The sequence below is a fragment of the Meriones unguiculatus genome, chromosome 21, assembly GCF_030254825.1.
Source record: "Meriones unguiculatus strain TT.TT164.6M chromosome 21, Bangor_MerUng_6.1, whole genome shotgun sequence".
NCBI lineage: Eukaryota > Metazoa > Chordata > Mammalia > Rodentia > Muridae > Meriones > Meriones unguiculatus.
In genome coordinates this window covers 43,550,411-43,622,499 of record NC_083368.1, presented here as the reverse complement: position 1 = coordinate 43,622,499, position 72,089 = coordinate 43,550,411, and the positions used below count along the sequence as shown (strand labels likewise).

General features: G+C 37.2%; 1 protein-coding gene across 2 annotated transcripts; it reads left to right on the top strand.

The window, feature by feature from the left end:
• The first annotated feature begins 21,395 nt into the window (after positions 1-21,395).
• On the top strand, positions 21,396-63,887 carry Ppp1r3a (protein phosphatase 1 regulatory subunit 3A). Of its 2 annotated transcripts, none has more exons than XM_060374164.1 (4): positions 21,396-22,183; positions 59,389-59,447; positions 59,535-59,659; positions 61,560-63,887. In XM_060374164.1, exons 1-4 carry the CDS (start codon positions 21,396-21,398, stop codon positions 63,885-63,887), a joined length of 3,300 nt encoding a protein of 1,099 aa, XP_060230147.1. The 2 variants fall into 2 exon arrangements, with proteins under 2 accessions (XP_060230147.1, XP_060230146.1); XM_060374163.1 differs by having other exon boundaries at positions 59,386-59,447.
• The last annotated feature ends 8,202 nt before the right edge of the window (positions 63,888-72,089 follow it).

Genomic DNA, 72,089 nt, shown 5'->3' with positions numbered 1-72,089 from the left:
ACTTTAATATAAAAGTGACTTAATTTCATAAAGTTAATGTATACAAATGCTAAGCTGGGGAGAACTGGCAAATTTATTCAAACAGAACTAATAAATTTTCTGCTGTATCTGTGGGCTTATTAATCTGCTGATATAACAGGAAAAGATGCAGAAATGGTAACAGACATGAGTTCTATTTTGCTTTGTTTTGAAAAAATCTCACTGTGTAGTTCCGGATGGCTTGGAACACACTATATTGATCTGGCTGGGTTGAAAATGGTCCACGTGCCTTTAAATGCTGCATTCTGATTTTCCAGCATCAACACTTGCTCTTGGTCTGTTGTTATGGCATTGGGTGAGAAATGAGAGGTCTTTGTGGTTTCAATTTACATTCCCTTAATTATTAATAGATCAAATATAATTTTGTGTTCATTAGTAATTCACAGATTTTCCTCTCAGAAATATTTGGTTAAATATGAATTTTCTATTGGTCTATTTCTCTTTTGATTGAGGACTCCTATGGTCTCGTTATAGATGATAAATCAGTTGCAATCTCTTGTTCAGTTTCTTTTATACTGAATACCATTACAGCTTATAATTTTGATGAAGTCCATTTTATTTTATTTTATTTTGCTTTGGTTATTTGTGGTATGAATGTCATAACCATGAAAGTACTACATTATAGAATGCCTGTTTCTATTGCTTTTCATTGAACATTCTAGATACCAGTTTGAATGTATTTTTAAGTATGACAGAGGAAGTAAAAATTAAAATTTCTGTATGTGGATGCCTTCCTTAAGCAAAACATCATATTTTATAAAGAAAAAGTAACATCTTCCATCTGTTGACAGAACCACAGCATGTCAATCCCAGACAGGACTCATAAATGCTCTCCTAAAATCTTTTGCCCATGCAGTAGAGCAAGAAAAAAAAACCTGGAGCAATAAAGATGAAAAACTAAGTAATAAACTGTTAGTAGTCACAAGTGACTGTGATATCACACACACAAAACTAGATGGGGTAATGAGATACAGAAAGCTCATTCTACACTAAGTCAATTAAAATACGAATAAAACTAATCTAAAAGAGTAGTAAAGTTTGCAAGCTCCCAACTAGTGCTACATATCAAACACCAAGAAATTAATCTAAAGGCACATTGACGGTCCTTCCTTGCAAACTACAAAATATTGTTGAAAAAAAAAAAACTATATGCTAGAATATGGAGAACTATGTAATATTTACAGGTGTGGAAACATAGTAAGAAAACAACTGATTTTTTAAATTTTTTATTTAACTTTTATTAATTACACTTTATTCACTTTGTATCCCCCCATAAGCCCCTCCGTCCTCCCCTCTCGATACCACCCTCTCTCCCCCTTCTTCATGCATGCCCCTCCCCAAGTCCACTGATAGGGGAGGTCCTCCTCTCCTTCTTTCTGATCTTAGTATATCAGATCTCCTCAGGAGTAGTTGCATTGTCTTCTTCTGTGGCCTGGTAAGGCTGCTCCTCCCCTCCAGGGGTAGGTAATTAAAGAGCAGGCCAATCAGATTATGTCAGAGGCAGTCCCTCTTCCCATTACTAATGGAACCCACTTGGACACTGAACTGCCATGGGCTACATCTGTGCAGGGGTTCTAGGTTATCTCCATGAATAGTCCTTGGTTGGAGCATGAGTCTCTGGAAAGTTCCCTGTGTTCAAATTTTCTGGTTCTGTTGCTCTCCTTGTGGAGTTCCTGTCCTCTCCAGCTCTTGCATATTTCCCACTTACATAAGATTCCATGCACTCTGCCCAACAGTTGGCCATCAGGCTCAGAATCTGCTTTGATAGCCTGCAGGGCAGAGGCTTTCAGAGGCCCTCTGTGGTAGGTTCCTAGGTGAAAAAAAAAACTGATTTTATGAAGACAATTATTTATCAATTTCCTTCTAAATAGATTGTACTCAGAATTAAATCTTAGTAGCAGTAGAGATTTTTTTTTGTTAAAATAGTAAGATAATTCTAAAACTTAAACCGAATTGTGAAGCATCAAAGATAAGTTGAAGGGTGTGTCTCAGACTTTCCTGACAGAATAGGAAGACATTATAAAACCCCAATAATTAGGTTTTTTTTGTTTAAGAAATATAATGTACATTGAAATATAATGTAGTGGTTTGAATAAGAATATATTCATCCCATTAGCTCATAAATTTGAATGCTTAGTCATATGGGAGTGGAACTGGGTTAGAAGGGCTAGGTGCAGCCTAGTTGGGCTGGTTGTACCCTTTTGGGAGGATGTGTGCCACTTGGGGTGGTCTTTGGAGTTTCAAAAGTCCCTGTGAGGTCCAAGTCTTTGTCTTTGCTTGCGGACTAGGATGAACCTGTTATCTCCTTCTCTAGCATCACTTCTGCATGTTGCCAAGCTCTTTGCCATGATAATAATGGACTAAGCCTCTGAAACAGTAAACCAGCCCCAATGAAGGTGTTTTCTTTCTATAAGAGTTTGTAAGAGCTGCCTTGGTCATGGTGTCTTTTCATAGGAATCAGTGGCTAACACATAAAACAGCTGTCCAGATTAGAAAAATGGTTTCCAACCCTCATGGACACGAGTTTTACACAAAGGAGGGTACCATAGTGTTCCTGAAAATGAGATTTTTTTCAACAAGTAGTGCTGGTTGATTCAATGGTTTTATGCAATAAAAATAAATCTTTTTCTTTTTAGCACACTCTTACATCAACTACAGATTGACTGTAGATTTGCATATGAAAAGGAAATTAGAAAAATATGCTGAAAAACTGGCAAATGGGCTGCATTTAAAATAAATCTGTTCATCAAAGTGTAGCACAGTAAAAAGATTAGTCATTTGATGAGAGAAACAGAGTGTATATAAACAGGGAGGCATGTCTTTGTGATAAAATATTCATCTCAGTTTATATTTATTATTGTTTGATTGAACACCCACTCCATAAATACTCATCTAAATGGCCAAAGAAAGAACATATAAGGTATCACTCCTCAAATGCTAGAGACAGATGGACACAACGCCAACACTAAATGCTGAAAAGAGCAGCAGGTAGCTATTTTCTTCCTCCATTTCTGTTTGGGGGTATAAGTTCATCCTTTTACTTCCGAACACTGTCAGTGTCCACTAGCATTGGATACATCCATTCTTGACACCAACCATTCCTTAGCAAGATCCTAAATGAAATCCACACACCTGTGTACAAAACCTCACATTAAAGAACACCCAGAGCAGAATTATCTTCAGTGTTTCAATCTTAGCAAAGTTTGACTGCTAGTCATAGAATTACTTATGTGTTGTTCTTAAAATAGAATACTATATAGCAAGAAGGAATTAAGTTATTTTTTTAACTTTTATTAATTACACTTTATTCACTTTGTATCCCCCCGTAACCCTTCCCTCCTCTCCTCCCAATCCCACCTTCGCTCTCCCTTCTTCATGCATGCCCCTCCTCAAGTCCACTGATAGGGGAGGTCCTCCTCTCCTTCCTTCTGATCTTAGTCTATCAGATCTCATCAGAAGTGGCTGCATTGTCATCTTCTGTGGCCTGGTAATACTGCTCCCCCCTTAGGGCAAGGTGATCAAAGAGCAGACCAATCAGTTTATGTCAGAAGCAGTCCCTGTTCCCATTACTATGGAACCCACTTGGACACTGAACTGCCATGGGCTACATCTGTGCAGGAGTTCTAGGTTATCTCCATGCATGGTACTTGGTTGGAGTATGAGTCTCTGGAAAGACCCCTGTGTTCAAATTTTCTGGTTCTATTGCTCTCCTTGCGGGGTTCCTGTCCTCTCCATATCTTACTATTTCCCAATTCTTACATAAGATTCCCTGCACTTTGCCCAACAGTTGACTTTTGAAGTAAGTCCTAATGATTGTTTGGATTTCCTCAGTGTCTGTAGTTATGTCCCCCTTTTCTTTTAGTTAGCCAAGCCTTTTAGTTAGCTTGGCTAAAGGTTTGTCTATCTTGTTGATTTTCTCAAAGAACCATCTCTTGGTTTCATTGATTCTTTGAATTGTTTTATTTGTTTCTAATTGATTGATTTCAGCCCTGAGTTTGATTTTTTCTAGCCATCTACTTCTTTTTGGTGTGTCTGCTTCTTCTTTTTTTTTTCCTAGGGTTTTTAGGTGAGCCATTAAGTTGCTTGAATGAGCTGTCTCGAATTTCTTCTCGGAGGCACTTAGTGCTATGAACTTTCCTCTTAGCATTACTTTCATTGTGTCCCACAAGTTTGAGTATGTTGTGCCTTCATTTTCATTGAATTCTAGGAAGACTTTAATTTCTTTATTTATTTCTTCCCTGACCCAGCTGTCATTTATTAGCAAGTTGTTCAGTTTCCATGTATGTGTAGGCTTTTTGCTATTTCTGTTGTTGTTGAGGTCCAGCTTTATTCCATGGTGATAAGATAGGATACAAGGGATTATTTCAATCTTCTTGTATCTGTTGAGGCTTGCTTTGTGACCAACCATATGGTCTAATTTGGAGAGGGTTCCATGAGGTGCTGAGAAGAAGGTAAATTCTTTTGTGTTTGGGTGTAAGGTTCTGTAAATGTCTGTTAGGTCCATTTGATTCATGGTCTCTGTTAGAGACATTGTTTCTTTGTTTAATTTCTATTGTGTTGACCTGTCCTTTGTTGAGAGTGGGGTGTTGAAGTCTCCCACTATTAATGTGTGGGGATCTATGTGTGGTTTACATTTTATCAATGTTTCTTTTACAAATGTGGGTGCCTTTGTATTTGGGGCAGAGATGTTCAGGATTGTGATGTCTTCCTGGTGGAATTTTCCCTTGGTGAGTATGAAGTGTCCTTCCCCATCTCTTTTGATTAATTTTGGTTGAAAGTCTATTTTATCAGATATTAGAATGGCTACTCCTGCTTGCTTCTTTGGTCCATTTGCTTGGAAAGCCGTCTTCCATCCCTTTACCCTCAGATAATGTCTATCTTTGTGACTTAGGTGTGTTTTTTGTGTGCGACATATTGCTGGGTCTTGTTTAAGCATCCATTCTGTTAGTCTGTGTCTTTTTACTGGAGAGTTGAGTCCATTGATGTTGAGAGAGATTAATGACCAGTGGCTGTTAGATCCTTTGATTTTGATGTTGGCGGTGGTCATAAGGTAGTGTGCTTGGTTACTTTTTGTTTTACTGTAGTAAGGTTAATTATTTCCTGTGTTTTCTTGAAAGAAGCTAATTTTCTTGGGTTGTATTTTTCGTTCTATTGTCTTCTGTAATGCTGGATTTGTATGTAGGTATTGTTGAAATTTTTTTTTTGTCATTGAATATTTTGTTTTCTCCATCTATGAGGACTGAGAGTTTTGCAGGGTATAGTAGCCTGGGCTGACATCTGTGTTCTCTTAGGGTCTGCATGATATCCGTCCAGGCCCTTCTGGCTTTCATAGTCTCTGTTGAGAAGTCAGGTGTGATTCTGATGGGTTTGCCATTATATGTTACTTGGCCTTTTTTCCTCGCAGCTTTTAGTATTTTTTCTTTGTTCTATATACTTACTGTTTTGATTATTATGTGGCGGGAGGATTTTCTTTTCTGGTCTAATTTATTGGGTGTTCTGTAGGCCTCTTGTATTCTTATTGGCCTCTCCTTTAAGTTGTGGAAATTTTCTTCAGTGATTTTGTTGAAAATATTTTCTGGAGGGAATCTTCTTTTTCCTCTATTCCTATTATTCTTAGGTTTTGTCTTTTTATGTTGTCTTGAATTTCTTGGATGATCTGTGTCAGGAATTTTTTTAGATTTAACATTTTCTTTGGTGGATACATCGATTTCTTCCATTGTATCTTCCACACCTGAGATTCTTTCTTCCATCTCTTGTAGTCTATTGGTTATGCTTACGTAACTCTGTAGTTCCTAAGTTCTTTCTCTCCACAATTTCCTCCATTTGTGTTTTAATTTTTCCAGTTCTATCTTCAGATCTTGAGCCATTTTGTTGATTTCCTTCACCTGTCTCACTGTATTTTCCTGTTTTTCATTCAATTCCTTTAGCTGTTTGTTTGAACAATCCTTTGTTTCTTTTATTTCTTTCAGTGATTTAAGTATTTCCTCTCTAAAGGCCACAAACTGTTTGGCTGCAACTTCCTCTATTTCTTTATGGATGGCCGTAATCTGTTTTTCTTTATCTTCTTCTATTTCTTTACAGATGGCCATAATCTGTTTGTTTTTAATCTTCCTCTTTTTCTTTACGGATGGACAAAATCTGTTTGAGTTTATAGTCCTCTAGGTCTTTACGCATTTTATTTGTCATCCTTTTCATGAGAATAGATGAAAGGTTATCTTCTTGAATTTCAGTTATGCTGGGATGTCCAGGGCTACTTGCCCCTGGATAAATGGGTTCTGGAGATGCCATATTGCTCTGTCTTTTGTTGGTTGAGCTTTTACGCTGGCCTCTACCCATTGGGCTATCTTAGGTTTTGGGTGTTAGTTTCTGGTGGTTCCTGGAATCCTGTGGTAGAGAGAATCCCCTTTGCAGGAAGATCGTTTTTCCTGAAGGATGTCTTCTCAGCTTTTTGGGTATGGTCACTATATGGCTGGTGTTTTTCAGGAGTTGCCACAGCTCACCTCAGGAGTCCAGACCTGAGTGGTAACTGTGGTCCTTGTTAGTAGAGAGGGCTCTCCTCTCACCCGGGGAAGTCCTGGAGACAGCTTCCCTGCTTTTGGGTTTCTTGCCGTAAATTTAGTGAGCAGCTGCTATAATCTGGCTGTCCCATGGTTTGGTCAGTATTGTTAGGGATAACTGGTTGCCCCTTGGAGCAGTATCTGGGGGTTGATCTCGGGGATCCCCGGCTTCTATAAGTCTGAGGTTGGGGCTCTATGCCCCAGTACCCAAGTGGTAATCTGTGGCAGGTGAGTACCACTCTCCAGGTAGCACCAGCTAGCTGGGTGCACAAGCAGGTCCCTGAGTTAGGCTGGTCTGCGGGACCTTTTCCAGGGATATACTGGGTGGCCTAAGTCCATTCCCATTTGCTTCCTTCCCTGTGGGGATTTCTCCCGACAGGGACTCCCAGTCTCTAATTCCCCGGGGCACACAGCTCTATCTATGATGGAGAGCTGGGTGCACACCAAGTCCCTGTGCTCACAGCTGGAGCCCAGTTCAGTGATGGCGGCTCATACCCCCTAGTCTGTGAGACCTTTTCCAGGGAAAGACTGGGTGACCCAAGGCCAGTCCCGTTTCCTTCCTTCCCTGTGGGTTTTTCTCGCTATTGGGACTCCCAGTCTCTGGTGTTTTTGTGCCCATCGTTCAGCCTGGAAAGGTGATCAGAACAGGCAGGCATGTGGCTCTGGTCTGGAGATCTAATGCCTGTCTGACCCAGGATCTCTTCTGGGTTCTGGACTGATTTCCCACATCGTGGAGTTTCCTTCACCTGGGAAGCACGATCACTGTTGTTTTAGGGCCCAGAGTTCAGTCTCTTGGTTGCTGCAGTGTTAGTAATAAATTTCTTGAACTGCTTGGGATTATAAAGCTAAGTTCACAACAACAACGTTTCACTGAATTATTAGTACAAGAGTATATATGTCAGTTGATAAGATAGCTTTTTATAAAGATGTTGGTTCATACAACTGGTTATTCAAAGATACCAAATTGTTTTTTTGTAAAACAAAATGAATTGCAAGCAATATGTCACTGTAGCAAAAACCATTAGAAAGATATTTTATTCATTTGTAAAGAAATAAATGAACTGAATTGAAAAGGGGACCTCTTGTCAATGGTCACTGGGTGAAAGCCCACAGAGCACAGAGGAGTTTTAGCAGTATGCATCAAGCGGGAAATATCTTCCCAAATTGATGCTGGAATAAGTGATTGTTTAAGTAACATTCATTGTTAACTAAAACTTTATGTCTTCTAATACTGTATAACATTGGGTGCTTCCACATGATTGGGTAGACGTTGTCATTGGTCATTTTCATCTGTGAGAAATCTTTTAAATTTTCATGGCAGGTCTACCCAAGGAGCGTGTGTGTGTGTGTGTGTGTGTGTGTGTGTGTGTATCTTCACTCCTTATTTCAGCTAACTGCTGTATGATTACATACATACGTATGTCTGTACATATGACTGAGAAACTGAGTGTAAACATGAGATTAATTATGTCTGTAACTTTTTTCTTTTTAAAAAATTTCTCTGTTCTTAAGAAAACATCACAAATAATCCAAAGATAGCTGACTTTTGATCAGTAAATGCTGATTTGCCACTGGAAAAGTTAGACTGATGCTAAATATATCTAACCATTCTGGGAGAAAATGTGTTATGAAAAGTGAAGCAAGTCCTATTTTTCTTCCCCAAATATTCAGAACAGCTACACATAATGCATATATGCATTATATAAACACTATCATGTATTTTTAATATTACATAGAAGAGAGAATTTTTGTGTAACACTTAATTCAGTTTGAGTTGAAGAATAACTTTATAGACCTCAAAGCAGTCTGCCTGTCTTTTACTTTTAACTCATCAGATTATTTTTTTTTAATTATAATGTTCTGCTTTGTGGATAACAAAAATAGTAATAATCATCACTTGTAACTTTTAATATTTAAGGAGCCTAAGATTAAACTTCTGTACTTTCTAACAGAATAAAATGTGGATATGCACAAATTTAACACATCATTACAGAGGATTTTAAACCCCTTTCTTTCCATCCATGAACTCTGTTGATAATATACTGCAATACCAGGGTTACAACTTATCTCCAGGAAAATGAATATAATAAGCATTTTAGATAATTAAATCATATTGGCAGTGCTTGTAGCTTACAATACTATTAGGCTTGCTCTCTTGCAAGATAAACTCAGTTGATTCATTAAATTTTTGGAGCAACCCCACATCTCATTACCACTCAGATTGCACCAAGCACCACATTATTCACTGAAACTTTTGGAGACAGTCATAGGCCTGCTGAATATTTCACCTTTATTAAGTAAGCCAAGTGGCAGAGCATCTGTAGAGTATAAGCAACACATCATGATCTTAGAAGCTGATTGAAAAATGTACTTTCTTACACGTTGAATTATTCAAACTCTCACAGTAATCAACTCTAGTTTTTCTTCTGGATTAAGGTGTTTTTGTTTGTTTGTATTTTTTTTTTGTCCAAACCATTTTTAACTCAGTGACATCAACAGAAGATTAATGAAGGAGGAAGATCATCATAATCTTTTAGCATCCATAATGAATTGTGACAGTAAAAAGAGAATGAATAAAACAGAATACTGTGGCATGATTCAGAAGTAAAAGGATTCTTCCCTTCTTTCCCTCTTCCTTGAACACTGACAGTAGTTTGGATCACTTTGTGCACTTCTTGAGATATGTGGTCCAAAGCAAGAACAGATTTCTGGATATTTGCTTTGTGCTGTTTGGTCTGTTTCCTAGTTTTGAGACAGTGTCTTGCTGTAGCCGAGGCTGGCCTTAAACTCACTATTCTCCTGCATTTGCTTGAGTATTGAAATTACACCACTCTGACAAGCACAGAGTTTTAGGACACAATATATTTCAGGAAATAGATGCTTGCCACATGTATCAGGCATGTATACTTTTAGTATTAAATAATATAGCAGGTGTGTATACATATAGGACTAATTAATAAAAACTTTAGAATCTTATGATTATTGATTTTTCTATATTATAGAAGTAAAAGTAAATGCTACTCTGAATAGAATTATAAGAATTATTTTGAATTTATACATTCTGCTATATTTATATATGCAAATTTTATTTAAATATCAGACAAGCAATACATTAATTTATCCATGACATAATCAATTTGTGTACTATGGGACACATAATGACACAACTGTTAACAAAGCAGTTTTTCCTGCAAACCTTCCTAGAAGAGCTGTTACAAAAGTACACAATAGTATCAATAGATTTTCTTTTGACTGAGTGTGTGTTTGAGTGTGTGTGTGTGTGTGTGTGTATGTGTGTGTGTATTTGAAGCCATGAGGTTTACTGACACAGATGTTACATTAAAAGACAACCTAGTATTGGGGACAGCTTGCAAAACTACCTCCACAGAGCACACTGCAGGACTTATAGGTGTTCAACAAATGAGTGTCCCCTTGCCTTGGCAGTCTTGCTGTTCTCATAAGCATGAGAATAAAGGGCCTTGTGAATCCAGTGCATTTCAGAAACTTCTGGAGACTTGTGAGTTATTTACTTACTGATTCTTTTTTTTTCCACTTTAATTGAATATAGTTTTATTTTCCCACACTTAATAGATCCTGATCATGATACACCTTCTCTCTGCTCCTCCCTCTTCCTCTCTATCTCCCCTTACATCTGGCCTTTCTGTTTCTCATCAGAAAAAAAAAAGCTTCTAAGGTGTAATAGTATAATATGATAGAATATAATATAATAAGATGAAACAAAAACAAATGCATTGGAATCGTGGAGCAGGAAAAGAGTCTAAGGGAAGGCACAAGAAACAGGCCCATTCTTTCACACACTTGGCAATCCCATAAACACACTATGCTGGACGACATAGCACAAGCAAAGGATCTGACGCAGACTTCTGCAGGCTCAGAACTTGCTGCCTCAGTCTCTGAGTTCGTAAAGTGTTTTAATAGTGTTGATTTACTGGACTTTTCCTCTTCACATTCTCCATCCACTCTGGCTCTTCTACTTTTTACACCTTTTCTTACTAAGGGTTTCCTTACCACTGAGGGAAATATTTTGATGGAAAATAGCCCATATAGGGCTGCATTTTCTAAGTTCTCTCACTCCCTGCATAATCTCTGCTTATAAATCTCTGCATCCATTTCCCGTTGCTGCGGGAAGAAGCTTCCTTCTATACTGTTGACTGAGCAAGACTCTAATCTATGAATATAGCAGAATGTCATTAAGAGTCATTTTGTTGCTATATTTTTTCATTTCTAGAACAGTAATATTTGGTTTCACCCTACATTCCTGGACTATCTAGTTTCATGTTCTTGATCACCTAAGCTGTCAGGTATGAGTTTTGTCTCATGGAGTGGGACTTAAGTCAAATCAGATATAGGTTGGTTACTCCAAGTTTTATGCTACCATTTTCCTAGCATATATCATCAAGGCAAGACACTATTGTAGATGGAAGGATTCATGGCTGGGTTGGTGTTTATGTTTCTCCTTTACAAGACTTCAGAGTAATACCCTACTATACTAAAACCCCTAAAACATACCATATGGGTGAAGGTTCTATGTAGACAGTAGCTGAACTTCTCCATATTAAATGATTTGTACAAGTGTGGTCTTCAGCAAAGTGACCTTGCCATTAGTGTATGCAACTTATTGTCTTGGCAACAGCCTGAATTGTTTGTGGATTGCCACAGGACTCCCTTGGCCAGAGACTCAATTAGATGTAACCCATTCCCAGTATAGGAAGCTTCAATTGGTGACAAGAGATGGGCAGTAGGAGCTCTGTCTTGCACATTGGCAGTTTCATTTAGATCACTTTCATATGTGTATCGGAGTTTCTACTGTATTAAGTTTCCGTTCTTCCCTCAAATGACCAATAAATTTTATCTGTTCCTCTATGCTTTTCCTCTTGTTCGTTGTCTTGGGGGACTGAGAAAGGTAAAAAAACAAAACAAAACAAAGAAAGAAACAAAAAACCTCAGAGGGCCTGTTGCCTCAGGTACACTATGTTCCCTGAATTATACCTGGATGCGATTTCATGCCTCCTGTGTTAAAAATTTGCCTTCATTTTATAAGATGTGTTTATCCTTGTTGGACGTCAGATCATAGCTATAGAATCCAATCTGGTCAGTGTACCCTGAATTTGGCTATTGCCTTTCCCTTGCTTTCCTGCTTTCCCAGATATAATCTACAGGATATGCAAGGCAATTGTATTCAACTGATCTGTCCTGAGATCTTCTTGGAAAGGCCTGTTCTGTTAATATTTAGTATGTGCTTACTGATGTTTATTTACATGTTTTCCCCTATCATGTCTTTCTGAACTCAAACAACCTTCCTTGGATCACTGCTTTTTAAATTTGTATTAGTGTATAAAAATACACTAAAACTAACATAAAATGGTCTACAGCATTACACTATAGCCTGCCCACTATTTCACGTGCTCAGATCCTAGGTCGGGCAGACATATTTGCATAGGTTGGCTGAAAAGTTGGCAGTTATTAACTTAACAACTCATACCACCATGTAGGCGAATACAGACAGTATCTGTCTTTCTATGCCTGGGATAATTCATTCAGGGTGATTTTTTTTCCCTAGTTCCATCTATTTACCTGAAAATGTCATGATTTCTCTTTGTTGTTGTTGTTGTTTGCTGGTTTGTTTTTAATGACTAATTAATACTACATCATGTAAATTACCATGTTTTCTTTATCCATTCTTATGTTGAGGACACTGAAGATGCTACCAACTTTTTTGCTATTATGTGTATAGCAGCAATGAATGTGGTTTAGCACGTGTCTCTATGGTACGATGAAACATCCCGTGATGTATAATTTGAGTCAACTTGACACAAGCTTGAGTTATCTGAAAGGAGGGAAGAGGGCCCAGCTCATTGTGGGTTGTTTTATCCCTTTGTTGGTGGTTTTGGATTCTATAAAAAAAAAAAAAAGCAGATTTGAGCAGCTGTGTGGAGCAATCCTGAAGGCAGCACCCCTCCATTGCCTCCATATCAGATCCTGTCTCCAGGTTCCTGCATTACTTGAATTCCTGTCTTGATTTCCTTAGATGATCAAGAGCGATATGGAAGTGTAAGCCAAATAAGCCCTTTCCTCCCCAAGTTACTTTGTTCATGATGTTTCACCACGGCAATTGTAACCCTGCCTTGGTAATCCTGTGGCCATATGCTCAAGAGTGGTAGAGTTTGATCTTGAAGTAGGTTGATTCCCATCTTCTGAGGAAACCACTCCAAATCTCATATTGGTTTAACAAGTTTGCACTCCCTCCAGTAAAGAATTAGTGTTTCTCTCACTCCACATCCTCACAAGCATAAGCTTTCATTTGTCTTATTGACCTTAGTCCTTCTTATGGGTGTGAGATAAAAATATTAACCTAATTTTGATCTGCATTCTCCTGGTGGCTGAGTGTGCTGAGCATCACTTTAAGAGCATCTCAATCATTAGTTTCCTCTTTTGAGAATAATCATTTTAGATCTCTATATTTTAAAAACTGGATTATTTGTTTCATAGATATTTGGTTTTTAAAAGTTCTGTATATATTTTGGATAGCAATACTTTATTCAATGCATAACTGATAAAAGTTTTTTTTTCTATTCTGTAGGCTGTCCCTCTGAATGACAGTGTCTTTTACTTTTCATTTTCATGAGGTCCCATTTATCAATTGTTACTTTTAATGACTCTGATAATGTTGTTCTCAAAAGTGTTTTCCTGTGTCAATGTGTTCAAGACTATTCCCCTTTCTCTTCTATCAGGTTCAGCCTCTCATTTTATCCTGATCCACTTGGAGTTCAGTTTTGTGTAGGGTGATAAGTATGGATCTATTTGGATTCTTCTGCATGTAGCTGTACACTTTGACCATCACCCATTCGTTGAAGATGCTGTCTCTTTTTAAAGGTGTATTTCTCACTTCTTTGTAAAAAAAAAAGGTGTCTACAAGTGTGGATTTATGTCTGGTTCTTCAGTTTAATTCCATCAAACAATGTGTCTGTTTGGGGGCGGGGGTGCAGAGGAACAATGCAATGCTCTTTTTGTAGTACAGTAGCTCTGTGATACAGTTTCAAGTGAAGGAATGCTGATACTTCCAACAGTTCTTTCATTATTCAGGATTTTTTTTCCAGCAATTGTATCCTTTTTGTATTTCCACACAAACCCAAAGATTGTACTTTTAAGATCTGTGAGAAATTGTGTTGCAACTTTGATGTGGATTGCATTAAATTTGTTAATTGCTTTTGGCAGAATGGTCATTTTTACTATATTAATCCTACCAGTCCATGAGCATGGAGATCTTTCCGTCTTCTGATAGCTTCTTCAATTTCTTTCTTCAAAGGCTCAACGTTTTTGTCATACAAGTGTTCTACTTGCTTGAAGTTACCACAAAATATTTAATATTATTTGAGGCTGTTGTGGAAGTATTTGGTTCTTTCTCAGTCCACTTTCTTCTGTATATAAGATAGCCACTGATTTTTGTGAGTTAATTTTTAAGTTATTTTGCTAAAAAATGTTGTAGGAGTTTCCTGATGGAATATTTAGGGTCAGTTGTGTTTACTATCATATCATCTGCAAAGAGAGATTCTTTGACTTCTTCATTTCCAACTTGTATCCCCTTGATCTCTTTCAGTTGTCTCTTTGCTCTAGCTAATTCAAATACTATATTGGGTACGTATAGAGAGGGTAGACAACCTTGTCTGGTTCCTGGTTTTAGCTGAATTGCTTTGAGTTTCACACAATTTCAATTGGCATTGGCTATGGGCTTGGTATAAATTGCCTTTATGTTGAAGTATGTCCCTTACATCCCTAACTTCTCTATATATGCATATATAAACACACACACATATATCTTTAGCAATAGAAATATAATCTGTTCACTCTATGTAATTTTACTTTTGTGTGTATATTTTCAGGGCTAACCATATGATATTGTACAACCAATTGGGGTGCTCTTCCCTGGTGAAGAAGATGATGTTGATTAATATCTTTTTTTTTTCTTTTTTAATTTTAGTTTTTCACAATTTATTCATTATATGTCCAGATTGAAGCCCCCTCTAACAACTTTTCCCAGTCCCACCCTCCTACCCTCTTCTGCCCTACTCTCTTCCCCTAGCCCACTGAAAAGGGGAGTTCTCCTCCCTTGTCATCTGCCCATTGCTTATCAAGTCTCATCAGGACTGCCTGGATCCTCTGCCTCTGTTTGACTGACATGAAGTAGTGAAATGCTTCATGATTTGGCACAGATGTTAGGTGGCTGAGAACAAATGTTACATTTAGATCTACTTTAAAAACTTACTGTAAACTTAATGTCTGACCTAGAACAAGAAGTTAATATATATTTTATTTAAAAATTAATAACATTTTTTATAAACATCTCACATCTGCACATATTTTCTAGCTTTAACAATGTAAATTATTATATGGAGATTTTTAAATCACATAAGTGATTTTTGAAATCATATTATTTCTCATAAATAGAACTCTCAGATTTGACATATTTAATCTTAATAGTTAGCTATACTTTATATATCACATTATGTCATAAACATTTTATTATAATGTATATAGTTTTTTATATTCATTATCAGTAATATCTGTCTTTAGGTAGGTTTATTTTCCTATTAGAGATAATGCTGAATTGCCACAGCATGACAGAAGAATTGAGGGATTTCAGTTTTATGATATGCAAAATGATTTTATCCAATATTCTCTTGCTAAGTGCCCTCAGAGATCTATATTCACATGCTTTTATTAAATAGCCCACTGATTTTAATCAGACTGTATGATCTACATATGTAAGGTCATGATGGTTGAGTATTGCATAAGCTTTGGAGGTATAAATTAAAATTTGAGATTTTTTTTGTGACAAAGCTTTTTACTATAACAAAATCATTTGTCTATATTGCCTCATTCAATTAGCTAAGGAGTGAATGGTGGATATATCAAAATTTTAGTTTTATCAATATAAGCTTTCTGTTATTGCTGACTTCTATGTCTATACTTTATTGGCAGATTTTTCTCCAATGATTGGCATTTTTGGGGAAAAAATCTGTGTCAAAAACATTGAAGTAAGGTTCATTAAATAGTTTGACAGGTTTATATCTAAAGTGATTGCGATTCTTTTTAATTTTTAAAATGTAATTCTGTCATTCATGAACAGAAGACTCTATAGCCTGAGAGGTTATATTCAACCAGAGCACATGGGTTGAAGGTTGCAAGACTCTCTCATAAAGAAAAATTATCTGGACACCTCCAGAGATATTTCATCAAATGGAAAAAGTAAAAGAAAGTTCACAAAAGTTAATTATTAAAAATAAATCAAATCTAGAACAAATGGGTTTTAATGACAAGCCTCACTTGTTAATTTATTAATTATGAATTCTAAAACAAGAGAGTATACGTGTGTGGTAGAATGAGGAAAGCTTAGGCTGAAAACAAGCACTTTGTTCAACTCTCAGCTGGGTTATGAAATTATGGGATACTTTGCTGTCCTCAATTTGCTTTCTTATGTGAAAGACAAGCCTAGATGTTTGGTAAGTATAAATTGCTAATGCATACTTTTAGTATGCATTAGCAAAGTGTTTTACAGGGTCCATACCAAAAAAGAACATACAGTACAGGAGCGATGGTGGTTCCTAGAAGTAAAATACAAATCCCCAACTCTAACGTCAACGAACGAGACCATTCATACAACTAAACCATGCCTGTGTGCCAAACCCCCGGAGAACCTCTTCATCCTGGGAAATTTTAGTCTGTAGATCTGATAATGTATCCAAGCTATAATGTGAGTTTCTCTCACAGAGATTCTGATACGAGTCTCTAGTTAGGAACCACTGACATAGATTTTATGACTCAATATTTCCTGACTTTGGGTTGTAGTCATACAACAACATCTATGAAAGTGTCGAGTAAGTTACAATTCATCTGAAAAAAAAATCATTTCCTCACTTATTTGCATAAATGCCCACTCTTTCTTGTTTTTTGACTCCTGAAGTTTCTGAATTTATAAACCACAAACTATAACCATTTTTCTTTAAAACCTGACAGGAGAAGATCAAGAAACAATTTCATTAGCTAATATGGAATATGTATAAAGAAGAAAACACTTTAAGTTCTAGACATATATTTTCTTTTATTATAAACATTATTTTATATTCTGTGTTTAGCCCCATCTCATCTGGTCTCCCAGTCCTACCCTCGCTGTCTCTCCCTCTCCCTGCCTCCATTCCTCAGAAAAGCAGAGGCCTCTGCCCCTTCCTGTCCACCACAGCTTATAAAGTTGCATCATGACTGGGCATGTCCTTTTCCCTTGTGGCCTGGAAAGGCAGTTCTGCCAGGGGGAAGTAATCAAAAAGATGGCAGGAAAGTCATTGTCAGATGCAGTCCCTGCTTTCCTGACTTGAGGACCCAGTGAAGCCCAAGCTGTCCATCTGCTAAATCTTTGTAGGAGGCGTAGGTCCAGTTTCTGCATGGTCCTAGGTTGATGCTTCACCTCAGCAAGCCCCTTTGTGCCCTGGTTAGTTGGCTCTGTTGGTCTTCTTGTGGATCACCTGTCATTTCCAGGTGTTTTTCTTTTTCTTCCATTTTTGCATAAGACTCCCTAGGTAATGCCTATGTTTGGCTGTGAGTCTCAGCGATCTGTTTTGGTGCATTGTTGGGTAGTGCCTCACAGAGGACAACTCTGATAGGCTCCTGTCTGAAGGCTTAGGAGAGTACCATTCACAGTGTTGGGTTGGCACTCTCTCATAGGGTGGGTCAGGCATTGGTTGGGCATTCCCTCAATCTCTGCTCTGTCTTTATTTCTGCACATCTTGTAGGCAGGGTAAAATTTGGGTTGTTTTTGTGGGTGAGTTCGTGTTCCCTTCCCTCTACTAAGTGACTTGTCTGGTTAGAGGGCATCATTTATCTGTCTCTATGGCCTCTGCTACCAGGAGTATGTGCTTGAGCCCCTCTCATATATTTCCAGGAGCCTACCCTGACCTACATCTCCAGCTTGTCATAGAGATGTCCCCACCCTCAGTTTCTCTTTTCTCTACAGACCTTCTGTCCCCCTGCTCCCACTCTCCCCAGGCCTGATCTCTACCTCATATTTCTCTGCGCCCCTCTCTTTCCTTGTTCTCTCTATTTGACTACTCTCTCTGCCTATTCTAACTTTCCCTTCTGTGTGAGATTTATACATCCTCCCTTGGAGCTTCCTTGTTACTTGTCTTTTTTGGGTCTATGCCTTGTAGTATGTTTCTCCTATACTATATGGCTAATATCCACTTATAAGTGAGTACATACCATGTGTGTCTTCCTGGGAATGCGTTACCTCACTCAGAGTGATATTTTCTAGTGCTACCCGTTTGCCAGCCAATTTCATGATTTCTTTGTTTTTAATAGATGAGTAATATTCCATTGTGTGAATGTACCACAATTTTTTTAAATCTATTCTTTGGATGAGAGACATCTAGGTTGTTTCCAGATTCTGGTTATTATGAATAAAGCTGCTATGAACATAGTTGAACAAGTGTCTTTGGTGTATGGTGGAGCATCCTTATAGTATATACCCAGGAATGCTATAGCTGGGTGTTGGGGAAGAGCTTCTCCTAATTTTCTGAGAAAGCACCAGATTGATTTCCAAAGTGGTCGTACAAGTTTGTACGCCAGCAATGGAGCAGTGTTTCTCTACATGCTAGTCAGCATAAGCTGTCACATAAGATTTTGATCTTAGCCACTCTGACAGCTGTGAGATGGAATCTCAGAGTCATTTTGATTTGCATTTCCCTAATGAATAAGGACACTGAACATTTCTTTAAGTGTTTCTCGGCCATTTGAGATTCCTCTGTTGAGAAATCTTTGTTTAGTTTTTTTTGCCCCAGTTTTAAATTGGGTTAGGTTGTTTATTGGTGTTTGATTTTGTCAGAGGTAGGTGAAGACCTTTCCCCAGTCTGTAGAATGTTATTTTGTTCTAACGACAGTGTCCTTTGCCTTATAGAAGCTTTTCAGTTTCATGAAGTCCCATTTATTGATTGTTGATCTTAGCATCTGAGCTGTTGGTATTCTGTTCAGGAGGTTTTCTGGTATATTTCATATGTTCCATTTCTGCTATCTTCCTCACCAAGAAAACAGAGAATCTGAATGAAGCACTAGCCTCCATGCTTTCTAAGTTACTGGAGGTAACCGTGTTACCTTAGCAAAGAACATATTGACTCCCATGTATTTATGACTCTGTCCTGCTCCTACAAAGATTATTTCAGTTATCTTTATTCTTTGAACAGGCTCTATCCAAGAAACACCTCATGGCACTTTATGTTTCTAAGTTGTTATGCTTATACCCCTTTCCGTTCCTTAAGAAATGGGAAGGGCTATTATGCAACTGATCTGAGTTTGTTACACTAGCCATGTGTCTTATCCTTATTTGACGTTTATAAATAGAGCCGTATAAATAGACTCTTGGGATTATCTTATTGGAGCATGCCACCTACACCCTATTTACTGGGCTCCTGAATGATCTTTTTTATTTATTTGGAAAAAAAGGTACTTTGAAATGTTTTAGTAATACACAGGGGGAGGGGAATGAAAGTGTAAAGCTTAGTTTGCAAATGTTCTCCTTATGCTAAAATTAGTTTACCTGAGCAGCTGAGGAGCAGGATAACATGTTGAAATTGAGCACCGTGGATGGGAGAAAATGGGATACTGTTCTATTATATGAAAATGAAGCCAATGATTCTGAATTTTAACTGGGTTCAAATATCAAGTCTCGTGGCTGAAGATTGTAGGTTTTGTTCTGTTTTTCATAAGCATTTGTTTTTCACAGGCATTTGGCCTGTGATCCTCCATTCAACCAGGGGCAGCTCATTACCAGAAGGGCAGAGAAGGGGGGGGGGGGGAGGAGCGAGAATTTAGACAGGACTAACAGAAGGATTTTTAAAAAGAAAGAAAGCACTGAAGAATTTACAAGTAAGAAAAGATTAGAAAGACGAAGCCACTCTGGGTTAGCAAACTGCTAGGACTAAAGGGACATGCCAGAGCCTCCAATTATGTAAAGCCTGTCAACTCTACAAGAAAGGTGGTGGCTCCCACAGATCAGTGGAGTACCATTTGTTAAAGAGGAACAGCAAAAAAGGGAAGAGTTCACATCAAGTAAACAAGACCATTTTCAAATGTGTATCCATTTTGTATTTTATAAAGGTAATTTTGCAAATTATAGTCACTCAAAAATGTGTCAATAAACCAAATTTATGCATATTTTCCTAATATGACTCAAATGGTATAACTATACTATCATCAATGGATTCACAAGGAACAAAAATGATTGCCTTTATTAGGCAGTTTTTACGGATCATATTTAATTGGCCACTCTACATTGTAACACACTTAGAAAACTTTGACAACCTACTGAAAGTTGTAGAATTATTAAGCCACTGAACCTGCATATGGACCCAGGGTCTTCATCTCTATAAGTCAGTGGTTAAATTAACTCAGAAAGAAATTACTGGGTGACTTCCCTTATTCAACTATTTTTATGCTCTGTGGGTGCTTTACATTTATGGAAATGTTTGTTGACAATTCTTTTGACTACCTAATGATGCAGTTTATGTATCTTTAACAGGGGCTATCCCTAACCTTCAGATTTGCAATTATCTCTATTTGCTACTCTGAAAAGATTCACATGGCCCATACTTATCCTAGCTATTAAATGAGAAATAACCTAAATATTTTCACTTTCTTTTTGATATATGTCCCATGCATTTCCAGCTTTGGAGAGTAAATTCTCAGTCACAGAATTTATATGAGTCAAGTTTTACAATAAGTTACAATATTTATGAAGTTATCATTTGAAAGAAAGGGTCACATTGTACTTTTTGATTTTGAAAAACAAATAGGCACCTCTTTCAGTTTATATTTTATATTGTAATTGAGTTCAAGTTATAGATATTTTAAAAGGGCCATGCTCATCATTTTAAACATTTCAAAGGATTTTCAGTCTCCACAATTAATACTAAACCTACTAAAATTTCTTTTGAAGCTTTCCTACTTAGCTGTTTAATTTTTTTTAATTATTGCAAGGATTCTATTTTAGTATATAACATGTTTTCATTTCCTTCATGCCAACCTTTCAATATTATTTAGTTTTTTTTTAAAATATAAACTATCAGGTGATTAGATGGCGACATTTACTGTGCACATTTTTCCATCATAATAGAATAAATTTCTTGCTGGTAGATTTTTGTGGTCAGGCATATGATTATTTACATTTTTTTGAGTTTTTCTTTTACTTAACTTCAGCACCTGTACTTGACCCTTTACCATCAAAAATTGACACTAATGCTTCAGAAATTGCTAGCTATGATTTTTAGCAAACTGTAGACCTCTCTAAGTTACAAGCATTCATACAGTCCACTCTCCAAACTTACCTACTTCCTGGACCGATTCTCCTCACTGCACACATTCATTATTTCACTGCTTTTTTTTTATTTCTTTTATATTTTTTTATATCAGCTAATTAAAGCAGTATGCTTTATACTTAGTTTTAATATTTTAAAGACAAAAAACGATATTTGATGTCTCTTTGGAACCGAGCTCATAAACGAATGCAACTTTCAACATCAAGAGTTAAATCTGGAACATGCTGGCCAGGGTAGCACGGACACTATCATGTAAAAGGCCTTTGGAGGCAGGCTAGCATAGTTTACAAGCCACTGGACCTATTTATAGAGCTTTCTGCAGTGTCAACTGAAACCTTACACTTATTCTAAGCATCACTATCTCAGATATCACCCCTACTAGCTGTACAGTTTTCTCTTATTTGATGTATCAGAGAGACCAATGGAGCCCACTCAAGTACCTGGTCAGATTAGCAAAGATAAGTTTTTAGAACTTCCTAATCTGTCTGATTCTGTGTGTGAAGATGAAGAGGTTAAGGCGACCTTCAAGCCTGGCTTCTCCCCTCAGCCAAGCAGAAGAGGGTCGGGATCCTCTGAAGATGCGTATCTGGACACCCCAACCTCAGCTTCTCGGAGAGTCTCCTTTGCTGACAGCCTTGGACTGAGTCTTGTCTCTGTTAAAGAGTTCGATTGCTGGGAATTACCAGGTCTTTCAACTGATTTTGACTTAAATAGGGATATTTTCGCCCCAGAAGAATATGTTCTATCTCCACTGTTTGACTTGCCTTCTTCCAAAGACGAGCTTATGGAGCAACTTCAAGGCCAGAAAGCAGTGTTGGAGTCCACTGAACACCTTCCTGGGTCGGCAAGTGTGAAGGGCATTATTCGAGTTCTGAACATTTCTTTTGAAAAGTTAGTGTATGTGCGCATGTCTTTGGATGACTGGCAGACGTATTATGACATTTTAGCAGAATATGTTCCTAATTCGTGTGATGGTGAAACCGACCAGTTCTCTTTTAAGATTTCATTGGTTCCTCCTTACGAAAAAGATGGCGGTAAGGTGGAGTTTTGTATACGCTATGAAACGTCTGCTGGTACATTTTGGTCTAATAATCATGGCACAAATTATATACTGGTTTGTCAAAAGAAAAAGAAAGAGCCAGAACCTACAAAGCCATTGGAGGAAGCTCCCAGTAAGCAAATAAAAGGCTGCTTAAAAGTAAAATCAAGGTAAGGACATGCTTTACATACTTGCAAGTTTATAAAATTTGATTAATTTGGATGCTACAATAACAATTAAACCTGCAAATCTGCTACTTGCTCATAAAAATAATTGTGTCAGATTTAGCAGGCCCATGTTGTTTAGAGAATAGCACTCTAGTATTCGTGATTAAGGAAAACATGTTAACAATACAGCATTGCGAGGCATGTAGACCATTTGCTTTATTTCAAACCTTGAATTAGAGTCTTATTGGTGAAATTATTTTTTAAGAGCATGTCTATTTGTAGTATTTCTTAAATGTCAGTACTACACCTTGAAACATATTTAGTTAACATAAAATTGTATTTCAGTTTGTACCTTTTGCAAACTTTCCCTCAAAAGCTGTGATGATGATTTTAAATGCTGAGTTATATAGAGATAGTTGGAGTGATCTATTCTAGGTTAAATCATAAGAGAACTGAACTTAATAATGAACTGACGGGAGGGTAATTGTGAGTGATGCATACATTACACATAAAGCTTTATAATTATAACAACTGTAACACTAGGAACGCAAATTAGTATAATTTAGTAAAAGGAAGTGGAGCAGAATTAAAAAAAAATGACCCAGATAGAAATAAGGATATTCAGCTAAACAGATTAGAGTTTTGGGACACGACCCCTCATTAGCAACCTTGCTTATCTGTTAATGTTGAAAGAGAGAAATAGCCCTCAGCTCACTCTGTAGTACAAAGTTGGCTAATTTCCATGACACTAGAGTAGAAGAGAAAACACTCAGGCGCAGTGAGATCCCTGTGTGCTCCTCAGGGCATCAGGAAAGGACTCCCTCGCCTTACTCCTAACTACGGTCAAATGTTTGATGATTCTCCGAGCGGTCACCCACACCACCCCCAAACAAATAATTTAGTAAGTTTGTCAGAAATATGTTAATGTGACGAAGAGGGAACTGTGTAAAAAACAAAACCACATAGAATCCTAGAACTACATAGAAACTTAAAAAAATTACTTTGTTTTAGTGTATAAAGCAGTAAGTAGTAACAGACAGATTTTTTTGATGTAGTGGATTAGTGAATTAAGCTAATAATATAGGGTAAAGTAATTCAAATATATGAAATAATAGTTTTAATTTTGTGTTCAAGTCATTTGAAAGAAGCTTAGTATACTGTGTGAGCTATGTCAAGTTTCTGAGTCAAAATGAAACTTTCTTATATTTTATATTATATTTATATTATTAAAGGAGAAATAACATAATCATAACTTCTCTCTATGCTAAAATAAAAACTTAGATGTTTGTGATAATACTCAGTAACATTAGCCACACAGGAAAAAAAAAAGCTGAATGAAATTCAAACTAACCTCTGCACAAAAAAATAGTTGTGTATTTTAAATACTTTTTGCATACTTTCTAAACATTCAGCAAGCCAGGCGCTGTACATATTAGAGCAAACAGAAAAATTACGAAAGGTAAATGCATTTGTCCAAAGAAGCTGCTCTGCCTCAGTAGGTTTTTCTGTGAGTTTTCAAGGAGCTTCACATCTTCAAGCAGCACATGCTGAAATGGGTCCACGAGATCTCTGTGTGGTGGAGGTTATTCCCGTTGGCACCTGGCCGTAGACAATGGGCAGCAGATAAGCCTAGCCCAATCATACACTGTAGCCATGGCATGACTGTGTGTGTGTGTGTGTGTGTGTGTGTGTGTGTGTGTGAGTGAGTGTTCCTTTCTATTCAGAGCAATAATAATCAGTTCATAGCAGACACTGCTCAACTTTCAGTATTGCTTTGGAGAGGAAAAAAAAAAAAAACTGAGAAAACTAAACCACAAAATGGTCTGAAGGCCTGTAAAGTTTCCTAATGAGTTATGAAAACGGAAAAACTTCTTTCCTTCAAAACCACAAATACGTTTTCTGTACTTCTATAACTTAAAAATTACCAACGTAATTCAAACCACATTTCGAAAAAAAGCATTTGCCTCTGGAGGAGGCTTTCTGTGCTGAGTTTCAGTCCAACATGAATTTTTACATCTGATTTATATACCACTCAAGATGGAGTGTATAAAGGAAATCCTGACAGATCCTCGAACAGCATGTGCCATAATAGAATATTTATACAGCTTTTCCATGATATAATTTATATGCAATGGGCTTTCAAATATTCCTAAAACTCACACAAGAGAGCATTATCAAATTTCTAAATGAATAGTGCAGTTGAATTTTATTGGGAAGAATTTGAAAAGAAAAAAAAAAGAGTTACCTCATTAGTATTATTTTACAAAATGTGCCCATGGTTAAAATAAACTAGTAGATATTTGATAAAAAAATTATAGCTATAAAATATTCTTCCTTTATCCAAAATAGTTGTACGATCTGAAAGGTCTGTTACAAATAATTCTATACTCCCTGTGCTGTTGGATTTGGAGGGCATTTATTTTATGAGATAAGAATTGAACAAAAACATACGCATGAATTTGTGTTTCTTACATACAAGTAGATTAAGAATAAATAGTGTGCCAAGTAACTCAGAGATAAAATGAAAATTAGGCTGACCTAGCAAGCAGAGTAACAACTAACTTCAATTATTCTTAATACCAAAGTTAATTTGCTATCGGGGTCCCTGAGATTGTATTTCCTGAGAGTGTCAATAACCCCTTCTAATAAGTACAGAGCAGACTGCACACACACACACACACACATACGCGCGCACACACACATGCGCACACACACACATTCAGGCAGGCACAGTTTCTGTTTTGCTAATCACTCAGGCAGGCTCGGTGTTTTCACTGCGGAAATTTTTCTCAGGTTGGAGTTTGTGAATGTCTTCTTTGGTGCGGTGTGTCTATTTCGTACCTGATCTGAGTATCTGGAGAGGAAGAGAATCATAGTTACTAACAGGCACGGGACTGCCGGCGACCCGACTACTAAGATCAGTGAATGGCATGGATCGCGAGGTGTTTGTTAGGTGTCAGCACAGAGACTGCAACGGGGAGTGTTGCGGCAAGCAAACTAAGCCGAGATTTCAGGGAGAAATGGCATTGACGTGGGCCACGGATACACCTTCCTCAGAAATCGAATGTGGTACATCACGCTTTCAGTCAGAACTGAAAGCTTGAAAAATCAAACATATCTGAGTGGGAGGCCCAGCTCTCCCATGGACCAGACATGTGGACTTGAGCAAGTAGGAGTGATTTCCTCCCTGGCTAATTGTGAACAGCAACAGTCTATTCGGGATATTCCTGACACTTCCATTTCATAGAGTTTTGGCGTAGTTTCCAGTTCCGAGGAATTTACTAGTGAATTATTAGGAGTTCCAGTTAGCTGTTTTAAACAGGCCAAAACTAACTGCAGCCTTAAGAATCTGTGAAACCCATACTAAGGCTCACTGCCCTGTTTTGCAGCCTTTTAATTTCAGAACTCCTAGTTATTCACATGGAAAACATTTCTTTGTCTCAAAAAAGATTTTATTCAGCAGGAAGAAAACTTATAGTGTTGATTTTCTTGAGATATGTTTGGCTTCATATTTTGAGCATTTTATAATGGGAAGAGAACATACTAAGTACTGAGATTTCTCCTTTTAATAGACAGAGATTGAAGTTCTATTTTCTTTTCAGAAGTATTTTGGGGTGGGGTTTGCTGCAACGTCCCGGCACGCATGAGAAAGTCCAAGGACAGCTTGTAGAAGTCAGTTCTCCTCTTCTTCCATGTGGGTGCATCAGGTTTGGCAGCAAGTTTCAAAAACCAAATTAGCCATCTGTCCATCCCCGAAAGACCATTCTTAAAGTAAAAGAGGCATTGTTTTGGGCATTGACCAAGCACACATTTCAATATGAGCCAAAAAAATAAATGTATGTGTGATGTATAGCTGTTTGGCTGTGGGTGTCTTACTGTTCTTAAGAGATCCGTTTACTCACCTGCTGTCTCATGGGAATATCACGACAGCCAGCATAAAAATGAAATGCTATTGCGTCTTGAAAGATACAGGTGAACTTGAACACATACAAGTTAAGCATCCAAAGCTCTGAGAATTGTCAGCATCAGTAACAAGCCTTCATTAGATAAGTGATTTCCTGACCCTTGGACTTGCATTGTTTCTCCTGACTTCGAAGGGTGGCTTATCCAGACCTCCAAAGTATCCAACTGTGTAACATCAGGACCAGTGTGTCAGGCCCCAGGTTATTAAGCATCAGTACCAACCTGGTAAATGAGGCAAACAAACAAACAAACAAACAAACAAACACCTTGGGCCTCTGAAGATGTGGAGAAACTTGGGAGGAAAGGATTGGTTCACAGGGTGGAGAGGAGTATAATAGAGGGGAAAAGAAAGAAAGAAAGAAAAAAAAACACACCAAAACAAATCTCATATGCTGTGGGTATGTGGAAGCTACAGATTAACAATTAAACAATAAATATCTGTGACTTGGGCTTTTTAGACTGCAAGATTAGAGGACTGGCCTTCCCAGTTTCGTGTTTTTCTCCCACAGCACCTGCCTGATGTGTGTTCTCCGCTATACGCAAGATGACATCACCTGGCTTCTTATTTTATTAAGTGAAATCAATTTATTATTCTAACCAGAGAAGCAGTATGTATGGGTGTTGAATGGTATTTATGACTTGGCCAGGTGAATGCAAATAAAAGCCCCAAGAAAAGATTGATTAGTCCTCACTTTTCTTCATACTTGAGGAATAGAAGCAGGCACATGAAGGAAAAGGAAAGAGAAATTCTTTCTAAAGTGTGGTTTTAAGAATACAGAACGTTTATCTTTCAGAACAATAAAATCATGAAAATGAGGCCAAGAAAAGCACTAGAAAATGGGTATGAGCTAAAGCCATGGCGTACGTTCCAGTCACAGCCATTGGACTGTGAGACTTCCTTAATTTACACATCCCGCATAGCATAGTCTGCGATCCTGGAAATAGTCCAAAGCAGTGTAAATAGCTCCACGAGGCCTCTGGGACCTAATGTGTTCCATACCATGCTCATTTTGAATACACACTAATTGTGGAAGCTGGGCCTGTTTAAGGGGAGGGACCTCTGGCAAGGCCACATGGAAACATAAAACACAGCTGCACAGGCCCCTCAAGAGGGTGCCGAGAGCTGCAGCTGCTTGACAGTGAGAAGCCAACCTGTTGGCTGTTCTCGGAGACCCACCAAGGCTCCATGGCTTCCTAGTGTTGTGGAAGTCTGTCCCCTTGAAAGCATAGCTAGCTAGTGGATGAGGGGGAAGGAAGAGTGGGAGTCAAGGGATCACAGTGGATGCCGTAAATCAGGTTATCTGTGCCGAATCCCCTCTGAGTCCATCTTCTCCACTGAAGCCCATCTTCAACCTGGAAGGTTAGAGAGGACAGGAGAATTATGAACCAGACCGCTTCTACCCACCACAATATGATGGCATAGAGGAAATTACAAGTGGGTTTGACAATCCAGTGTCTGGCCGGACCTCAAAGATATGCTGTATTTTGACACCATGCTGTAATGGTATTGGCTGAAATGTATATGTAGAATCTCTCTCTCTCTCTCTCTCTCTCTCTCTCTCTCTCTCTCTCTCTCTCACACACACACACACACACATCTGTCTTCTCTTCCCTTAAGTACACATTCACGTTTCATAAGGGTTGCCATGTACTCACTGCAAAAAGTTACACAAGGATGTTTGAATTTAATGCAAATATTAGAATTCAAAGTGTTGTTGGGTGGATACAATGCAAATTTGCATTGATAATTGTGGCAAAGGTTGGGTCTGGAGTAGCCTTGTGTTCTAAAAACAGTGAAAGATAATAGAAAGCAAATTGTGGCTCTGTCTCTAAGTAGTTACTGTTTTACTGTGGAGAAACTATCTTGCCTCCATTTTATTAAGATGTAAAATTGGGATAATAGTTACTACTTGGCAAAGCTGCAGTAAGAAAGATATTAACTGACACATACACACCAGACCAAGTTGCTAACGTTCTGAGATATTCCAAAAACGTAATCTCAGCAGCAGTAGTGATGAATTCCATGGTTTGTCATCTTAAATTTGGCCAATGCTGTGTCTAGGGTTAATGGTGAAATGCTTTCCCTCTCATTATCATTCCTTTTGCCACCATCCAAGGTAATATAAATAGTTTCTGAATTAGTCACATTCAACAAGCTCTTGACACTAACCAGGAAACCACAAGATTGCGCTTCTGTGGAAAAGGACTTTCAAATCTCGGCCACTAGGTGTATATGTATGTATGTATATGTATGTGTATAGTAATTATATAATTATATATATGCGTATATATAATATATTATAGGAATATAAGCCTTTGTTTGAAATTGGAGTCTAGGTAATTTTTAAAATGAGTTCTAGTGTGATTTTAAAAGATTCTTTTTGGAACAAACAACTCTAGTTATGCAGACATCACCGTGTGATCCATTTATACTTATGACTAGAGGATTGAATTTGAAGTTTATATAATTCCTTTATTCAGAGAAAACATATTATGTATCTTTGTATCTTTTTCACCTGTGTTTTAAGTAACCCTCTATATCCCGTCAGCAAAGTACAAAAGTTTCCTCAGACACAGTTTAAATCTGTTCAGGTTCTCTTCTGATGCCTTAACTAACATGTTCCTCCATGATTTCTTTTGAAAGGTCAATCAAACATCTTTGTGTTTAAAGACCAAATGAAAATTATGCCAAAACATGAATTACTTGGTTTACTATTTTGTACTATTTGTTTATAGAGACCAAATGTGTCTGTAAATAAATCTATCTTCGGAATGTTTGATATTTTCTTCCTTCATGTTCCTCTGCTTGTTCAGTGCTTGCTCTGAGTCCTAGTCAGATTGCATGTACACAGAGAATTCTAATATTGTAAGAAGAGGTTGTCCTGCTTTCGCATGCCGAGCAAATGCTGAGCTTGACTTGATTTTGAAGTAGATAACAGTAATTAAGATCACAATAGTTTACTCTCAAACTGATACTAGTAAGTCTTGTAGACTAGGGAAAGAGCTGCTTGACTTCTGACAGTGCAGAGCACCAACACTGCAGATGGAATTCTGGCTTATTTTACATAACTCAGCCAAGATGAAAACTTACTTATTAACTGTAGTATAGGATAGAAACAACAAGCTCCCATTCTTGAAGATTTCAGTAAATGTCTTTAACCTTGCTCAGGTGATGAAGTGAAACTGACAAGGCATATTACTGAAATCTGCTTTCATAGATCAAGATTTATAGTTCCATAAAATATTGACACAACTTAAATCCTTAAAGGAACCAGCAGAAAAATCATTGTCCAGGCACACAGCAGAAAAAAGTGCTGTGATTTTTTAGCAAGAGCATATAATTACTCTGTTTAAAGTTCTGATCATCTTTTCTAATATCAATACAGCACATGACTAAATGATTTCATCATTTTTCTTTTTTTTCCTTTTGTTTTGTCAGCACTGGGGCTTCAGACTGAGGGAACTGTGCCTGCTTGAGTTATGCTCCAACACTAAACAGCGTCTCCACCTGTACAACACGATTTCTGAGTGATTTTTATTGAGTCAGATTGTAGGAGAATTCATCTAATTCCACCCTTTACTTTCAGGCAGAATAATTCTGAAAACTGCCAACTCTCCATAGTTTCATCTTAGATATTTTCTAGGAGTATTGTGTTCTTCAGTAATATGTTTGATAAGAAAGTTCTGCGATTATAATATGTCTATTCACGACATGTCATTTTTAGTCATTCAGTTATTTTGGCTTTCAGTTGAATTAAATATTGAAATCTCTATGATTAGACCTTAAATTTTAGCAGATACAGTTTTTATAATCGGTTTCTGTTTTTTATATTAAATGTCCCCCAATAACTTTAGCTGTTTTCCTCGAGATTTGAGCTAATAAACTTTTAAACTACTTTGCAGTGGTTCAGTTCAGTGTCCAAGAAAAGAATCCATTAACCCTTCATCTGGTTAAGGCCCACTATTATGAGTATTGCATTACCAGATCCAAAGGCTGGATGGCACTGAGTGGGTCAGCGGCTAAAAAGGTCTCTCAGTCCTGCAGTCCATCACTGACTTACTAGTCAGTGGCACTGTTATGAGAGCATGTCCACTGTAGCTCAAAGAGGCTTCAGACGATCACTTTGTCTAGTTTTCGGTCGACACAAAAACAGCTGGTCGCAGAATAACGTAAAACCTATTTCAAAAATCAAATAATAGTTTGGAATCAAAGGAATAGTTTGGAATAATAATTATGCTAGTTTATAAATACTCCACTTTAAAATTTCATGCAAGAACGTAGTTATAGACGTAATATACTAAAGTTGTTTTGAATAAATTGAAAAACTTCTAAGTTCTGGGGAGCAGATGAAATTTAAAGTAGCTTCAATATGCCCTTGTGTGAATAAGTGAACACTATATCTCCGAGCAAAAATCATTTGAAAATATATGTAAAATTTCCTGACTCCTTACTGTATGTGTGTGTAAACATACATTATGCTCTCCTCAAATTGCTAGCAATTTGACTAGATTTTCATGCTTCTGTCTCACATCATCCTTCTCATGGCTGACCTTTCTAAACCAGGTTAAGTTGTAGACAATCATAATAATGCAAAAAAGTCAAGGTATCTGTTTGCATGTTTTATAAATATATTTCCACAAGAATCTTGGTGTTACTTTTGGCTTGTCCACATTATAAGGCTTAATTTTTCACTTCTCATGACTTTCCATGCATTTTTCTACTCTAATAAGATTTCCCTATGGAGTTAATGTTCACAGGGTACGAACTAAAATAGTTTTCCTTAAACAAAAGCTTTGTATTGGGCATAAGATATTTGATACCACTTATTTTTGGAAATAAATAAACATTAGGATGAACCTGCTCAGTTTATTATTTCTGCATCTGATTGCGAAAGTTCCTGCCAGACAGTCCTCCTTGCAAGCTGAGTCTGGAAGGTTGACAACAGGGCAATTTAGGCAGTGTCTATGCAAATGATTTTACTTCTCAAAATTTCTCATGTATATTATCATTTACAAATCATACATTTTAATGTATTATTTTATTTGTATGTATAAAATTATAAAAATCTTCATTCCCAAGACTTCATTAAATATTTTCAAAGGTCATCATTTACAACTTTACTCAGGATAACTGGAAAAAAATATCACAAGGCTACATTTTGTTGGCCATAAGTCAGCAAAGGTGTGGAAACAAATATTTAGACTAACATAGTTAAATTCCAAAAATACATTCTTTTAAACCTGAAAGCAGATTATTATAGATATAGATGAAGGAACTGCAACTCAGGTTTTACAATATAATCCTTCACAAACCTGGGGGTGGGGCTGCCAGCTCTAATTACTGAACTGCTATGTTCATTCCATGTTGACCACTAGAATATTAAATCTCAATTATGTAATGGACCATTAGTGTTCTGAAATATATATATATATATTCAGAAAGTTCCCCAGAATTTATGAATACAAAGCACTGACTATGCTCAGACTCTTGTGGCGATAGGAATGTTAGAGATCAGTGATGCCCTGTTTGTGCATTATGAAATCAACGACCCCTGTTAGGACATCCCAGTTCTCTGGGAAGCACATCTGCCAATATGAAACCTCGAGCTCTTTCACCTTTCTTTACTGTTTCTCTTCTCGGCTTAACTTAAACCTGTTTTGTTTTCTTTATGTCTTACAACTCCCCACTCTAGGGAAGGATCTGATCAATTTCTCTTTCCTATTCAAGGACTTTCATGATATTAACATTTTTCAGGTTTCTCCCTTCCTTACAGTTAGCATTTAGTGCCTGCCTTGTTCATCTGGTGCTTGCTCATGTGTCTCTGCTTACACTATTGAAAACCTTGTATCTGTGTCCTTCTTCACAACTGGGTTACACATTATTTTAAAAAAAGGAGTGGCATGCAAATCCAAATTACTATTTCTGAGAATGCCTTGGACAGGGATTCACATCCAAAACCCTGAAAAAAATATCTCTTAAAAGCAACTTGTTTTCTCACTGATAATCTAGATGCTGGGAAAAATCTAAGAGTACCTTCTGAACAACTGAACAATGAATTATGCTTATTAGAGTTTTCATGTTGAAGACTTTTCTTAATTTCATGATGTTTCAAATGTAGATGCCTATTGTACATCTGTATTTGGATATCTTAAGTGGCTAATTAGTGGCCTCACTTGTCACTTGTCACACCCTCCTGATAACCTAAATGATAACCCCCATCGATATATCTCTTTTCTTTATTCTAAATTTTATTTAAAATCACTGTCATCAAGTCTTCCATGATAATAAAAAAAAAAATCATCATCAAAACTTATGCATCTCTGGAACACTTTAGTTAACTGTGTACTCCTATTACAGTTTATGGTTGTGTTGGTAATATTTTTTATTGTTTAAAAGTAAGAAAAATCATGAGCAATATATTTATATAGCACAAGAAACACAAAATATGAATTTCATTCTGTAATAACTAAATGCTTATTTAAGTTGATTAAAAACAAAATAAAAATTTACTTTGTTAATAACAACTTCTATTCTGTCATACCTTTCTCATATTTCAACATTAAATAATATAATTAACTTTGGAAGGCAGCTATGCTCACCACTATACAACCAATGCGATCCATTAATTAACTTTGATTTAAAAAAAATTACTTTGTTATTTTGACCATCTACTATATTATATACAGTCTACATGAATATAAAGTTATTTTAGGCTATTAAATTATAAATAAATTATCAAAGTGAGGAAAAAATTACCTTAAAATAGTCCTTTTTTTCTTACCATGCCTTTAGTAGCATAATTTCACTGAGTTACCATGATTTTACTTTTCAGTAGTATCAGCTAGTCTTAATTCTCTTACTAGATACTGACTAGATACTGATCAGCCTATGGCTTCCTTCTTTTCATGACAAAAAAAGTGAAAGAGAAGCCGAACAGCCCAAGACTGAACATTAAAGGAACAAGACAGATATTGTATGCCTGATAAGAGAGGGCTTCCTTCTTTCTTTCCCCACTCTGAGTGCATGTTAGTGCTCTCCAAATGTCGACGTGGTCTTGAACTTACTAAGAATCTTGGTCTTTCTTTACATGAAACCAATAAAACATAAAAATCAGAAACAACCTAAAGTAAGGCAACGCCTGCCAATTTTCAGTTGTAATTCTTATGAAGAGTCATCTGATAGATCTCTTAAATGACATTCACTATAGAAACAAAAATTTCTAAGCTTACATGGCATCAGGCTTATAGAATTATTATGAATATAAAACTTTCTCACTTTTGTATGTGTATATGTCTTAAAACTACTGCCAAAAGGTCTAGCCAAAAGTTATTAAAAAAGGAAAAAAAAAAAGCTTTTATTTTTAAAGTCTTTACACAGGCCCAGCAAGATGGCTAAAGACATTTGGATTTGAGCTGAATCCTCTCAACCTTATGGAGATGGAATGAGAGAAATAACTCCACATTTTGCCCTCTCATATCCACATGTATATCCCCAAATGCATGTCACCACACACATACACACACACACACACACAGACACACACACAGTATCTATCTTAAAAAATAATCTAAGAAAAGTAAATTTACACAGTGACAATTTTCTAGTGTGCTATTAATTGCTTATGTTGCTTATATAAGATACATTTACAATTTTAATGAAAATATTAACATGATTCCATTTGTTTTTTTTCTCCTTTTTAAAAATTTATTTATTTATTTTTATTAATTTCAATTTATTCACTTTGTACCCTAGCTGAAGACCCTTCCCTCATTTCCTTCCAACCCCACCTTCCCTCCCTCTTTTCTTCCCTGCCCCCTTCAAGTCCACTGATAGGGGGGTCCTCCTCCCCTTCCATCTGACCCTAGCCTATCAGGTCTCATCAGGACTGGCTGCATTGTCTTCTTCTGTGTCCTGGTAAGGCTGCCTCCCATTCAGAGTGGGGTGATCAAAGAGCTAGCCACTGAGTTCATGTCAAAGATAGAATTTGTTCCCCTTACTAAGGCACTCACTTGGACACTGAGCTGCCATGGTATTCTTCATACTATTTTTCCAGATTAATGTTTTTAAAACTTTATATATCTAAAAATTCTATGATAGTAAAAATTAAAAACACACACATACATGTCTAAAATTTATATAATGCATTCTAAATCATTATATATTTCATGCAAAAGTAGAAATCTCTCTTATCTATAACAATATCAGTTAATTCTTATATTAGCATATATCCAATAACTTAAATAACTTTTATTAAACCCCTGAGGTTTTTATCGAAAGTAAAAATACACTACTGAAATAGATAATGTATGGCATTCATAAATAGATTTTGCTTTGTCAGACTATAAGTGTCAATGAGATAAGCTCAAACCTGAGATTCTATGACATGAGTCCTGTTATTTTTCTCTTAACATTCAACAGACAAGTGTAAAGTTGTTTCTACAGAATTAGTGAAGTCGGAGTGGGCTTTTCCTAATGGTTAGCTGATTTACAAACATAGCGTGATAAGTTGTACTTTTCTATGACACATAATATCTGAAAAACTTACTATTTTGTAATTCTTTTCAAAAAATGTTTGCATGATTAGAAAGACTATAGGCCCCTTTGTATCTATCCTTAATTCCTGTAGCACTCCTTGCATATTCTTGATCATTTTGAACAAACTTAGTTTTATTTGTTTAATTTTGTACACAAAGATCACTTACATTTATTAGAACTTGTCAGAGACAAAAGCCATAAGATTGTACCATGAAAACTATATTCAGTGGAGTTCAGTTTTTAGTTACTCTTGCTACATTGGTAAATTGTCTTATTCTTCATCAGTTTTGACTATTCTTTTTGTAGAAATGAAGACAATATATATTTTTCCTCCTCTATATCTCATTCATGCATTGTGGTAAGCATCCAACTTCACTTTGCATTGAGAAACAGTTCTACTCTGGAAATATATAGTACCTATTGCTGTTAGATTAATGGTAGGGTCTCATAATGTTTACTATTAACTTATAACTGTCACTGCAGTATGTCTAACCTGCTATCACAATCAATAAAAGACACAGACACCTGATAGATTTTAGAATCTACCACCTTGGACAAAGCAAATATTAACCCTCTAAACTGTCTTTACTTCCCAGCCCCATCCCAGACTATCTCCCATCCATAATTCCATAAATACTTGCTTATTCGTGATCGGGGCCATTTCCTCCCTCCATGCCACCTATGTCATGGTAGCTCTCTGCTTCCTTCTTCCTCCTCTTCCCATTTCTCTCTCAGGTGATCCTTCTCACAACATGACCCTTTAACCTTGACCACACCTACCTCTTTCTACCCTGCCCAAGTATAGGCCCACAATCAACAAATCAGTGATCATTGGGGAACATCCCTTCTTATCACATGGGTACAGCAGATAGTTCAACATTAAAACAATATTCATGGCAGGACAATAACCAGATCTCACAGCATTGAAATCAGCATTTGAATACACAGCACCAGCCTAAGCCCCAACAAAGATGAGAAGCTGAGTTTGTATCTAGAGTCTCTAATTCCTTAGATCTATTTCCTTATAATCCTTATATTATAGAATGTAAGCAATCATTCAGAAAGAGTTCATAGAGTCCTTGGTTTACCCATAGTTTTATATGTATTTTATACATCATTAAATCATGTTTGTTAAATGAACATGTCTGAATACAACAGAGGATGGCCACATGGAACGAGACAGCTAGTGAAATTCATAAGAAGACAGAGAAATAATCATTACAGTAATAAAGTGGATGGTCTTTTGTATAGTGTAGAAATCATTCATGGATTTAATAGCAAAAAAGGCAAATTGTAGGTTTTAGTTAGCCAGTCAGATCACCCAAAAAAGAAGAAATTATAGTAGTCAAAATTGAAAAACACACACAAAAGCATGGGTGCAACATATGCTCATATTACTCTTGGCATCTCTACCTATCTTTTCGGTGGATGGTTGGAAATTAGTACAATAGCTGCCTTTATAACTTGAAGACTAAGAAGTCTGGGGTCTTGGTTATCATACACAAAAAAGGAATTCAAATACCAGTAACAAAGCATGGGCTATGCTCTTTTAGTGCACTGATAGGAAGTTTTAATAGACATTAATTAACAGAAGAAAGTAATTGGAGGATCTTCACTAATATAAAAACTATTTTCTGAACACATTTTTTTTCAAGTACTGTCTTCTAGATAAATTACTGCAGAGACAGCAACTTTATCCCACCTTGCTCACATTTTAATGGACAAGAAAGTAATATAGACAGTAAACAAACAAACAAAAAAAATACAAGACTTTAGAAGACGGATGCAACAGTGAAAGTGAAAAGGCTTCCCTGCCCTAAGGAAGCCCTCTGCTGGCATAGGTCACTGTGGCCACTGTGAGTCTTAATTGACAATGAAGGCAAGAGAGGGGCCTCACTGAAGAGTTTTAAGGATCTCAATGTTTTCTGTGGATGTTTGTGCTTATTTCCCACAGGGATGATCCCGGCCTAACAGTTTGGAAAGGGAACAGGGAAGACAGGGATGCGAGCATGAATTGATTCCTTGTCTTTGAGACTAAACTTGCTTCAAATCCTATTAAATCTTTGGTTTTTACTGAATGTCCCCTCCCTTACTAATTCTGTTTGAATGAAGATAGAGTTGTTACAGTTAGTGTGATCCAAGAAGAGATTCCACAGCTGAGTTTTCTTTTAAAAGCTCTAAGTCACTATATATCATTATTTATTTTCAAAATCTTTGTCTTGAACATAGGCTATGATTTCTTTACACGGTAGACAAGTTTGTGTAAACTGGCTTTGTGAGAAAAAACTGCTTTTCACAAATCACTATAATGTGCATAGAAATCAAGCTAACTATCAAAATATGAATCTGAAAGATAGCAAAGGTAATATTGTAGTCTCTTCACTCATTATTGGGAAAATAAAACCAAATAAATGTATTTACTCATATTTTTATGTGAAATATTCCCTTACACATGATAATATGTTCACAAATTAAACTATCAGCATTATCCATGAACTTGCATTCAAGTTATTATAGTGCATGTTCTGCCCTTTTAAACAACTGTCATCTCATCTCTATTATTTTCACCTCCAGACTCTAATTGTTTCTTTTATGGGATCTAGGCCTCTAGTGTCCTTGGCAGTATACTTTATGATGCTTGCCTTTACAGTAATTGTTTGGCAGTTTGCCACTGAGTACAACAACTAGAAAATACTGCTAGGCCAGATTTAAATCTTCATAAACATGGTCAGTTTTATAATAAGCAGTAATTGTCAACAAATGACGGCTGTCTTTTACAATCATGTGTTTATACAGTGAGGAATCATACATATTGTTTCTTCACTGTGTAAAACAAAGAAAATGAAATATGAATTCACTGAGGCATGAGTGTGCAGTTCTTACGATGAAGTAAAATTAATGTTTTATAGATACAGTTGTAGCAGAAATAGAATATATAAGCACAGTTTGTATCAATGTTAGTATATTTGGTTATGCTTATTACTGTCCTGCATGCCCGCCCCACAGGAAATCCCCAGTAGCATAAAATTTTGACTGTAATAATTAACTTCATCCTAGTCAAATCTTTTTTTACAGTAAAACAGTACTATAGACTAGCACTAACCAAGGTATCTCAAACCTGGATATACTTTGAAAAGGTAACACTAAGGCATTCATACTCAGGTTCTGCTATGAAGATTCCGATTTAAATGGTCTGGGAAAAGTTCTAGGTACAAGGAAATTTTTAAAGCTTTCCAGGTGTTTCTGGTATGGGCAAGATTGAACAGACAATAAACAAAGGATAGAAAAGTTATTGTGTTTTAATGTTTAAAACACCCTAAATCTGTTCTTCCTCATAGTATCCTGAAAGTGGCTAAGGCTGTTTAATTCGCAGCAAATCAGAAATCCAAGTGAAATGGAACTTTGGGAGAACAGCACACGAGCAGTTGGTACACTTGTGTAGCATCAGCAGTAAGGTCCGTAAGACGGAAACACAGGTGATAAGCTTGGTGTTTCCCAGTGACGTTCTGTCTGTGCAGCAGGTTGGAGAAAAGAACCAACCAACAAAGGCGCAACACTGAGCATGGCAAAGTGAGTTTCTATTTAAAAGTAAAGGGAACTTCTATGGAGTGTTTTACCTCTTGAAGACACTGAAAGGTTAAAGACAGCTAGTAAGACACCCTGAGGAGAGGGGAAACTTGAACTTTATTTGGTTTGGAGAATGAGGCTCTGCTTGGCAGCCTGAGGCTTTCCCAGGTAGAGCTTTTAGGGGATGTAGGAGCATCCTGGTGCCACTGAGTGTTATACATTATACTGGTATTATTTATCTTAACCTAGGGAGAGGAGATCAATAAAGTCATTCCGACCATCTTGTCCCTGGGCATGACTGACTCGCCTTTGCCCAATCACAGCGACCTTCAGACCTCAAATGAAATGTTTCCCCTGCTAGGAAGCCCTTGCCTGGCCACCAGACTTCCCCGTGTGTGCAGCGGTCCATTTATTTAGCGGTAAAGGAAAAAACAAAAATATTTGACTGGTTGTGCTGTGGGAGTCCACGCTACTGCAATCATTCAACATATGCATATGACCTAAAACATTTTAACATTTATTTTATGCTGTGTGTGCGGACATGTCTGCACATATGCATGTGTGCACATAGCTCCTGTACAGGGGAGGACCCCGTGTTGGCTATGCATGTGTGCACGTGAGGTCTCAAGGAGGGCTTCAGACGCCAAAGCCTAGCACTGTCCGCCTTATTCCCCTGACACAGGGACTTTGAACCTGGGAGTAGGTTGGCCGCCAGCAGGCCTCCGAGTCCTTCCCTTCTCTTCACAGCGCTGGGGTTACTACAGACAATGTTCATACTAGAGGTCTGAATTCAGGTCCACAGGCTGGCACAGCAAGCAGTCTGACCTGCGGAACTCTCTCACCCAGCTCTGACAGGGATTTGTAAAGCACCAGTTGGTGTTGGTCTTTCATTAGACTGTAAACGTCATGAGGACACAGTAAGTTCAACGTCTGCCTTGTGGCACAGTTTCAAGCCTACTGTCCAGCACTTGTTAAATTTTCTCCTAACAAGTGCATTTGGATTTTTATCTAACATAATTGTGAACATCAGGTAGGAGTATTAATTTCTTATAAAACCACTTACTGTCCATTTGCCTTTCTGAGTGAGGGTTGATCATCTTACCCAGAGTCCTCCTTCTTGCTTAGCTTCTTTAGGTGTACAGATTTTAGTATGTTTGTCCTATATTATGTCTAGTATCCACTTATAAGTGAATAAATACCTGTGTGTTTTTCTGCTTCTGGAGAGCAACAGAACCAAAAAAATCTTGGCACAGGTGTCTTTTCTGAGACTGATTTCTACAACCATGAACCATTCATGGAGATAACCTAGAACACCTGCACAGATGTAGCCCATGGCAGCTCAGTCTCCAACTGGGTTCTCTAGTAAGGGGAACAGGGACTGTCTCTGACATGAACTCAGTGACTGGCTCTTTGATCACCTACCCCTGAAGGGTGCAGCCTTACCAGGCCACACTGGAAAACAATTCAGCCAGTTCTGATGAGACCTGATAGGATAGGGTCAGAGGAAAGGGGAGGAGGACTGCCCCCCCATCAGTGGACTTGGAGAGGGGCATAGGAGGAGATGAGGGGATGAGGGAAGGGTGGGATTGGGAAGGAATGAGGGAGGGGCTACAGCTGGGATACAAAGTGAATAAACTCTAATTAACACAAAAATGAATAATTAAAAAACCACTTACAGAATTAGTTAAAAGGATGACTGTAAATTCTGGACTGCGCTACTCAAAGAATGTAGCCTAGGTTTTTGTCAATATAACTCCACCTCAGTAAAACTTGGCTTGTAATTCAGGTTCGATAGCATTTTTTTAAAATAATTTTATACATTCACTTGTATCCCAGCTGTAGCCCTCTCCCTCTTTTCCTCCCAATCCTCCCCTCCCTCCCTCATCTCCTCCCTGCCCCCTTCTGAGTCCACTTAGAGGGAGTGTCCTTCTCTCCTTCTGTCTGGCCCTAGCTTATCAGGCATCTTCAGCATGGTTGTTCTTATCTGTGGCCTAGCAAGGCTGCTCCTCCCTCAGGGGGAAGGGGAGGCTCATGAGTTCATGTCAGAAACAATTCCTGTCCCCCTTACTAGGGAACCCAATTGGATACTGAGCTACCAGGGCTATGTCTGAGCAGGGGTTGTAGGTTATATCCATGCATGGTCCTTGGCTGGATAAACAGTCTCAGAGAAGACCCCTGTGCCCAGATATATTTGGACTTTGTGGGGCTCCCTGTCCCCTCTAGGTTATACTAATTCCTCCTTCCTTCATATGATTCCCTATACTCTGCTGAAGGTTTGGTTATGGGTCTCAGCATCTGCTTTGATACACTGCTAGGTAGAGTCTTTCAGGTGCCTTCTGTGGTAGGCGGCTGTCCTGTTACTTGTTTTCTCCTATTTCCAAAGTCCATCCCCTTTGTCTTTCTAGATGAGGATTGATCATCTTACCCCTGGACCTCTTTATTGTTTATCTTCTTTAGGTGTACATATTTTAGTATGTTTGTCCTATCTTATAGGTCTATATATGTGAGTATATTCCATGTGTGTCTTTCTGCTTTGGGATACCTCACTCAGGATTATTTTCTTTTTCTAGATCCCACCATTTGCCTGCAAAATTAATGATTTCCTTGTTTTTAATTGCTGAGTAGTATTCCATTGTGTAAAAGTACCACAATTTCTGTATCCCTTCCTCTGTTGATGGACATCTGGGTTGTTTCCAGGTTCTGGCTATTACAAATAAAGCTGCTACAAACATGGTTGAGCAAATGTCCTTGTTGTGTACTTGAACATCTTTTGGATATATGCCTAGGAGTGGTATAGCTGGATCTTGAGGTAGCACTATTTCTAATTGTCTGAGAAAGTGCCATATTGATTTCCATAGTGGTTGTATCAGTTGACATTCCCACCAGCAATGAAGGAGGGTTCACCTTTCTCCAAAGCCTCTCCAGCGTGCGTTATCTCTTGAGTTTTTGATCTTAGTCATTCTGATGGGTGTAAGGTGAAATCTCAGGGTCGTTTTGATTTGCCTCTCTCTGATGGCTAGGGATGTTGAATATCTCCTTATGTGTTTCTCTACCATTCTATATTCTTCTACAGAGAATTCTCTGTTTAGCTCCATATCCCATTTTTTTTAAATTGGGTTACTTGAATTATCGCCTTTTAACTTCCTTAGATCTTTATATATTCTAGATATCAGCCCTCTGTCAGATGTGGGTTGATGAAGATCCTTTCCCAATCTGTAGGCTGTCGTTTTGTTCTGATGACAGTGTCTTTTGCTTTACAGAAGGTTTTCAGTTTCATGAGGTCCCATTTATTGATTGTTGCTCTTAGGACCTGTGCTGATGGTGTTCTGTTCAGGAAGTTGTCTCTTGTGCCAATGAGTTCTAGGCTCTTCCCCAATTTTTCTTTTAACTGATTTAGAGTATCTGGTTTTATATTGAAGTCTTTGATTCAGTTGGACTTTAGTTTTGTGCAGGGTGATAAATACGGTTCTATTTTCATTTTTCTGCATAAACACATCTAGTTAGACCAGCACAATTTGTTGAAGACCCTGTCTTTTTTCCATTGAATGGTTTTGGCTTCTTTGTCAAAAATCAAGTATTCATAGGTGTGTGGGTTTATTTCTGGGTCTTCTATTCGGTTCCTTTGATCCACCTTTCTATGGTTTCTATGCCAATAACATGCAGTTTTTATTACTATTGCTCTGTAGCACAGCTTGAGATCAGGGATGGAGATACCTCCAGAGGATCTGTTGTTGTACAGGAGTGTTTTGGAAATTCTGGGTTTTTTTGTTTCTCCATATGAACTTGAGACTTTATCTTTCAAGGTCTGTAAAGAATTGTATTGGTATTTTGATGGGAATTGCATTGAATCTGTAGATTGCTCTTGGCAGGATGGCCATTTTCACTATGTTAATCTTACTGATCATGAGCACGGGAGATCTTTCCATCTTCTGATGTCTTCTTCGATTTCTTTCTTCAGAGACTTGAAGTTTTTCTTTTTTTTTTTTTTTAACAGGTCTTTTACCTGCTTGGTTAGAGTCACCCTAAGGTATTAGATGTTATTAGTGGCTATTGTGAAGGATATTGTTTCCCTAATTTCTTTCTCAGCCTTTTTGTGTTGGGTATACAGGAGGGTTTCTGAAATTTTTTTGAGTTAATTTTGTATCCAGCCACATTGCTGAAGGTGTTTATCAGCTGAAGGAGTCCTCTGATAGATTTTTTTTACTATCATATCGTCTGCGAATAGTGAAACTTTGACTTCTTCCTTTCTGAATTGTATTCCTTGATCTCCCTTACTTGTCTTATTGCTCCAGCTAGGAGTTCAAGTACTATGTTGAGGAGATATGGAGACAATGGGCAGCCTTGTCTTGTCCCTGATTTCACTGGGATTGATTTAAGTTTCTCTCTGTTGAGTTTGATGTTGGCTATAAGCTTGCTGTATATTGCCTTTACTATGTTTAGGTATATTCCTTGTATCCCTGATCTCTCCAAGACTTTAAACATGAATGGGTGTTGGATTTTGTCAAATGCTTTTTCGGGATCTAGGGAGATGACCATGTGGTTTCTCTCCTTCAGTTTGTTTATATGGTGGATTACATTGATGGATTTCCGTGTATTGAACCACCCTTGCATGCCTGGGATGAAGCCTACTTGGTCATGGTGGATGATATCTTTTATGTGTTCTTGGATTCGGTTTGCAAGTATTTTATTGAATATCTTTGCATCAATGTTCATAAGAGAGATAGGTCTGAAGTTCTCTTTTTTGTTGTATCTTTGTGTGGTTTGGGTATCAGGGTGACTGTGGCTTCATAGAATGAGTTTGGTAATGTTCCTGCTGTTTCTATTTTGTGGAATAATTTGAAGAGAATTGGAGTTTGCACTTCTTTGAAGGTCTCGTAGAATTCTGTACTGAAACCATCTGGCCCTGAGCTTTTTTTTGAAGGAAGGCTGTTGATGGCTGCTTCAATTTCCTTGGAGAATATAGGGCTGTTCAATCTTTTTACCCGGTCTTGACTTAATTTTGGCAGTTGGAATCTGTCAAGAAAATTGCCCATTTCATTTAGATTTTCAAATTTCGTGGCATATAGGCTTTTGTAGTAAGACCTAATGATTGTTTGTATTTCCTCGTTGTCTGTAGTTATGTCTCCCTTTTCGTTTTTTATTTTGCTGATCTGGATAGTTTCTTTCTGCCTTTTAGTTAGTTTGGTTAAGGGTTTGTCTATCTTATTAAGTTTCTCAAAGAGCCAGCTCTTGGTTTCATTGATTCTTTGAATTGTTTTATTTGTTTCTAATTGGTTGATTTCAGTCCTGAATTTGATTATTTCCAGCTTTCTGCTCCTCTTGGGTTTTTCTGCTTCTTTTTTTCCTAGGGCTTTTAGTTGTGCCATTAAGTTGTTTGTATGAGATGTTACAAATTTCTTCTTGAAGGCACTTAGTGCTATGAGTTTTCCTTTAAGTACTGCTTTCATTATGTCCCATAAATTTGGGTATGTTGTGCCTTCGTTTTCATTGAATTCTAGGAAGTCTTTAATTTCTTTCTTTATTTCATCCTTAACCCAGCTGTCATTGAGAAGTAAGTTGTTAAGTTTCCATGTGCGTGTCGGCTTTTTGCTATTTCCATTGTTGTTGAGGTCCAGCTTTAGTCCATTGTGGTCAGATAGTATATAGGGGATTATTTCAATCTTCTTATATCTGTTGAGGCTTGCTTTGTGACCAACTATATGGTCTATTTTGGAGAATGTTCCATGACGTGCTGAAAAGAATGTATACTCTTTTGTGTTTGGGTGAAAAGTCCTGTAGACATCTATTAAGTCCATTTAATTAGGACGTTTGTAAATGCCTTTATTTCCCTGTTTGGCTTCTGTCTAGATGACCTGTTTAATAGCATTTCTATCTGATTTCCTAAGCATCATATTGTTATTTTGAAGATTTCCAACCATATTCTCTTTTAGCTTTTTTTTTTTTTTTTTTACCTCACTCTCTTAGGATTTCTTGGTAATGAAAATCACCCTGCTCATCCAGCTGGTGATCTGTGTTCACAGGATGGGTCCTTCTGATCCACGCTAATGCCACCTGTGGTCAGTGATGCAGATAATGCAATAGTATTTGATTAGTGAGCTTCTAGAAGCAGATTTCTTCCCTTAAATCTGTATGTTCAGATACACAAACTCGAAATCTGCATTTCTAGAACTCCAGTCTGGAACCTAAGCAGGAAAAACAATACTTGTTTTCTCGCATTTAATATTGAAGTGAAGGACAACCAGAACATGATGCTGCTAGTAATAATCATTCTAATAAATGTTAGTTATGTTAAAAATAATATTACTTTCTACTTAAACAGCTTTAAGAAAATAAAACTGATGTAAAATCAATTCAATATAGTGAGAACCTAATGTAAAATCTGTAGGACTGATTTTGTATCATGTTACATTTTATGATGGATTAATTTAGACTTCCGTGAACACAGCATAAGAAATTAAGACATAGAGTTTAGAAATAAAAAAAACAAAAAAACAAAAAACTGAGCGTCTGTTTTTCCTAAAATTTAGCAGAAAATAGCAAGAAAGTATACTGCTTCTCTTACACAAACTAATGAGTCCACATTCTTTTCTACTTCAAAGGATTGTATTGTATTTTAAGTTAGACTAGCAAGAAAATGAATATGGGCAGCATATAAGGTCTCAGATGAAAAGTGTGTGAAAATTCTGCAAAGGACTGTTATTCTTATAAACAAAATCCTGCCAGTTCTGGTGGCAGGAGACTGGTAGGATTTGCTGAAGGAGGCAGAGGCAGGGGGAACTGGAGTTTGAGGCCAGTGTGGCATACACAGTGTGATGGTGTATGCCGGGTGGATCTCTGTGAGTTCAAGCCCAGCCTGGTCTACAAAGTGAAGCCAGGACATCCAAGGCCACACAAGAAATCCTGTCTCAAAAACCAACCAAACAAACAAATAAAACAAAACAAACAAGCAGAGACAGGTTTTTACAATTCACAATCTCGGGGTTCACAATGAGATCAAATATCCTGCAACAAAGGGCAACTCAGTACCTTTCCATGGGTTCCACAAATAGTGTTATGGACTATGTGATTGATTCCCATTGTAAAAGTATACTAGCTCAAAAACAACTGAACAACTTTCATTCTATAACATTTTGCATACTGTTTGAATACAGGTAGTGATTTTACTAAATTTTCATATATGCAAAATGGCAAAACAGGAATCCTGTTTACAGCTGTCTGGCTGCGTGCTGCATTCATTTACTTGCTCACTGAGCTCAGTGGTATGTATATCACTACCGCTTGCCCTCACTGTGGCTCCTTTCTTACATACTTCTTTGAGCTATTGTCTACTCTGATCTCTTGTTCTTAACCCACTCCACTTTATCCCCCTCCCCCAACACACACTTCCACTACAAATTATGCAATGGCTGGTTTCATTTCAGAAGCCCGCAGCTTTTACAAACTGCTTTCTTCGCTATGCTCTGTTGTGAAGCAGGAAACCAATCAGACATTGGAGAAAAATATAAAATCATATTTTATACTAAATTTTGACTAAGTCGAAATGCTTCAAGTGGTTTGCACATTTAAAACCTGGCTTAAATCAAAGAAGGGGAGGATGTGTTTGAACGTGAGCCAGTAGATTTCACTCGCGTGCGGAATCTTTTTTGTGAAGAAATCTGACACAGAAGATTGAAGGGGAAAACGTTGTTCACGAAAGGTGTGGGTGAGGGGATGGCAAGGAAAATGTGTGCCACAAAGGGTGGACCTTTGAGAGGTATGCCTCGTTGCTTTGCATCGATGATTTGCATATTAAGAAGTCAGGAGCCTTCACATTAATGAATCCCTAACTAGTTTCCGACACAATGGACTGCTATGTCCCTGGAGGAGTCATTGCGGCTTATCATGTCAATGATCCGCATATTAATGACTCTCTAACAGGCTCATCAACAGGTAGCCTAAATAGGCTCCCATTGACTTCTTTTTCATTTGCTTTTTAAATGGATCTTCTCCTCCCTTCCTTTTGCAATACTATTGTGAAGAATTGACAAAAAGGCCCATTAAGATAATTTTAATGTGTGGCTTAAGTTCACAAAGGCATTAAATTTAAAAATTTAAGACCTACTACGGCTGCCTAAAAAGTTTCCAAATGCAGTTAAAAACAAACTAAGTCTGATATTTGGATTTTAATATGAACCATCTAACCCAATTTAATTGGTTCCTGACTATCTTGATATATTAATTTCTGATATGTTTAGTACAAGTAGAAGAGCTAGCTTGAAAGTATGATTATTAATTGGAATTACTTGAATATGAAATTGAATTTCTATAGATTTCATAACATACAGGCTACTAAACATTTATTTAAACTAAGATAATAATAGTAGAAATAATTTCAAAATATATAGGAAATACTAGACATGATTGATTTAATTATAGGCTGAATATCTCATAGTCTGAAAGAATGATTTCATAACTTTTAAATTCAACATTTAAATAAAAGTTAAACATCAAGATTTCTAGTATCTTAACATTTCTAAATTGGCTTGGGACATTTTATCTTGTCAGTTCTAATTATTGTATACATGATATTAGTGGGCTTTTAAAAACAAACGTGGAGTTTATGATGTACCATAAAAGTACTGACTAATTGGGGCAGGAGAGATGGCTCGGATATTAAGACAGCTAATGACAGTCTATAACTTCAAGATCCAACACCCTCTTCTAGCTTTACTTCCAAAAGCACCAGAGAAAGGACAGGACAGGAGAGGAGAGAAAGAGAGGCGGGTTAGAGGGGAGAGAGGAACAAAAGGGAAAGGGGGAGGAAAGAGAGGAGAGAGAGAAAGACACAGGTCAATAATAGGTTACTTTCTTAAATGCCTCTGCACCTTTTGAGACAGAGTCTCTTGTATTTGTAAATTATATATAGAGGCAAAACATCCATACACATAATAGATAGATAGATAGATAGATAGATAGATAGATAGATAGATAGATAGATAGAATGAAGAATTGCTCTACTAATGCTTTTATTGAATAATCAACCATTTTACTTGACTTACTCTACAACAGGGTGGAATATTGAAACAATTTTTTTTTTGTCAGAATCCAAGCCTGGGCGAAAAGCCTGGGAAAAGTTAGTATGTTGCTCATTATTGAATAGAATAAAATAAACAACCATAAAAGCCATCACCACGTTGAGGACTGAGGGCCCTGAACTTCTCAGGTGGCTGGCTGCAGCCTGGTGCTTTATACTCGTACATGTACCTCAGTATTCTTGGCTGTCAACTTTACTACATCTAGAATGAACTAAAACCCAAGTGGCTACTGACACCTGCGGGGAATTTTTTCATTAATCATTTGAAGTGGGGAGACCCGCTTTTTTGAGTCTTTTATTATTATTATCATTGATTACAATTTATTCAATTTGTATCCCGGTTGTGGTCCACCTCCTTCATCTCCTCACAATCCCACCTTCCCTCCCTCTTCTCCCCGTATGTCTCTCCCCTAGTCCACTGATAGGGGAGGTCTCTTCCCTTTTTATTTGACCCTGGCCTATCAGGTCTCATCAGGACTGGTTGCACTGTCTTCCTCTATGGACTGGCAAGGCTTTGGGCAGAGTGCAGGGAATCTTATGAAAGAAGGGGGAGACAGAAAGACCTGGAGGAGACAGGACCTTCAAAAGGAGACCAACAGAGCCATAAAAACTGAGCTCTGGGATCAGTGAAGAGAATGATACCCCAACCTAGGAATGAATGGAGAGAACACCGGCTCAGATGTAGCCCATAGACTCAGTCTCCAAATAGGGTCCCTAGGAAGGGGATCAGGGACTTTCTCTGTCATGGACTCAGTGGCAGGGAAGACCCACTTTTAATCTATATCTTTGTAGGTGGGAAGGTTTGCCTCTAATACAGATCTTTTGAGGTGAGAAGGCCCACCCTTAATGTTGGACACATCTTCTGGTGGCATCCTATATAAAGGGTATGGAAGACAAAAGCTCTTTCTTTACATGCTTGTCCTCATCTTTGAAAGTCCATTCACTCACTGGCATTAGAGCCTACCTCTTCAGGATTCCAGAATATAGTAAAGACCAGCTGAGACATCCATCCTTGTAGACTGAAAAATTACTGGATTCTTGCACTTTCCTTTGGTAAGACAGCCAATGACCTAAATGGACCACAGTCTGCAAGTCACTCTAATAAATCCCATGTGTCTGTGTGTGTACACACAGTGGAGAGGAGTGGGAACCTGTGTGTAAGAGTGGAAGACAAGGTAAACATCAGGGTCTTCCTTGAGGGACTCTCTGCATTACATTTTGAGACATGATCTCCCATTTGTTCTGGATCTTACCAGTTGGTTAGACTGGTTGGTTAGCAAACCCTAGGACCCTCACGTCCCTGTTTCATCAGAACTGAGATGTCAAGTACCAGTGTACTCGATTTTGTATGTGAGTGTTAGAGATCTGAACTCGTATGCCATGGTGACGATTTTGTTCTCTGAGCCATTTCTCAGTCCTTAAACCATTTAATAAACTAAATGACGAACACGTTGAATGTGAAAACTACAGATTTCATTGGGGAAACAGCATATTTACAGGTGCTTTTAAAAATGTGTACCGACATGGCCCACTCAAGAGTGTTAACTCTTCTGAAAGCCATTTTTATTCAACAAAAATTGATATTATTTTAAAGATAGTATTTTAAAGATAGTTGGATTATATTACTTGAGGAAAAAATATACATTAACATCTGAAAAGTTGTGAAAGATGGAGGTGGTAGTCAGCTCCTAGAATCCATTTGTAGAAAATCTTGAATGGGCATTCAGACTCTGGAGACAGCAAGGGTTTCAGCCGGATGGTCGTGAGTTTCCTGACATCCATCTGCTCCATGGGTGTCACTCTGATTTTTAAGAATTTAGGGAAGGTAAGGACCTTAGGGAATTAAGTTTGAGACTTTTTTAAATATTTTTAGAGAACTTGCTGATATACGTTCTTCAGTTGTTTCCGTACCCATCACCTAAAGACATTTACATTTCTCTCCATAGGATATAATTGGCAGGTAGCAGCAGAGAAGTCCCTTAAGCTGGGTTTATCTATGGTCTTCTTCTACTTAAAATTCATGAATTCTGCTTGTAATTACATCACATTCCCAAGCAACCTACAATGTTTTTTTTAGTCCACATCTCAACTTCCAAGATTCTACTTAATGATGTACTAGACCCTCATCAGTCAGTGCCTTGAATAGTGCTCATCACTTCCGTCAGTGTGTGATGCTTGATTCAGTGACAGAATAATAATATGTAAAATGTCTTTTATGCAGTGGGGAGGAGCTAGGAAAAAAACAGGACCCAACACACTGACATGACCAAACACATTCAGACCTGCACTTTTTCTTGGTAGAAAATAATAAAGACTCTTTGAGAAAGAAAAAAGAAAGAAAGAAAGAAAGAAAAAAAGAAAGAAAGAAAGAAAGAAAGAAGGAAAGAAAGAAAGAAAGAAAGAAAGAAAGAAACTACCAAGGATTTCTCCATAGAAGTGTGACTGTCTGTTGCTATTTTCTCTGCTAGTGAAACTGTTCTTCATCAAAAAGAGATCATTGTTTTTAAGTTGAAGTATCGAGGTGAAACACAATGTTCTAATATATAAATTTAAATAAAATATTATTTTAAAATTTAGCAATTCAATGTTATCTAAATAAAAAAATAATTCACTGGAATCAAGTATGGAATCATGTATGCAGTATAATGTCAGTTTAATTTATTGGTCTCAAACAGTTGAAAAACAAGAGAGATGGCTCAGCAGGTAAAGGTGCCTACTACCAGGCCTGGCGGCCTGACTTCAATGATCCACAGTTAACTCATGCACGTTTCCTCTCATTTCTCAACAGGCACCGTGTACCCACACAGACACACGCATACACACACACACACACACACACACACACATTAATTAATTTTTTAATGTGATGAAAAGTGAGAAATAAAGCCTATTGAAAGAAATTCAGTGGCAGTTAAGCTGCTGGGTATTATTATGATAATATTTCTACTTTCTCTAAAATGGGAAAATAACTCAATGAAGCTGCCGAAGTTTAATCTTAGCCTCTTCAATACTTCAGCTAGATATTAAATCAAGAGCTTTGTTTCCGTGATGGGTATAATCTAATACACCTGTTTATCTTGATTGATGGTAGATATTGGCAAAGTTCCATTATTTGCAAAGTTTTACTTGAGCATGTATGAAATAATATGGGATAAATAATTCCACAATGCACAGTTGATGAAAAAAACTGTGTTGGTTTTACTTCTGTAGTCTATAGTTTTGCTTGAACTGTTATATTACAATTTCAAATTAATAGCTACTTCTATTGTTTTATTCTAAAAATACTTACATACAATATATTTTGATCATATTATTTTCCCTCTCCAAACTCCTCCTAGAACTTCCTCCACTTTGCTACCTATACAACTTCATGTTCTCTCTTTATTACTCTCTCTCTCTCTCTCTGTATGTGTCTTAAAACCAGCAAGAAGCGAAAAAAATCAAAATAAGCAAATAAAAAACAATAAGACAAAAAAAAAAAAAACAAACAAAAAGCATACCATGCCAAGTGTTCTTCTGAAACCTTAGCAGATAAAAAAAGAACACAGAGCCAGTTTTAACATTCGAATGTTTTCCTCTAGAGAGATTGTGTTATTTGTTTGGGAGACAGGAGTGTACAAGAATGCTTCCTGTTTTCTTCTCTGGTGTTTTCATTAGGAAACTGACCACCCCACTTTCTTTTCTCTTTAAACAGGCCTATTCACTATGGGGTATTTGTTACAGTTATCTTGCTTTGAAGTAACATATCCTCTCTTTTCAGTTTTATTCTTGATCGAAAGAAGAACGATGACATTAGTATCCCACAGGGAACACATTAAGATGACTAGTGCGTTGTAACTGTTACCTGTCATGAAACACAGGCTTTGCTCTCTTTCTTCTTCCAATAACAAGTGGGGATGGAGTATCTGTGTTCTGTGAAGCCAACTTCTAGAGAAACACCATAATGGAAAGTAGCACTACCTAATTTTATTTAGCCCAGGGAACTCTTCAGCGTATTTGTCTGTATACACGAAGCACATATATTGATATATGCTGTTCTCAAATGGCTGTAAAATATGCTGAGTAAGATTCATAATACTGATGTTTAACAGCTCATTTATGAGCTGTCTGTGGTGTTGCCTGCACTAGCAATCCAAGCGCTTTGGAGGCTGGGGTAAGAGGATCAATAATTCAAGGTTATGTTCCTGGGCTACATGCAGACATCATGCCTTAGAAGAAAAAAATTCTTGGGGAAAATATGCATAAGGGACATAAAAGAGACCACAGATAGTGATATCAAGTATTGTGATGCTTGCTTTTTAGCATAAAATGAGAGATGATGAGCAAGCATTTGAGGGCTGGCCTTTTTCAACAGTTGTGGGCACTTTGGAGAAGTGCTAAGGAGCACCAAGGTCAACACAATTTGGGAAGTGCTCCTTTGTTATTTTTCAACATTTTAACCCCTGTGGAATGGTTGGTTAGGTTTTGCTTCTGACACCAACATTCTGTCACTAACACTGATGGGTTGATAACCTCCACCACATTAGACTATGATTTTGTTGAAAAGTCTTTGAGAAGTTTCTCCAACATGATAAGGGATTTATATATGAGATTGAAGCACCATGGCCTAATAGGAGTTTAAGGGGAAAAAAAACCTCTACTATTAATTATCCTAAAACTGCTACATTTCAACGGTGATAAAAATAAGCCATAACCCCAAGAACAGAAGAGGAGCAGCCCCCAAATCTTTTTTTTTAATTTTTTTTTATCAGTTACATTTTATTAACTCTGTATCCCAGCCATGTCCCGATCCCTCATTCCCTCCCAGTCCCTCCCTCTCTCCCTCCCTCATCTCCACCGTGCCCCTTTCCAAGTCCACTGATAGGGGGGACCTCCTCCCCATTCATCTGATCCTGTTTTATCAGGTATCTTCAGGACTGGCTGCAAAGCCCTCCTCTGTGGCCTAACAGGACTGCTCCTCCCTTCAGGGGTGGGGAGACCAAAGAGCCAGTCATTGAGTTCCTGTTAGAAATAGTCCCTGTTCCCCTCACTTTGGGAAACCAATTGGTTACTGAGCTACCACAGGCTACATCTGAGTGGAGGTTCTAGGTTATATCCATACATGGTCCTTGGTTGAATGTCAGTCTCAGAAAAGACCCTGTGCCCAGATATATTTGGTCCTTGTGGAGCTCCTATCCTTTCCCCATCAGACTAACTCCCCTTCTTTCTTATGATTCCCTGTACTCTGCCAAAGGTTTGGTCATGAGTCTTTGCTTTGAAAACACTGCTAGTTAGAGTCTTTCAGATGCGCTCAGTAGACTCCTGTCATACATTCAATGCACATCCCATCTGTCTTTCTAAATGAGGATTGATCATCTTACTCCATGTCCGCTCAATTGATTATCTTTTTAGGTGTACAGATTTCATTATGTTTATCATATCTTATAGGTCTATATAAGTGAGTATATCCCATGTTTGTCTTTCTCCTTCTGGGATATTTCACTCAGAATGATCTTTTCTAGATCCCACCATTTGCCTGCAAATTTCATGATTTCCTCCTTTTTGATTGCAGAGTAATATTCCCTTGTATAAAAATACCACAATTTCTGTACCCATTCCACCGTTGATGGACAACTGGGTTGTTTCCAGGTTCTGGCTATTACAAATAGAGCTGCTATAAACATGGTTGAGCAAGTGTCCTTTTTGTGTACTTGAACAAACTTTGGGTATATACCTAGCAGTGGTATAGCTGTCATCAAAACAAAATGACTGCCTACAGATTGGGAAAGAATCTTCACTAACCCTTTATCTGACAGAGGACTAATATCCAGTATATACAAAGAACTAAAGAAGCTGAAAAGCAGCAATCCAAGTAATCCAATTAAAAAATGGGGAACAGAGCTAAACAGAGAATTCTCGACAGAGGAATATCGAATGGCAGAAAAACACTTAAAGAAATGCTCATCCTCATTAGCCATCAGGGAAATGCAAATCAAAACGACCCTGAGATATCACCTTACACCCATCAGAATGGCCAAGATGAAAAACTCAAGCGATAACACATGCTGGAGAGGTTGTGGAGAAAGGGGAACCCCCAAATCTTTAGAATTATTTTTCCGGTGTTGATATTCTCATGCTGAGTAAATCAGTAGAGTAGGAAACAAAGTGGGAACTGGAAACCAGGCAGGCCATTTTCAGAGAGAATGTGTTTAAATAAAGGTTATTTGTTTTAGAATGTCTGTTGAGCTTTTTTGGATAGTGGGCTTCTGGTAAAAAAAAAAAAAGGAAAATTTTTAAAGTATGAGAGAGTATAAAATTATGGTCTACAAGTTTTTCTCTTACAAGTAGCTTAGTAAAAATAGAGATGGGAGTCAGCTGCTCGTCTATGAAATAAACAGCACAGTGCTCACTGAACATCACTGTTAGTACCAGTGACTACTGTATTAATAGTGACTAAATGTATCAATAGGCCCATGTGCTGGAAAGTACCCAAAATGAACACTTGGTAAGGGGCTAAGTGAGACTTGGAGGAAATCAAAGTACTGAGATGGAATGTACCTGTTTTGAAGTCTCATTGTTAGATATGAAAGACACATTTGAATGGAAGAATTAGTGCTCCTGCCAATGCTTTTGATCCCTCAGAATCTAGGCTCAGGGACCAGGACAATAAGATATCTAACTTGGCCAGTGCTTATCTTTTTGCAACTTTGCCAACATTGTAGAACTGATTCTTTTTCCTCTCTCTGTAAAATGAGTGGATGCTACTATCTTTCGAGGTCTCTCATAGAGCTAAATTCTATTTAAATTATATAAACCTTGCTCATGGGATAAAATGAACTTGTTTCTCCATTTAATTTCCCTTCCAGGTATCCACTAGTTAGAAAAAAAAACAAAACACATAAACAAACAAACAAAAACTACGGAATTTAGCTGCATTCTGCTCAGTTATATACAGTAACTCTTTTCACAGTCTGTCTTGAGCTAACTCCTGTTTTATCCTTAATTTTCTGTCTTTAAAATCATTCAAACCCTCTAGCAGTGCTGTTGATCTTGGATGCATCCTGTTATGTGCTGTTTATCTTGTTGTTATTTTTTTTAATTATTCTTCAGAAATCAAAAACTTCTTACTGTTCACTTAGTGAATTCAAATAAACCTGAAAATTTATCCGACTTTCCTGACTTTAATACTCTTTAATTTTTAAGGCAGTGCTATCATATCTCATTACTTATTATAATATCCAAAATTCATAGTAACCTTATACTTTGCTAATTTATCTACTCTTGTCATTATTTCATTGCCTGCTAGGAATAAGTATTTAAATATTACCAATGTTTGATTTGTCAGTGTTTGTTTTAGCTGATGGAACATATTCTTATCTGTAGAAAAAGGAATGATCCTTTCAGATTACCTGTAGGAAAAGGAATGATTCTTCCAGATTAAATAATATGGATGACTACACCATATGACTCAAAGTGTATGGAAAACAAATGATTGTTCCACACAGAGAGCCTAGATTAGCTTGACACATTTTTAAAACTAATTTTTAAAATCTGTTATAACAATTCCATTTTATCATTTGACTCTCAAATTCTAAACTTTGGTTCTGTTAATAATTTGAGCCATAGGATAAATACGGACGAACACATGCTGTTTTTCTCTGATTGAATTCTGTGTAAAGAAGAGATGGCATCATTAAAATGCTGGCCTGAGATAGAAAGGAAAAGCGAAGGCAGGAAGAGGGCTGTGTTATTCAACAGCACTTCTTTGCCATTAGAATGCATCAGGTCATGTGTCAATCACCAGGAATAAAAAAAAATTAAAAAGGGAAAAGAAAGAAAGAAATCTTCTGATCAAAAAGTTATCTGGAACATAAAAGGGATCTGAGAGATAGTAAAAGATGGCTTTACTTATATCATAGACCACTGTACTGATGTAGGTGGGCCCTGCTGTCATTAGCCAATACTGTCTTCATATCTTCTTTCAAGCAGTAAACATGTTTAATTAAACTCTTTAGATGCAATTGGTCATATAGGTGTTACTTCAAATTTAAGAGTGGTGTTTTGTTTACACATTCTATAATATGTGGCAAAGAGCAAGCCACTTTCACTGAAACTCAGATTAAAGTGTTTAGATATTTTAAATGATGTATTAATTTTATGAAAACATGTCCTGATTCCTTCCTCATAAATTCCCTAACCTATATTATCCTGAAAACTCAGGATTTTCTTCAAGTTCAACTATTTTATAGCCCCTGTCTTTCCTGGTAATCATGTTAGATTTTTGAAAAAAAAATTTCCTTTAAATAATCATTCCAGGTTGCTAACTTAATACTACATTGCTAAGCTAGGTTCATATTTCTCTGTTTCTATGTCTTATTAATTTTAATTCTGTATAATATCCAGTTTAGGGTAGTCTGTAGTTTTCTATTTAGTCTTCTGTGAATATAATACGTTTATGTTCGTTCAAAACTGACAGATGAACAGCAATATCATTCCAAGTATACCTATAGTTATCTCCGATGGCATATGGAGAAATCCTGAGTGTAGACACACCAGGTGGCCGATGGGGTGCTGCTGGAGTATACAAACACTAAATATTTGAAATGATGATAAATCGATTTTCAAAGTGGCTTTTGCTAATCATTTTCCCACCAGTAATGTGCAAGAAAGCCTGTGTGTCCAAGTCACCTTTCCCTCTCTGGACTGATTTACTTTGTTGTGTTGAACAGGTACCAGTGACACCACCTTGCCTTGTTTTTAATTCTCGCTCCCTGATAATGTTGGTTGTCCGTTTATATGCACATGCGTTTCTTTGCAGATATAGGGATAGAGGCCTCGTTCTTAGTTGTGTGGATTTTCTGTAATGCAAGCAACTTCTCCCCAAGTTTAATCTTTTTTTTTTAACTTTACAATTTCTTTTTAAAAATTCATTGTTTTATTTTATAGGCGTGAGTGTTTTGCTTGCATGTTTGTCTGCATACCACGTGCATGCCTGGTGCCTTCAGAGATTAGAAGATGGTGTTGGATTCCCTGGACTTGGAGTTTTGTTGTTGTTGTGGGTGCTCGGAATTAAACCTGCATCTTCTGCAAGGACAAGTGTTCTTAGCCACTAAGCCACCTCTCAGTGCCCCCTGCAGTGAATAGAGGGTTTAAAGATTAATAGTGGGCCTGAGAAGATGGCTTAGTGACTATGCACACTCTCTGCTCTTTCAGGCCTTCAGGGATTTGATGCCTGCAGACACAGGGGGTTCACTGTCACCTCCAACCCCAGTTCCAGGGGATCCAAGCTTTTCTTCTGGTTTTCATTAGTATTATGTATAAGCAGTTCACAGACAAACTTACAGCAAAACATACACATACGATAAAAAATAAATGTCATTTGAAATATTTAAATTATAATAGAGACAAACTAAGATTTTATTTAAGACCTTTTTCATTACTTACAATATACTTTCTGATATATATATACATATATATATATATATATAATTTTTTTACATTTTTGACATGTCAAGAATTTAGTTAACCTGGAGCTGAATTTGCATATGTTCTATTGTCATTATTTTCCCTAAGCATGGTCATTTCCCTGTCTTCATTTCTGAACATTCCCCCATCTCCCTGCTTTCTGACATCTTATATTTGCCTATGAATGTATGGTCTTCTCACTAAACTTCGAGTTATATTTCTCAATTGGTTTGCAGCTTTCCCAATACTTTGTCTTCAACATTCACTGTGCATAAGAACTCTTCACTTTAGATGAAACAGGTACCCACTTCTCTATTTCCCAGAGCTGTAGAACTCTATCATTATCCCTCTGTTCTTCTCTTTAGAATCACATATCCAAACTCTGAAAAATGGCTTTATGATTTCGAATACAATTTGTTGAATGTATGCATAAATTTTGCAGAGAATGAATACCTTCATAATATGTCATTCCTGTCTATGAACATGGTATATGTCATTTCTTTAATATTCGTTTTTATAGTTTTATCATCTTTTGGGTTTAGGAAATTTTTAATGTTCTGTATGATTTTTTCCTATAGGTGTTCTATATAAAAGTCTATGTTTCATGTGTACCTGATTTTATTCTTTGTCTCTATCCTTGAATATAAAGTTTTCCCTTATATTCCTGAATTTCCATAATAGAAGAAACTCAATCACAATAAGGTGGTTTCATCACTAATTACTTGTCTCTAGAGTGAGTTTGGAAAAATAAAGTTCCTGTCCTTTCAAAACAATCATTTTTAATGAAGTAATTAAAATTGATTAGAAAAGTCAGTGCTGGAGGTTTAATAAATGAAAAAAAAAAACTTTTAGTAGCAAATATTTCCCTGTACAAATAAATCTTTAATAGTGTTTTAGGAACAAATAAGAAATGAGAATAATTAAATGTTGCTTTAATAGCTTTTATGCATTATTAAAATGTATAAATGAATGCATAAAGTGATAAAAAGTATTTTTTCAGTTCTTTGAGAATTTCATACAATGTGCTTTGATCATATTCATTGCCTTCAGAATTCCTCCCAGATCTAGTCCCACCTCTCTACCCACCCAACTTCATGCTCTCCCGCTCTTCTGCTCTCTCTTTATGTATATATATTCTCTATCTAAATCTGTATATATATATATAGATAGATAGATGGATAGATAGATAGACAGACAGACAGACAGACAGACAGATAGATAGATAGATAGATAGATGGATAGAATTGTATTGAAAGTTTCAGTGCAAAAAAGACTAGACTCAATTATAAAAAATTGTCAACAACTGTCACTTTTCAGGTTTCTTGTTGTTTTGTGTGTTTGTCTGTTTGTTTTTGTTGTTGTTGTAGAAAACTCACTGAAAAAAGTCAGTATTTGAAAAAAAAAAGATGAGACATGGTGGTAGATCCATTTAACCCCAGTACCTGAGAGCCAGAGGCAGATAGATATGTGTGAGTTCAAGAGAGTTCTGGGACAGCCAGGGCTATAGAGAGAGACATTGTCAAGAAAGAAAGAAAAAAAAAAGACAAGAGAGGGGGAGGAAGAAGAAAGAAAGAGAAAAAGGATTGGCAAGAAGACTAAGGGGCCACTGAGTCAGGGAACACTGAGTCCGTGAACATTTAGTGGTGAACTGCTTGCTATGCGAGCCTGGTGATCTGAGATCAACCCTCAGAACTCACGTAAAGATGGAAGGAGAGAATCAACTCCGAACGATGTCCTCTGTCACCCACATCTGTGCTGTTCACACATGACCCCACACACGCATATCTGATGCAACCAATAATAATAGCAATAAACCAGGTAAAAGAAAATGAAGACATAATTTAGCTTCTGAGTAACTGTACAAAAACTGCAATTTTCACTAATTATATTTTTTCATATTGAGTATCACAGACGAATATAATTATAATGACCCCATTAGTCTGCCTGCTGACATCAGAAAGAAAAAGTACTCATCATTTCTAATCAGAATGGAGACTATACTAGAAAAAGCAATGTAATCTGAGAAATTTTAAAGAAATGTTACATGCTTACATATGAGCACTCTGAATTCTCCCCTTTAAAATTGGCCCGGTGGCAATTCACATATGAGATTTTTTGAGCATAAATTTAGTTGCCTTTTAGATTTTAGTGAGCTTGTTTTATTTTTCTGTTCTAGGGAGAGAGAAAGTTACTTTTATAACAATACAGTTGAAAGAAAAACAGGATAAAAACATAATTGTCAAAATGTTAGAAACTAATTTTATAACAATAACGGAATATCAGTTCATAAAATTTTGTCATTTAAACCAGACAGTTAATCCTCTCAATTTGAAAGGTTAAATAAAATATAATGAAAAATACACATTTGCTTATAGTTTCATTCTGGGTATGTTTTAATAAGCACAACATAATCTCATTTAGATTTATAACATTACTTGAATTATTTAGCTTTTTCTAGGATCAGTATTTATTACTATAACATCTTAAAATATTTACTTACATACAATAATACAAAATTATAAAAGGCTATAAAACTATATGTCTTATTGCTAATTTTCCATTATGTAAAGCTATTTTAAAAGATGTAATTTCAGAACAAATCTATGTTTTTCTAAATTTTAGCAGTAAAGAAGAACCATCACTAACACCAGAAGAAAATAAATTTGAGAATTTAAAGTTCACAGGTAATATTTATTTAAAATTAAAATCTACTTTTTGTTAATGTCTGTAAAAAACGTTTTATGATTAAAAGAATTATATTGACTTTTCAGATACCTACATCCCAACAATCATTTGTTCTCAAGAGGATAAGGATGACTTGGGAGGCCATCACCAAAATGTAAAAGACACCAACAGAGAGCAGGAGGGACATAATGAAAAAGAATTAGACTTGATGGTAAGTGTGCTGGTTGCCACGGTATTAGATGAATCTGTTTATGCTTCAAAGATGCTGCAATGCCTGCCTTTCAATAGCTTCAGCTAATATAATTTGCAAATGTGAAAGCATAACCTATTCTGTCCCAGCATCTCTTTCCGGCTTGAGCAACAAGGCACTTTGATTTCAGTGTGTTGCCTCTGCTCTCCGCAGCTGTAAACTAATGACATTAATATGTTATCTCTCTACCAGTGGCTCTGAGTAATAGTTTGTGGGAATTGTAAGCAAGGGGCACCATCCTGATGCACATTTCTAATCTTTGTGACAAGTGTGCACTCAGCATAGACTTGTCTGTGAAGTAAGAAGTCTGGCATAGACAATGGTTAGGGTCCTATCAACCTAAGCATCCCATAATTCTCATGTTTAGCAGTATTTTGCTTTACTATTTCTGTCCAATATTTCTGTGAAATATTAACCTACCAGGGAAAAAGAAAATAGCTAGTGCTGCATAATTTTAAAACAGGAAACAAATTCAGTGCTATACAATTTAGTATGAAATTAGTTATTACAAATTTCACACTTGGCGAACATCAAATCTATTTTGGAATTTGGAGGAGGTGGTTTAGTGTGACCTTTTAGCACACAATGAGGGGTAGATGTAAATGAGTCACATAATGCTCCTTATCCTTCATTGTATTTGGTTAGAGCTCATGGCATGGTGATACATGGATTCGTAATCATCTAAGATTAAAATGACATTTGCCTCTTCAAGTGTCAGTCCTGAAACCTAAACGAACTAGAACTCATCTCTCTCCCCACACATTTCACCTCTGCAATAGTGATATGGCAACCGCTCCACTAAAGTATGCAATTTACTGTGCTCCAACGTTAAGGCACTACAAAGTTGTCACCCGTTGCGAGAATTCTCACCAGCTGGAAGTTAACATCACCCTTTTTTTTTTTTTTCAAACCACAGAATATAATGAAAGGACCCTGAAAAAAAAAATCACATACTTCACCAATACACCTCATTACCATGAGTGGCCTCAAATATAAAAGTTTGTTTAGAAGTTAGTGGGTTTGTACGCCCAATAAATGAACAGGGAGCTGTAATTTAGATGCTAATTTGCTCCATGCTGACGTGACTGCATAAAACAATGAAGCTCCATAATAGATGGAAATACAACCAAATCTGTGGAACCCACAGGCGTTGGCTCACAAGACAGCTGTGCAGTTGACAAGTAACATGAGCCTTATGTGAGAAGAAGGGGAAAACGTAAGATTTGCATATAATTATTGAGATCATGCAAATGTCAGTTATGAGGAGGAAAAAAAACACAGGCATCTCACTGTTAAATCCTGACAGTTGGCATCACTGAGGAGCTCAAATACATTTGAGTACCAGTTGGCAGAGGGTCATTAAAACAGAATTTGCGGAGACATTAACTCCCTCACTTTTCTTTGAGTGACGTTTTGCTATTAATAGTTTGCAGAGGCTTTGCAGAAAACATATTAATAAGAGAAACCATAATGGGGGCACCCACAGCACGTATAAGTGTGGCAAGGGGCACCCAGGAAGCTGCTCTCTAATTGATTAGCATGGAGCTATCAATGTGTATATCCGAAGTGAGGAAAAAGTGCCATGACAAGCAAGAATGGTTGAATAATACAATGTGATATTTGGAAGCTGAGAGGGAGAGTGATTAATTTGGGTCCCTTTTCTTACTGATCTCATTCCCAAGTCACACCTTACGAAGATCTTGCCCAAACATCCAACTTCCAGTTTGTGTGTGCAACCCACAACTGAAGTGAGTCACAGAAATCTACCAGATTATAATTTAAATTAATAAAAATCTAATTAACTTCTCACGTATTTAAAAAGATCATGTTGTCATTATTTTTGTTGTTTTTACTCCATAAGATAAACCAACGGCTAATTCCTTCCATGGATGAAAAGAATCCAATTTCAACAGATCCAGTCAACTTCACAAACAAAGCTGAGGGGTCAGAGAAGCAAGTGTATCCTGAAGTCGACACTGACTTATTCAGAAGGCCTTTGTCTCCAAGTTTATCAGCAGAAAGCTCCTTAGCGAGAGATTTCTATCACAGCAGAGACTACTCTCCCAAAAGTGAATACGATTATCCACCTTCAGAAGAAGTTCATTCAGGTGTGGTAGAAATGGGGCCATCACTGGGAATTGCTAGTTCTGGTGAATTAGTGCAATTGGCCCTCTACAACAAAGAAGTCCTGGATGATAATGCCAACCCAGCCCATGGGAGTGGCAGAGTACAAACAACGTGTTCTTCCTCTGATCAACTAATGTCAGGGGATCTTAAGAATAATGAAGCAGGAGTCAAAAAACCTGTAATAAAAGATTACAAATACTCAGGCGGAGACTTCTCTTTAGAGGCATCCACAAATCTGGAAGAATCAAAGGCATCTTCCAAAGATGACTATGTCAAAGGCAATGATGAGAAGGAGCAGAAAACAGGCTTAGGTGTTAATGAAAACCCAGGCAAGAATTTCCAGTCAATATTCCAGAGCCAAGAGGGACACATGGGGTACCCAAAAGTAAGCATTGGGGGGGCTAATGCCAAAAACCAAGACTTGCCAACTCTACTGAGCAAAGACACAACTGCCACCCAGAAGGTAACAGTAGATACCTCTCTTTCAACAAAGACAAAAGGAAATTGGAGGGAAGCTGGCCAAAGTACCATTTTGGAACCAAGAACTACTTACCTTGGTTCTCCAAGAAATGGCAGTGACCTGACAGAGAATGATCTCTTTCAAGCTGAACGGGAAAACCCAGATTCTAGTAATCCTACAGATCAGAATATGAACACACCGCACAAAAAAAATTGGAATGTTCTGGAAAGTCAGCCAGAAACAAGAGGGATTGAAACAAATATAACCAAGCAGATCAGAGAACAAGCAGAGCGTAAAGACATGTGGGAAAAAAGAGATAACACAAGGAATGCGAAAGCTACTCCTACAGAGCGATTGTTTACCTGCCAAGAGACAGAACGCTATGAACTGTCTTCTCTAGCTGATCATGATATTACTGAGAAGGCACAAGCAGTTACAGCTTATATAATTAAGACAACATTAGAAAGTACTCCAGAAAGCATGTCTGCTGGAGGAGAAGCAATAATTGCTAAGCTACCTCAAGAGACAGCACGAAGTGACAGGCCCATGGAGGTAAAAGAAACAGCGTTTGATCCACAGGAGGGGAGGAAGGATGATTCACATTATACCCTTTGTCATGGAGATACGGCAGGTGTAATCCATGACAACGATTTTGAAAGCGAGTCGCATTTAGGTATTTGTAATGTACGCGTAGATGAAATGGGGAAGGAGGAAACCCCATCCACGCGCAGTCCCAGGAAGACATATGACAAGGAGAAACGTGGAATTGGAAGTGTAACCTCTACAGACGATCCTTCACAGGTCATTACAGGCAATCAAAGAGCTACGTCAAAACTGGGTTTACGTTTGGGAGGGTTACCAACAGACAGCGCAATATTCCCAGAAAATGCAGATCTTGAGCTGCCTCAAGAAGTTTCAAGGAGAACAGATTTCGGGGCTGCTCATTCTGCGTTTAACTCAGAGGTTGCCAGCCCTTCCCAGGGCAGCTCTCAGCTGTACAGACGCCGCCCTCAAAATCCAGAATCCTCTTCCGGATGGGCAGTGGCTGAGGAGGCAGCAGTTACCGACACCACATTGCGCTCTGCTCCTACCAAGTCAGAATATAATTGCCACCCAGAAAGTGAGAACCTGGGCCATGCCACTTGTAAACCCAAAGATGTTTCCGAAAGTTCAGAGATAACGGAGTCACACGGCAGAAGACAAGGGCTTGCGAGTCCGAGTCCCCAACAAAACGAAGGTAGCTCGGAAAAATCCCCAAGCCCAATGATTTTAATCAGTGAACCTCTCGAGAAGCTAGATAAGGCAAGGTCGGAAAATGAAGGATCAATGCCTTTTGGACAGTCACAATGCTGTTTGGGTGACAAAGTGTCAGTCAGCTCTGCTTCTGCTACTGTTCCTGCCGAGGAAATCCAAGCTCCAGGCTCGGAGTCTCTGCTTTCAGCATACATCAACTCCAAAATACCGTATTTCCTTTTGTTTCTGATATTTCTTGCAACGGTCTACTACTATGACTTAATGATAGGCTTGGCATTCTACCTTTTTTCCTTGTACTGGTTGTACTGGGAAGGCGGGAGGCAAAGAGAGTCAGTCAAAAAAAAGTGAGCTCGTCACAGTTGCCACTCTCTCTTGAAAGATAAGCCATTTAGTCCCAAACATTTGGATTGGTGGGAGAGACTATTCATTGTTCAAAGAGTCAGTGCAGTTTTTCTCCTGAAGGATCATTTAAAGAGGAATGCGTATGAAGTTTGCTCCTTCATATAAGTAATTATTCTATATAGGACCATTATGCTTGGATCATTAAATACCTATATGAATATGAGATCTCAAGCACGTCAAGTTGAAATTAGGTACAGCTGTTGCTCCTTAGCAGGCTATGAAGTTGCAATGCTTCACATCTCTTCCCTATTTAAAGTGCTATTTCTTGCATTTATTTCTTTCACAGTAAAGCTTCGGTTATTTTTTTTCCCTGAGAGCACTTTCCCTCTATGGTTTTTAAAAATAGACAAAACACGGACAATGGCAGAGAATTATTTTTCTCTTAGCCCTTAGAATTAACCACGACATTTTCATTTAGCATTGTGTCATTCACCAGCACAGACTGATAGATCAAATGCTCAACTGTCTATTTCATACCTTTAAAAACACACGCATGTATGCAGCAACATCAAAACATAAATTGGAGACATATATATTTTGCATGCTCACATTAGAGTTCACACGCACACCCTGTAGCTCTTTACATCTACAAGGTCAGGGTGTTCATAAACCACATTTGACCAAGACTTCTGTAATGATTGGAAAAATTTCATACAACTCTACAATTTTTTAGGTAGCCTGCTTTAAACTTCTTTTTCTTTTCTTTTTTTTTTTTTTTAGTTGAAAAGGTAGACTGAGCTGTTTCAAGGCTGAGTGTTGCCCAGACATGAGAATGAAAACATCCTGTGAGCATCGTTTTAAGATGACTGTACCTGCAGACAGCTCCCCACCTGTGTGTTTCAACCCCTGTGGGGTTGCCTGCCAGATAGCCTGACTATCTCTACCTTGCCCCTCACAACGGTGGCAAAATTACAGTTGTGAGGTAGCAACACAATAATTTTATAGTGGGGGGGGGTCACAACAACACAAGGAATGCTCCTAAAGGGTCAGCATTAGGAAGGCCGAGAAACACTGCTATAGAACATTAGACCTTAAAATGATAATAATATAATACGTACTAGAATGGTTTGTTCTTCAGGAGAGTTCTTTTTTTTAATTTTAGATTAGTTGCTAACATTTTCTTAGAGTTAGGAGATGAACTATATCCCAAGGTGAACTTACATAACATACACCTTGTGTTAGATGGTACTACTCATTATATCTTTAGGTTCTAAGAGGATGAGTTAAATTGTCAGCAGGCAAAGTAGGCATAGTTGGAAACATACTGGAAAATAACTGAACATTGCACACAGCCATGCTTTGGACTACAATAATTATGGAGAGTGGTATGAAATAATGGGATTTTTTTTTTTTTTTTTTTTTAGTTAGGCGGTACTACTTCCAAGGTTCATATACAATTTATTTCAGCAATTTCATTGGACATATACAAGGTCCTTTGCACTATTTATTATACAGCAGTCCTTTAATACACTGCCTATATGGATCCCTGTATACAGAGAAATAATATATTTTTAACTTGCTTGTAGTGTGAAAAATGTCACACCGAGGAAGTCCATTTGAATGGTCCTCTTCAATGGGAATTTCTTTCAGGGAAACTTTAACTAAAAACAGGATGATATTTTTATTAGCTTGACATGCTATCTCATGTATCTTAGCAATGTGAATTTATGAGAAAATAAAAATATTTAAAATGACTTTAATTTACTTGCTGATGCGCTTAATTTTCTTTAAATACACAACTATTTCTCAATCTTGTAATTGCATGGCAGTCTCAAGTCCCCTTGAAAATGAATCATTGATTTCAACTCTTTAGTTGACCAAATGCAAACATCCTGAAGTAGAATGTAGGTCAAATATTTAATATTTTAAGAAGCATATTTTGATTAAACACAAGTGGAATTTCTTTAAGCAGTCCTTACAAATTATCTTTAAAATTGTTGCCCTCATATTTTGTTGTCAGGACTGAATTAAGTTTGAGCTAAAGTTAGCATTCCTTCAGTTCTTTAAGACTCAGAGTTTTTTTAAATTCTATATTTTAAGAGCGTTAGTCAATATACAATGTCATTTTTAATGCAAGGAACACTATTATTTTATGAGCACAGGTGTCCAAACTGAAATTCTTCCCTTAAATGATCAACATAACTACCTTGATCTCTTTTATTTGATTTCTGGTAACATTAACTCACTAAAGGTTCTCATGCACTTGCAATAAAACAGGAACATGCTTCAAAGGACTTTAAATAATCAATTGTGAGTTTCTTTGTATGCAATGAAGAAATGCTGGACTGAACTGACTTTTCAAAAGGAACTTGAAATAAGTCACAAAGACCTTTGAAATGACTGCTGTGTGGGGAGGTGGAGCTCAGCAGTCTCTTTTGGTCACATTGCTATGCTGAAAAAGAAGAGTGGATGGTTGGAAGTACTCATGGCCTTTGCTGAGAAGGATTTGGCTATGGACCACCTTGGTCAAGGCCATTTATAAATGCATGGCTGTCGGTTCCATGTTTCATCACATGTTGATTATGGGCATAATAAGATGAGGACATGGCAGGGTAATTTGCAATGAGCATCTTTATATAACCCTTTCTTGTTTAAAATAAGAAATTCAGTATAATCACTGTCATCTTTTGTCTTTCCGGGCTCCTCACTCCTGGACATGAAACTCTAAAAATTAATTGACAAGTCTAGCAAGGCAGGCGGATCTCTATGAGTTCCAGACCAGCCTGGTCTACAAGGCTACACGGAGAAACCCTGTCCCAAAGGAAAACAAAAACAAAACAACAAGAACAACAAAAAGTTCTGACTTCTATAAGCTATCAATATCACAATAAAATTCTCAACCAGGATGAAATGAATCAGTGGATTCTCGTTTGAGTGGATACTGGACAAGATTGAAGAATGTTGAGTTAATAGAACAATATTTTCCTGAGGAGCTCTAATATGAAGATAGTAAATTTTTTCAAGGACTATATATATTCAACTATCTGTCATTTTTTTTTCAAAGCAGAACATTCTTATACCTCATCTTACACCAGTATTCTGGTGTAGTAGAAAAAATTTAAATGACCAGACCAAATATCGGGAAATAAGTAAGATAGTTTATCTCTCTCTAATATTATTCATAGAGCTATTAAAATATTTTCTTTTACAGGGATGAATGTTATTTCATGTGAGAAGCCTATTTTTCCTTAAAATCCCTTTTATATATGCATATGATAAAAAGCAACAAATAAAATAGAACTACTAAAAATATAGGCGGTCCATCTACTTATCTTCTTAATGAGAACAGGCTTTTCTTTTACGTGTCCATTGATTCTGAGATAAAGCCTTTCGGTGTCGTCCTGTCTTAAACAGTGCCTGTGGAAATGAAGGTTTACTTTCATTCTATTAGATGTGAAATTACAGGCCCTGCTTGCCAGTGGCCTCTTCAGTTGTGTGTCTCTGAAGAGCGCAGCTAGAAGGCTTACTGTTACTTATTTGATAAACTGTGGTTGCTTTTGTATTTTTATTTTGGAAATTTTATAAAAATCTTGTCAACACAACTTAATTTTCATCATTTAAAACACATTTGGTCAAGAATCTAATGTTTCTATCTCATAACCAAACCTTTTAAAATTATAAATTAAATTTTAATGAAGTTTGCTGCTCAGCTTGGCATGTGCATGCATTTTAAAATAAATTGTTCTATTGTGGTTCGCTAAAACCTTTTTAAACAAACAACTATTTTAAATGTGCAAGATCTCCATTTCATATCATTTTAATATGAGTCAAATGTGAACACAAGACATTGGTTTTTCAAAAATAAAACAGTGCATTGTACAAAACTTTAGTGGACAGTTCCTCAAGTCTTTTAGTACTATAGTCAAATCCTGTAAAATGTTAAAAAAAATAAAGCAAGAGCAAAGGATTATGGAATCATTTTGACTTGACTGTGGTGTCTTCAAGATCTGATTTTTCAGTAGCCTGTGATATATAATTAAATTACTTTTCTTGGTTGAAATTGGTGCAGATTTCTTTTTGCCTTTCTACTCCAAATCATTCAGTCTTTCCTGCTGTCCCCTTCCTGAAGCCCTGTTATAACTTTAATAAACCATATTAGTCCTCTTAGCACCATACACATACACTCCTCTGTCTGGACTTTAAGGTGATGCTACATCCTCTTTCTGTCTAGTGCTGTACAATTACTATGTGCAGTTCAAGTCCTATTCTTTCCACTGTCGTCTCTTATAAAAGTTTATAAGATCTTTCTGCTTTCATTTCTTTTTCTATGTCATGCTTCCTGTTGGCTTGCACTGGACATTTGGCTATACCAAATGGACAAGGAAAGAAACAAAAGATTTTATCTGTCCAGTCACCCTACCTGGTCTAGTTTGCAAGAATGCTGAGTCAGTAATTGTCACTATGGCTACTCTTCCTTTCGTCTCCTGAAATATGTTTAAAATTGAATAAACATTTAAAAATCATAGTGGGATGATTAATAAATTCCCCAAAAGAATGTTAGAGAGGCAAAGAGAATGTAAAGAAGCCATTTTGAGTGATGTGTTGGATTGTGATATGGAAGAAGGAAAATAGTGTTTTCTTCTAGGTGTTTCACGTTCAAACTTTATTCCTCATAAGCAAAAATATTTCTGTCATTGCATCTCATGGAAACTAATTAAGTTATTTTGAGTTGTAAGGAAAATAATGTATTCCTTAATTCATTGGCTAAGGAGGAAATTAATGGGACAGAGCATATTGTCAGAGAAAGTGGCTCAGTGGTTTAAAGTCAACAAACATCACAAGGTATAAAGTGCAAGAAACCCAATCTTCCCAGCTGCCGCCATGCCCTTTGGAAACGGCTGATCTCTCCACTCCACACCTGCTCTGCATGTCAACCTTCAGGGTACGTAAACAGAACTTAGAAAAGAACACAGTCCGTGTATTTTTTTTAAAGAGGAAAAGCATTTGTCTAACTAACATATAAGAGAGACTATATAATCACCTAGAGATAAAATATAAATTAATGCAGCTACTACAAATATTTTGGATAGTGCTACATCTAATATTCAAAAGTCTCTCTTTTCCTCCACTTAGATAAAATGGCATTACAGGGATATACTGATTTTCGAGGTTTAGACTAAAGAAAAAAAAATGTAGGTGGAAAATGCAGTAGTTTGTTATGTAATATTTCAAGTTCATCAGCAATTGGTCACTTAAGATAGAAGGAAAAGCCAGATACACCTCCAGTCTGTTTTAGAGTTCATTAACATCAGGCATTGGTTGACATGGTTCTGATTGGAAACATTTAAAATTAAGAAGATACACTCTCTAAAAGACAATATCCAACAGCAAAGACATGGTACTTAAATCACAAGGTGGAAGCGCTCCCTGTAAAGACTTAGATATAGCATAACGTCCTTTGAACAAGTGTCTGTAGGAAGTGTGCATGACAGAGCTTATATTTTAGCAATGAAAATATTACACATTTGAATCACTTTTTTCCCCCACACAACTCTCTGGGAGCTTCACATCATGTATCCCAATCCCAATCCTTTCCCAATCCTTTCCCATCTGCCACCACACTTGTGATTTCCCCACCCCACCAACACACACACACGAAGCCCGATTCCTGTTGTCTATATACTCACTGTAGCATGGTCAAACTCTCAGTGACCTGTTCCTTAAATAGAACTGAGTACTCCCCCTCCCACACTTCTGCCAGAAGCCGTCAACAGTGGAGAGCTCAGTTCAGCATCTCTGTCACAGTTTTTAATAGTTTTCTTTGGTGGCCTTCCAGTCTAGAATGTTTTTTGATGGTTTGTTTGTTTTGTTCTTTTGTTGGCTTCCTTGCTCTTTACAGTCAGCAGGAGCATGGATTGTGGGCCTCCATACAGTTTGTGGTAACAGCGCAGATCATGCAGATCCCTGCTGCAGTAGGACCCTGCACCCAGACAAAGCATTCAAGGCTGCCCAGACCATGGATACCAACATGGCCTCAGGTGGCATTGGAGTCCACCCTCATCAGCATAGACCCCAGAAGCAGCGCAGTCCACTGATATTGACTTGGGTTCAGGCTACAGCGTAACCGGGGAACATCCACATGGCTTTTGGTGGTAACTCAGACCACAGACATTAACACAGACCCTAGCTGCAGTTTGGATATCGGCAGCAGCACTATCTTTGATGTCACTAGGTGCAGCAATGGCCAGTCAGATCTGTATAGCCCCAGAATTGCCTTGAATCACTTTTATACACTCTCAAAGGTTGTGTCATCTCTCTAAATAGTAGACAAATTCTCAATTAATAAACTAATTCTTGGGAAATCCGCTTGTAGTTTTTTCATGATGAATATAAATTTTCACCATTTCTTGAATGATATGATTTTGAGTTCCATCTAAAGAAAAGAACCAAGATTAAGGTCATTTATTTTCTGCTCTTGCAGACATACAGGAAAATACTTTGAATATATTCACACTCTTTGAAAGTTGTGAAGTGAAATCAAAAGTAAAGGTAAAATTCAGAAATAGATGTAACACCGAAAAAGACTGCTCGGTCCCTTTTATAATTTTTCCTTTACAGAGTTGGGCCATCTTTTTAACAACAAAAGAAATCAAAGAAATCACAAGACCCAAAAGTGCCTTCTTGCAATGAACTTTTACATACATAATAACCTGATTAGGACACCAATACTAGCATCCTTTAAAGCTTCAAAAGCAGCGTGGGTTGAATGACAAATCATAAGTGAACCTAAAATAAAACAAATAAAAAATAAAAAGAACAAAATCAAATATATGCACTTGGAGAACGGATGTAAATAACCAGGTGTCACATGAACACGGGGAGCAGATTCTAACACAAGTATCATCTGCAACTTCCCAGTTGCTGTCTTCCAGGTCAATAGTTAAGATGTATCAGCCCCTGGCTAGCCAGGAAACACAGAGAAATTTTGATAGATTTGGTAACGTACAGGGCAATTGACACAGGAAGGAGAAACACATTTTTAAAAGAAGTTGCTGGTCAAAGTCTGTTAAACATCATTTACATATTGACGCCAGACAATGGCTATTGCACCATGGAGTTACATAATCTAGATAACTTCCAAGGGCTCAGGCCATTATCTTTCTATGAACCAAGATATCCAAAGTGGAATAAAATGGAAGAAACTTTTGAAAAGAGAACTTTTGAGAAGTACTACACTGTGTCTACTATACATACTTATGGTAGCATAACCATAATCAATAATATGAACAAAAATTGAGGGAATATAATTAGATATCACCAAGACAAAAGAGTTGGAATTAAAAGACGCTACTAAAGTAGTAAAGTAGGTGATGATACAAATAACCTAAGAGACTTTCTAAGGTATTGAGAGAGAAAGATATTTGAGAGCCAAAACATTTTGGCCTTTGCAATGATTATAGTTCAAACTGTGTTGAGACTGAAAGGCAGCAGATTGCTTTTCCTACATGTATGCCCAATGACTGATTTGTAGTCTTGTACAAAGGCTGCTATAATTACTGAGGGCCCAAGAATATGCCGATATGTTAGCCAAAGTCTACCATAGTCATCTAAAAGCCTTTTGGGCTTCTACTAGTTCAACAACATTATCCTCGCAAGAGACAGAGGACGGTTTTAAAAACTGTGTTCTCTGTTGATTTAAAAAAACGTTCAGGTATTCTAAAGTTGTTCTGCCCTTGAATATACAGATCTTATCATATTCTATGAAATTGGAAATCATTAATTTTTTAAAAAAATAGTTAGGAATTAATTTTAGTGCCTATGGATGTTTTGTTCACATTTTTGTTGTGCACCAAACTTGTGCCTGGTGTCCATGGATGCCAGAAGAGGTCATGAGATACTTTAGAGCTGAAGATACAGACAGTTCTGAGCTGTCGTGTTCAGAATAGAATCTAGGTTTTCTGGGAGGGAATCCAGTACTCTTAAACACCGAGCCACCATTTTTAAATGTAATCATTAAGAATAAAAATAATCTGATAGTAGTCTTATTGTATTATTAAAAAACAATCTCATTTTTGTTTATTCATTATTTTTAATTCTGTCTGTGAAATGTTGCACATTTCCTACTAGATTTCTTCTTAGTTATGCTACAGATTTTATTGTTATTTTGAAAGAGTAAGATTTTCTCTATTTATGTGCTTAAAATTAAAT

Bases quoted from the DNA above. Each gene is read 5' to 3' on its own strand.
- Ppp1r3a (XM_060374163.1), top strand. From the start codon at position 21,396: ATGGAGCCCACTCAAGTACCTGGTCAGATTAGCAAAGATAAGTTTTTA. The intron at 59,448-59,534 runs GTAATATTTATT...TTGACTTTTCAG, and splicing joins TGAGAATTTAAAGTTCACAG to ATACCTACATCCCAACAATC. The intron at 59,660-61,559 runs GTAAGTGTGCTG...TTACTCCATAAG, and splicing joins AAAAAGAATTAGACTTGATG to ATAAACCAACGGCTAATTCC.